Source organism: Spea bombifrons, chromosome 6 (assembly GCF_027358695.1).
Source record: "Spea bombifrons isolate aSpeBom1 chromosome 6, aSpeBom1.2.pri, whole genome shotgun sequence".
Taxonomy (NCBI): domain Eukaryota; kingdom Metazoa; phylum Chordata; class Amphibia; order Anura; family Pelobatidae; genus Spea; species Spea bombifrons.
The window spans coordinates 36039223-36111311 of record NC_071092.1 but is presented as its reverse complement, the minus strand read 5'-3'; the positions used below and the strand labels follow the sequence as shown (position 1 = coordinate 36111311).

Genomic DNA, 72089 nt, shown 5'->3' with positions numbered 1-72089 from the left:
TGGCTCTACGAATAGGTTTAAATGGTGCACATGCCATCCTCTGTAGAAGATCTCTTAGCAGGTCATTGGTTATAACATTGCTTGTAAAGATCATCTATTCAAAATATGAGACCTGGGACATTGGTAGGTCTCTTGCCCACAGTTATGAATGGGATAGTCAGGAGGTGGAAACGTACTGGATGGAAGTTGACAATGTAGGAATCCAATGTGTATGGATTATAATTATAGTCAACACAAATGTGTCTAGATTAACAAGGATTTTATATAGCATTTACACCATGTTTGAATCCTTTCCACGATCCTATATTTTAGGACCCCTATATTGTACAGCCTGGTTTTCATGGCTGGTTGTTGGAGTCTAAATATGGTCTGCTTTGTTAACCCCTTAAGGACAATGGGAGGTCCCTAAACCCATTGTCCTTAAGGGGTTTGTCATTAAGGGGTTAATGGATTACCTGGCTGGGACAGATGATGCCAGCTCTCTCCACTGCTAACAGAACCTGTTCTCTAGAGTTTATGTATTAAGATGTACATTCTGGAACCTTTGTGACAAGCCTGGGGAATTTACCGGTGTGGAAATATATTCCAGGTTACAAGTAGCCTTGTCACAGAGAACCTAAATGGCTTGTTTTTCACTTGTAATAATGGCACTAAAGCTAACATAATCCTGTCAGAGCTTTAGGATTTATGAAAATTGTGTATCGTTGTGCAATTACAATCCTGTAAATTTAGCCATATAATTGAGCAGTTATCATCTGGATTTAGAACAGATAATGGAACACATTTGCTTGGTCAGGATTCACAATCTCAGACAGAACCCCCCCCCCCATGAACATCATAAAAATAGTCTACACCGTGTTAACAAGATTACAAATATATATTCATAAAGAATAAAAAAAGTTTAAGCCCCTTTTGACTCAGATCACAGCTTCCCCCGTGAAGCAATAAGATATTGGTACAGTATGAATCTTGCCTCTTTATAAGTCAATGGTAAGACTTCACATTAAATATGCTGTGCAATTTTGGGCATCGGTTCTTAAAAAGGACATTATGTCACTAGAAGAAGCACAAAAAAGGGCAACAAAATTAGATCTTAGTTATGACGAGAGACTAAAAAAAATTATTTATATACACTAGAAAAATGACATCTTAGAGGAGATATAATAATATTGTATAAATATGTGCGGGGCTAATATAAAGAGCTCCCCAGTGATCTGTTTATTAACAGAAATGTGCAAAGAGCAAGAGGTCATCCTCTGAGACTGGAAGAGTGAAGATTCCATAGACAACAAAGGGAGGGATTGTTTACAGTGAGGGCAATAATGGTATGGAATTCACTGCCAAGAAAGGTGGCTCTATCAAATACAATAGATGCATTAAAAACAGTTATATATATATAAATAGAAAAGCAGAACGTACAGGGCTATAAATAATAGAAAAAACATTAATATTTTAGAGCTTCTTGATCCAAGGAGAAATCACATATCCTTTTGGAATCAAGAAGGAATTTATTTCCTCCTAAGTGGCAAAATTCCAAAATAGCCAAAATTAGGGTTTTTTTGCCTTCATTTGGATCAAAAGCAGGAACGGTAGGTAGAAGGGTTGAACTTGATGGACTTAGGTCTTTTTTCAAACTAAATTACTATGTCAGGATGTTCTATAAGGTTAAATACAGATTGACAAACACAAAGCACAAGCTACAAAGGGCAGACTGAACCAGGGAGACGTTACCCCCCAGGCCGGTCAGACCTACTTTAGGTAATAGCGTGACTGCTCATACAGCCTCCAGACAAGGTGAGTGTTAGTATCTTATCACTTGTTAGTAAACTAATACAATGAAGAATACATGGATTGTTTCAACTCCTTCAGAATAGTTGAATGATTAAAAACTTATTTGCATAGACCTTATCAATCATGATGCATATCCATAATTTGACTGCTGTCTGACTCACAGAAAGGTTTCATAATAAAAGTGTGACTCTGCAAGCTGTCGCCTTTGGAGACGTTTTAGTAAAATAAAGAGAGCAGACAGGGGTGTCATCGGATGTGCTGGAATGTTCTTTTCACCTTTACAAACATTCTGTGTGAGCTGGAATTAGGTCAAGGTCTGATAAGATGACCACTAAGCCAATGACTCATTTGCAAAAGCAGAGTAAAATTTTACAAAACTGACTCAGCGGGGTTATGTATAAAGAGCAATGTTGGTGAAAGAGTTTCAAAGTGGACTTATCACCTTAGCAAAGAAATTGAACGGTCTGATTGGCGGAAACATACCTTTGGCTGATATGGTAATTTCACTACCAACCTTTACGTATAATCCTCTTTAAAAAGAAAGGGGTAGCCTGGATGGCATAACTTAGGTCTATACCTTTATTAATAGGAGGTACTGACACCCAAGGTTCCATGAAACAAATTGGGGGCCATATGAGAAAACTCAGACCCACCTTAAATTGGCAAAAGACAGAGTTCTTGCGTTTAGGAACAAGTTTATCAAAGCCCTTATGACTGTACTTTTTCTTAATTTAATTTCTCAATTAAAGAAGCGTAATTGATTAACTTGCTTACGTCTAGAACTCTTAAACATAATTTAATCTCGATTTGATGACTTGATGAAAGGAAAGCTATAGAAGTTTCCTAATCTCCTGTTATGGTGATTGAGCAAGTGCATGGTGAGAGTGAAAATATTTAATGACTACGTTAAAACTGGCATTTTAAAAATGGACAATAACATAAGCACATGTTAAGGTATAAAGGAGGGCCCTGTTCTTGGAAGCTTACAATCAATTTGCAGTTGCAATCTGTAATGTTATTTTACATTTTTGCCTACACAGACTCGATGTGAGAGACTGAAACATAACTTCAAGTTATTGCTGTAAAAGGTGGTTCTACAAGCTATTGGATCATAAGGTGTACTTTGTTTTTCAGACATAGCTTCACCATTTTGGCTTTATTTTTGTTGAATAAATCGTGACACTGTGTAATATGTTATGCGTTGTTGTTCATTTGAGAATAGAATTCAAAGAGGGTGTACTTTCTTTTTCACACTCCTGTGCATATATATATATATATATATATATATATATATATATACACACTTTAAAAAAGTTCCTGACTGTATGTAGCTAGGTTTTATCCATAATACTAAAGTTTCATTGTGTGTGTTTGCCCAAGTGAGGGGCTTATTTCAAAACGTGCTAAAACAAACACAAGTATCAATCCTGCCCTTACAATATGGGTTATTGTTATAAAGCTCTACTATGGCTACTACAGCTACTATATATCCAGACAATGAAAATCCCTACTCAGATTAGAACTGTAGAAACTAACTTGAGAACAATTACTTCTTATTTAATTGGGCAAAAGAGAGAGAAAAAGACATTCTATAAAATCCCATAACTTGGATTATCCTTCAATATGGTGCAATTTACATTTACTAAAAAGATTGAATGCATACATTTGCTATTACGCACATTCTAAATTAGAATTAACATTACTACCCGCTTATGTAAAATCAGAAATTAATGTGTTATTTTTGGGAGGACATGGGTGTGACAATACAATTGCTAATCCGCTTGGACTAATTTAATATTTAATTGAGTTTTAATTTCCTCCTTCATTTTGACAATTGTATTGATTTTGGCAGGAACAACTGGTATCATCTTGACAAATTGTATATTAGAACATCTTCTTAATTGACCCTTTTGAGCTATCAATGTTGTTGTTGCGGCATTGCACATTGTATTCATTCACAGTCTTGTTCTACTACTACTATATTATATTTATTTTACAGAGAAGTAGAGTTTGGTGTGGAAGAACTTGACCGGCCACACAGAGCCCTGACCTTAACCCCATCGAACACCTTTAAGAATCAACTGGAACGCAGATTGCGAGCCGGGCCTTCTTGTCCAACATCAGTGCCTGACCTAGCAAATGCCCTACTGGATGAATAGGCAAAAATCCCCACAGAAATACCCCAAAATCTTGAGGAAAGCCTTCACAGAAGAGTGGAAGCTATTATAACTGCAAATGGGAAACCAACTTCATATCAATGTCTATGTATTTAGACTGTGATGTCTCTGCTGGTGTAATGGTCAGGTGTCCTAATATCTTTGTCCCTATAGTGTATTTAGTACAAAGTAGTTGTGGAAAAAAGGTGACAGAATTAGCATTGCCAAATCAGTTTCCTGTCCTTACACTTTAGAAAACCCTTACAAATTAAATGAGCAATTTAATAATAAGGGACAATAATTTAATGGGAATAAATAATTGTACATTTCTAGCGAACAAGAAGTTAACACGTTGCCATAGTATAGACATTTTCTGGGCTTTGGTGCCTGGCGGCCCTGTTGTGAGCATGGGCCAGAGTGGTGGGAGCAGGTTTTTACTGGACCCCAAGATTTCTGATGGTGGCCCTATGTGGAATGTATAAACCTAGGCCTGAACTGTCCATAATGTTAGGTGGGCCAGTGGTCAATGTTACTCCATTGTTAATGGCTCCTTTAACTGTGAACACATACTAAAATTGCATCATGAAAGAGCGCAGTGATTTGAAAGGCATATTCCATACGCATGACCAATTATGGCAAGATCTGGTCTCCATGATCTAATCTGATCCCCTAAATCGAGACTGTTAATATGTAGCCTGTTAATCCACATTACCTTAAAGATGGATTTAGTGAATAGGATTTCTAATGCTATTTGTGTTAAGCCACATCCAGCCGGGCATCATCTTCAAATCTGTTTATTTCTGTTTGCAGCACAGATTAGCTAACAGCAGTGAACTGAGCTACTTATATAAATATGAACTGGAAAAGCACCCTATCTCAACCATTATTAACCACTTGATAAGATAAAGAAAGGTCAAAGAAGGAATCACTGATGATCCTGAGTCAGGAATGTTACTGTTAAAAAGAAATTAAAACTCAACAACAATTTGAACATTTTCATAGTGCCTACCTTCAGGAAATCCCAGGATATCCTGAAGATAAGCTTGGCCGCTTGCCAGAACAGTTTGCTTGGCCATAGTATATTAAAAAACAAACGCTCCTGCGCAGATCAGTGTTTACCCAACATGATCAATAACTTTATATAAAAAACCACAATCTGTATGTAAATAGTTGTGATCACTCTCATACATGTACATTGATAACTACTAAAGCACAAGCATGATCATGTAGATTTGTTAATGGTTTGTTCTTACACGTAGGATTTTGGTATGTGAAAAAACCCAGCGGGTGATCAGATTCCCTATAGGGCTATGCCCATATGTTTTCACGGGGTACCACACATGAGGCTTCTGCTCCCTATGCAGTAGAAAAGTAACAGCTACACTTGCCTGGTTAGAACAATTGGGCTGAATTGGGAAGAATGCATGATGCACCTATAGATGTGGTGTTCCATACGAGCTGTTACTATAGCAAAAGGATTGCTTACATGCAGTTGATAATGTGAATTCTGCCAGTAGTTGGTTGGGCAGGATGATTTTCTACAGTAAGATATAGGATTTTGTAGAGACAAGATAAGGTAAGAGTATACACTTTTGAGGGACGGTTTAATACTTGCAAAATGGTAAAGAGTACCTAAACCTTTCTTATTGGGTTTCAAGAAGTCTCCATTTATCCAAAGACTTGTTTGCTGATGAGAGGTTTGGGAGAAACACTATAGCCTTATTAGATCTTTTAAATAGACAGCCACAACACTGAAAATGGCAGAAGTGGACTGAATGGGTCACAACATGACCCATAAATCAAGATCTAACCCATGACCTGCAGCTCTACAAAATGTCCATGATAAATCCCATTGCTGGCAGGATGTAGCAGGCAGCACATCTTGGGAACAAAAAGGTGACACCGTATAGGTCTTATGAGCTGAACTTGATGCGCTCATGCTGGATCCAGGTCTTTAGTTTAGTGGTGTATGGGGAAATGTATATGTTAAGTTTACTGCAGGCATATGTGTTGAATTATACCATTGACTTTATGCTAGCATTAAGAATGTAATTAATCATTCTTACAGTGTATGTATAAAGCAAAATTTCAGAAATATCTTTCTTAGGGCAAATATTATATAGCAAGCACAAGCTTTATTATTCTTACTGTGTGGGTTCCTTTGTATATTTAACATTCATCTTTTTAAAGTACATTTAAAATAAACCCATTGTGTCTGCCCCTTATGTAGATTTGGTAAAAATTTACATTGGTTCAGAGTTTCCTTTTCAGAAATGTAACTTGCATGGAGCAACTACAAAATGTGGGGTGAGCTTGAGCCACGATTGGGCCTACAACGATAAGGGACCACGGCGTGGCACACTATATCAGATGTCACGGGCTCTTTTTTGTGCTGCTAGCCCCCATTTACAGATCTGATCCTTTCATGAAAATATGGATCATTAGTGTTGCCTCTAAAAATGTTAGAAATGTTTAATGAGGCGATTGTGCTTAATGATTGTGCTCTTTTATGGTCAAGGTCTAGAAGAGCTGCAGAAAGTCTTACAAAAGGGCAGGGTGTCAACTTAATACAGACGGGACCACATCAGCTATTTTTTAAGGACAGATAAAAAAAATTTATGTTGCTAATCAACACGGGCACATTTCTACCCGGCAGGTAGTGGGAAATATAACTGAATTATTAATTCCCTTATGTAAATCTGCAAAACACACAAACATGACCAGTGGTCACCATTATAGTAAACCTTACACCTTCCGCCCAAAGAATAAGGCACATTGTACAATTAATTTATGACATCTCACGTAGCTTGACCTTGTTATTATAGAAGTTCATTGGATGATCTGTAAATGACAGGAATGTTTGTGGAATAAATTACACTTTTGCAGCACTGCCATCACTATAGGGTGGCTTGCTGGCCTTAGTCTGACCAAGAGCAACCCACTACCCAAGCCACACCAGGGTAATCTCTGTGTAAAGCCCTGCTTCCCGGAGTCTCCCACTAAGCTTTTTATTTCTTTGGGCAGGGAATAAGGTTTGGTCATGCCTACTCCTCACTCACTAAAGGCTCTTTGGGGCTTGTCCACCCCATGTACAGCAGCCTAGGGTTGCCAAGTGGCCAGTTGTTGACCGGTTTGACCATTATTTTTTCAGTCAAGCTGGTTGAATTTTCTGACAACTCTATCCAAGGGGTTTTTGCAGGGAGAAGGCAGACACAATGTATCTCCTCACAGGAGCAGACAGCCTGCCAGCAGACTGGAAACAATGTAGTGGATATATTGTAGCTAACTCTACTGGGTAGCTAACTAAGTGGTAACTGCTCTGCCTTCCCAGAATCTGCGCGTAGTTAAAGGTACACTACAGCCATCAGATGTATTTTCATGCATATCATAGCTGCATGGTCCCTTGAAATTTTTGTGGCGTGGCCTTTGCAAATGCACCTTCTATCTGCACGCTCCCCCATATGCCTTTGCTCCTGCCCCCAGCTATTTCCTGTACAGGAGATGTGTTCGGCTGAACATCTTCATGCAAGTGATATACTTGCCTCCAGTCATCTCCAATAGATGCTGCTGTGTACATGCATGGCAAGTGATCCATTTCTTTCAATATGAGCACTACCCTGCCACTGATTGGCTCAAGATCACTATTACATCACATCTCAGTGTTCGGAATGGAGCACAGATCTTCCCTTCTATTCAGGCACCATGTGGATGACCCTAATGTGCCATTTCTTGGGAGTAGGCCTTGATGCCCCATTGACGACATCCCTTATAATTACAGATAAGAACTTTTGCTATGCATTGTGCAGAGGCAACGTGGATATTTTTGCAGGAGACATGTGTTGTCTCTAGTAGGGGCGAGATTAAATGTTTTATCTCACCAAAACCCATTGTTTGATTAATCTACCCCTTTGTCAGCTGTTTCTCCAGAGAGAGATTTATCTCTTAAAGAGGGACTTCAGCATGTGTAGGAATTTAAAAATGGCAGCTACTGTGGTGTCATCAAACTGCTGCAAATGAAACAGTCCCTTTAAACATTTTGTGTTAAGACTGTACTTCAAGCTTGCAAGGATTTTAGTGCATTGTGGTTTACTGTGGCCTTTATGCTGTTTTCATAATATTCAAGTAACATGATCATCTAAGAAGGGAGAACAAAATAACTCCAAGGGAATATAATGTTTTCCACTTCTTGGGCAGAATGTGTATTGTTTTTGGATAAACTTGATGGACTCTCGGTGGACTCAACATGCCCATCAGTAATGATCAAAATAATTATATGAATACTTTTAAGCTCATCAAAGTTCAAAAAGGTTTATGATAATAAAAAAATGAATCAAATCAAGCACTTTTGAAATATGTACTCGTTTAAAGCATTCTGTACTGCTATACAATAGGTACGTGCCTCTGCGTAGCCTAACGTCCAAAGATGCATGTATACAAAATCCAATTTATCTTATGCTAGTGAAACCAACAAATATAGATTTTTACAAACCTTTAATTAAGAACAGAGCGTGTATTAGTAAGCATCTGTAATACATTATTAAGAATTAATGACTTCATTCCACATTGGTTGGCCTCCATTCTGCACTGGGGGCATGGGAACATCTGCTTACTGAATGCAATAGGAATGGAAGCACATATTAAAGCTTGAAAAGTTTAAAGGAACGTAAGCTTTGCAGATAATAAAAGCACGTAACTATTTCCTTTACATTTTAAATGTTGCATGTTGTGGAAACACATTGGATGAAGTGAGATTGTTGATGTTAGTTAAAAGTCTCTTTCTATGCTCGATTGTTCTATGCAGTTAAAGGTCATAACGCATATGATAGCCGTGTGGTCCCTTTCAATTTCTGTGCTCTCCATTTTGCAAATGCATTGGGAGATTCTGCAAAATCCCCCCCCATATGCGTTTGCCCCCCTCCATTGACTTCAAAGGCAACCCTTTCATGTCACAGATTGGCTGCTTCAAGTAGCCAATCAGGAGCAAGGAATGTCAAACTTGGTAGAGGAGGGCAGCTGCTGGGGAAGGACTGCAACTTCTTGGCCAGACACGTACTGTATTTTTATTTAGTTTTAGTCAAACGTATGGCAAGTGGACAGCGCTTTACCAAGACATTTTATGTGTTCGTGCTCAAGCGTATATAGAGCAAGGGTCATGGATTTTTATATACAATTTAATTTATACACCCATTCCTGCTTTTTATATACAGACTGAAAATACTATAACACAACCTTACCCAGCAAACCTCCTGGAAAAGAGGGAGATTAAGGGAAGGGAAAGTATGTTTGTGGCAGGTAGAGTGTAAGTAACTCAATTTTGTTTCTTGAAGAATAAAGTAGAATTTACAGCAAGTTAACCTTGCAGCAGTGATTATGTCTCCTTTCTGTTATACCAATAGTGTTATCTCTAATCAGCCCCACCATGGTAGGGTGATTAATTTATTGCGAACTTTATAAATGGGGATGAAATTTTTGTGTTAACAAAAGTTTTCTGTTTTCTTCCATGATACAATAAAGCATTAATGTGAGTGATTGCAAATTATTATATAGAATACTTTTAAAAGCAGGAGTAAGACACAATAAAGACCCTAAATAATTGGGTTTATTCATCAAACTTTTTAATACAGATTAGATGGAAAACCTATCGTCACCGTAAAGGTGCTGTTCCTCATAGATATTTTTTTCCCATCGTTCCTAGATTTTTATATTATCATATATTAATATAGAATGCATCTTCAATAAGCTTATTCCTTTTTTCAAAATAACATACCATTTTGCTGTATTTTATTGTTGAAAACATTTCAGTGGCGCCTCTGAATTTTGTCTGTCTTTACAGCTCAGCCTGCCTATCTCTGACATCACAGAAGGGACGTTAACTTTAAATTCTTCTAGTCACTCTCATCACACCTGTCACGCAGAACACCTCACTCATTCACACTCACTGTGTCAATCTGTGAAGCCTTGCTGTTTTACATGCATGAGCATGAAATAGCAGATGGGTGTGGCTATACATGGTCAGACTGCTGTGATGTAATACAGGGGGAGGGCTTTGGAGGAATGACAGGACTCTGTTTCTAGGCAACTGTAGTATTTGAATAAACTATTAAAACGCATTTTTAAGAGGCAGGGAGTACTAAAGAGAAAACAGAATTACAGCTTACCTTTACTTCTCTCTACACGATGCAGAACTTATCTGGGGATATTTTAAGAAGTCCTCTCTATGGAACAGCTTCTTTAACTATGCATTGTAAAGGGCCCATTTCTAAAAAAAAAAGAGTGGATTTGTGCTGCTTTAAGCTGTGTTAATGTATGAGATGTGTCTTCATGTCATTTCAGTCACGACTCACTGTTTGGTAAATAAGCCACACGGGGCTTGTAAAAAAATTCTCATAGTCATATTGTGCAGTGTCTCTGTTTAAATAAGCACCGACTGATCAAATTCCCAATGTCAACATATTGCCGTATTAAACAAAAATGATAGAGACACAACAATCATAGACAGACACAATAACAGATTCCCTATTGGCATTGTTGAAACATAACTGTTGCCTTGACCCTTGTATTCACACAATGATAAGTTACATTTTGTTTGCTTTAGAAGATTACTACTCATTGTAGTGTCTATTGTTCAATTTAAAAGAACACAGTAATACCCATACGTTTCTTTCACATACACTTTTTTTGCAGTGTTGGCCACCATGAAATTGTGTGCATTATGTGTGTATTTAGCACTTTCTGCATTGTTGGAAAAGCCAATTGCCATTGCTCAAAGATGAAGGCTTTTTTTTTTTTTTTTTGAAGGATACGGGTGCGATCTGACCATCCTCTGTTGGTTCTTAATTGTCCCTTTCCAAAGGAAGACCATTAAAACCCTGTGGTTCCAAGTGATCTACGATGATCCTCAGGGAAGATTCAAGCCTAAGACTCTGCCCCTCTTTTGGCCTTCTGGCCTGAGAAAGTAGAGAAGCCTGGGACCCAGCCCATTGTGGCTTGTCATCTGTTAAAGTATCACAAATCGGGAACAGGACACAGTCTCAGTTTTTAATAATATTGGTGCTCTGCAAGGGACTATATTTATAAATTGTATTGCTTCCAATCCATGAAAATCTGCATTCATTGAATCTATTTATATAGCTATTACATTCATATATTTAAAAAAGAAGCAAACTCGGGTCTCAGCAACTTTTTCATGAGACCATCCGACCTATGCATTTAAACGAGGAGGTCACAAATTGCCATCTAAAACAATAACGGTGGGGTATGGCTCCCAAGGTCAGTCTCAATGCAGTGTTTCTTAACCATGTGTGCTTGGCTGGCTTTGGCTTTTGGATGACTTCTTCTTTAAATGGTATACATAACTTTGCCAAGTCCTACATACGGGAGAGGCCATGGTAACTTTCTGTTCTTAGAATTTGCATTCTCCCTCATTAAGTTATTCTCTATGTATGCTTTTCTTAGGGTTTAAAGAGGGTGATGTGACCTTAGGAGATGAAACTACTTTAAGGTACTGACAGTCCCAAATATTTCTCTTTATAGGATCATGAGGGATGCAATCTGAGCAATCACACTGTTTGCTAACTCTTACAATCATTATATATACAAGGGATGTGACACTGCCTATAAAAAGAACATATTCGATGCCGCATACACCGTCACTCAGCAGTCCGACAAAGTTTACATTGAACTAATAGCACTACGTATGCTTACATTCTTGTCATTGTTAAAAGGAGTGGAATTCTTCATATGCAATCTTTTTTATTTTTGCTGTGTGTGTGTGTGTATATAATATATATATATACACAAACACACAGGTTATTTGTTGTTATAGAACATCTGGCTGCATAGAGTAACTGAAGCACTTTTGGGTTTCCCAAGAGAGCCTGTTGGGGCCATAAAAATGGTGCCACCCAGACAAAGCTGTTTGTTGCTGGTAGCATTCCCCAAACTGAGGAAGACAGCTGCTTTAAACCAAAATATGTGATCCTAACCCAGCACTCCAGCTGTTTTGGGGATAAAAATGCATGCCACTCAAGGCAAGTATAGGGTATCATGGGTGCGACTAAACCTGTTTATCATCAGATCTGGAAAGACATTCTGGGAATTGCACTCCTACATTCATCTGAATATATATAAATAGGACAAAAGTAAAAAGGACAAAATATTTTCAGAATGCATTTTTAATTTTCTGTAAAATTAATGTTGCTGGATTGGTTTAAACGTATGCATTTGGAGGGGGGAACGTAATTCCTTGCATGCTGTTGATATTACTCTTGTCATTCTAGGACAGCAAATCTACTATGACAGCCTATTGATCCCATATCTATTGTAACATTGTTTTCAAGATATTAATAAGACTAAGACATTTATTTAACCAAATGTATTTTAACCATGCTATCCTTTAAGGGTTAATACTAGACATATCAAGATTTATATCTACATAACACACACACATAAGATACAGAATGTAGTTTTCAATGCCGCCCATTTTTATTCATTTTTTAGGTCAGTTACTTGGGAAAAAAGCAAAAAATATGTATGGTTGAAATTTTTAAGTAAACACTTTTAAAGTATATCACCTTTGATAGAAAGGTAAAACCAAATTATATTAAAATGTGTTAAAGAATTTTAACCAGTATTTTTTATAGGAATAGGTATAGAGGGCTTGTCAAGCCTCTGCGTTCTTCCTCACCCATCTGTTCCTGTAAAATGCTTTGAAAGAATCAAGAAAGGACAGCTGATTCCTCAGATTTACATATATGACAAGCATCTATGGAGCCATGAAATGATCTTGTGGAATTAATAATGGCTAGTAAATATAGCCGCAAATGTTTCCAATACTTATATAATTCTCCAACAATGGGTAGTTACAGAACACCAAGGCCAGACATCAGAAGCCTGGTCTGATGAATCAAAGGATGCAATCTCAGACTTCTTGATTTATTATAGATGCCAGCGACATGTTGTGCTCAGCATGTTGCGCAACAATTGTATTCTACTTGTTAATTTTGCAGAGGAGCTTGTAATCCCATGTGCAGCTACTGACCAGCTCATACATTCTCCAAATCAAACATTCAGACACAAGGAACTTCACAGGGATCAGTGAAGCATCCCCACAGTCACTCTGGGGAATACTAACTCATTCTCCAGGGCTTGCTCTAACCCTTTTACCTTCCTGAGCTTTTTGTGGTTGAACATCTGCTTGTCCTCATTTGTATCGAATACAATGGAGGAGGACTGTTCATCTGAAACTAGTTGTGACCTACAAAGGTCTTTTGGACAAACAGAACAGGCTATGCTGATTGGAGTTTCTAAACTGAAACTGCTGTTGCCCCCTCCATGCAAATAAAAGTCCCAAGTGCTAATATTGTATCTGTTACTAAATGGTCTGTAATTTTACTTTAAATGCAATTATTTAAAGGTGGAGGTATTATACATCCCCAACAAGGTACACACATCATAATGGATATGATCAGCCTTAATACACAGTAAGTTTATTACACCTGAAACCCAAAGGGAAACACGAGTGCACGCTCATGTGTCAATATACAGAAGGTGGGCCAGGTTATTATTGAGGAGGTTGAAATTTCACTGAAAACATTGGACACCATGGCTTTGTTGGAAGGCCGTTAGCCATGCAAACATATTAGTCAGTCCTATTTGGGTCACAGTTTACCAGCTGGCCATCACATAATGATATAGAGGATTTATCATTAGAATGTTACCCTGGGCTGAAAGAAGATACTCGTATGGTCTGGACAGACACACCGAATTCCTTACAAAGAATGGGCAGCTGAAATGTTTTGAATGTCTGCCCAAACTCCTAAGGAATGGACATACAACTGTCCTTTATCTCTGTGGGTAATTTCTTGGTTGCCTCCTTGTTGCTTCTAAAAGTAAAATAGTAACAAAGCAGTTACGCTGATCTGTCAATAAATAGCCCAGAGTATGAATGAATAAAGAAGATATGGTCCAGGATAAGGGAAATAAACACCATTGTCCTTTATGAGCTGTGTTTATATTATTCTGCACTGTTTATTTGCCTGGACTTTCCTGAGACAAAAGTGGTGCTTTTGGAACAAAAAAAAACAGAGGTTAATGTTCAGAAGTGAAAAAATATTGTAAAAAGATGAAGCCTCACTAAAAAAGACAAATGACTACATTCAGTTAACTTCTGAAGGTATAATCATTAGTAGAGAAGTATAGATAATGCAGGTAAACATTTATTTTTTAGGCTGAAATGACTTAATTATCAGAATTTTAATATTAAAGTCATATGGACTTATTATTTAAATCATATTTTTAAATATAGATACAATGTTAAAAATAAGGACAAACCATGATTGAAGAAATAAGTTTCTTATTTGTGTCAAGATTTAATAGGTATACAAGGTAGTAAATGAACGTGATGCGACATTGTCGTGCAATTCAACACAGACTGAGAGATGACGGTTAAGTAAAATAAATTTACTGCACTGTGTTCTTTGGTATTCTAAGAAAAAAAATTCTGTTATTTTTTATTAGGATTGTTGATTTATAATCACAGTAGTCTAAAGATTATTTAACTTTCAGACTTGCAGCTGTATTTTCATCCCATTGAGTCAGTGGTTGTCTCAACCTTTTAAATAGCCATTTCCAAGGGTTTTCAAAACCTGAAAGCCTTATTTTTAAATGAATGCATGCACCTTGCTAGATCCCTCTAACTCAAAATAACACTTGTTTGAGTTCTTTGAATTCATTTTTCCAGCATTACCATTATATCAGCTCACCGTCCATCTAGTAGCATCTACAGGGAATATCCCTCCCGCCTCAAAGTCCAGCTCTACCCCCCCTCCAGAATTCCATTTAAAGTAGGAGTAGAAGGGCTGTTGGGGGAGCCTCCTGGAAAACGTAAAAAAGGTATATCACCAATTAGCCTACATATCAACATTTCTGTTCCTTTTGTTTTGTTCATTGCTCAAAACTATGGAAGATAATTTGGATTTATGCAGAATTGTAGACCGCAGATATTGTATTGATAGATGATAAATACGGTCATTGAACAGAACATCAGATTGAAATGATGCGATGGTACCTTAGCATTATCTTACTTTCTATACTGTTCTGTTTACACAGTTTCTCCTTCCCCAAGATCATCACTCCATCCCCGGCACAGCGGAAGCAGTTTGGTTTCAATGCCCAGACCAAATATTCTCCATTTTTTTTAAAGGTTATTTATTATCCTTAGCAAAGTCATACTATTCTTCCCAAATATATAGAATTTGGGTATTTCTCCTTAAGCGATGGCCACTGGACAATAAAATAGTCAGAAAAATAATACAGGATTCGTCCAGACAGGGACAGGGATTCCACACGACAGATGCTTTCCACATAGATGACAATTATTTTCTTGATGCCAAAGATCCCAAGAAGAAGAGCCGACAGGCAGACGGGAACACACGTCCCTGGTCCATTACACAGAATCTAGAAGAAGAGAGAACATAGTTTACAAGTGGTCTTATAATATCTACAATAAAGCTCTTTTTTAAGCTACATTGCTTAATACATTACTACTTACATATTTGGGCAATATAACTACACTGCTGGGATTGCACCATGGCAGTTATAGAATTCCAACTCCAATGATGCTCAGCCAGCTGTAGACACAGGCTAAACTAACAAAGGAATACAAGCTGTTTTTACATTTTAGTTAATCATAAAATACAGGCAGCGTGTCTATAACCCAGTGAGTGTTGTAAAGTAAGCAATGACCCAGCTGGCACTCAAATGGTTAATATAGCCTGTTATTAATCAAGAGGTGAGTTTATACCCCATTGTCTCACACATGCCATAGATCACCGATAGTCTGCTGCGTAACATTGTTTCTCTCATTTTATGTTTTCTGCAAAGACTTAATGTTGTTTTCCATTCATAAAGTATATGAATAATTTATATGTAAAAGCAGAAAGCTTGAAATCCAATGATTATCCCCACAGCACAGCCACTGCTAAGCTTTCCAATGTCACGGACCATTAGAAGAGACCTCATACTCCCTAAGGGATTAACCCCTGCACACCCGCATGGATCAGCCTTAATGTGCAATAGAAATAAAGAAGGACATTATTACACAAAAGGGGGGTAGGGATCATTCTTACACAACTAGGGGTCAGTAAACAATTTATAAATTGCCGAATGAATTACCTCCTACATAATTTCTGCAATACTTTGTGTTATGTAACTAATTCATTTATGATGTGTATTGTTTATTTTTCATCCATCAAGCCAGGCAAAAAAACAACCAAAAAACAGGATTTTCACTGTAAACATGTAGGACCAGATTTAAGTGAAGGTGGATGGTGTTGGTTGGGAAATAATAAGTTTAAGCTGCCACTCTTAGCAAATGTATTTAAATAACCTTACAATGGTCAGATTATTAGAACAGGCATAAAGCTGACTTAATGGAAGGAGTCTGAAGACTACCCCCAACGTGCGCCGTTTATCAGCTGCAAACATTACCAAAATACACTAAAAGCGCCCAGTAGGCATCCCCAAACTCTGGGATGCACGCAAGCGTAAAACATTGGTTTATTCCACATGTCACAAGAACGCAGTCTGCCGAGAAGAAGCCTTTTTTGGTGAGAGAACAAGACGTTGTAAGTGATGGATTCTGCGCCGATAGACGCATTGAAAGAAGAGCAGGACATCCAGAAGACCCAGGAATGCAGAAATCACGGGAGGACTGTCAGTTTTATTAAACACTTCTGCAACTCTCCTTGGACTGTGCATTGAACCTATTTTTGGAACTTAAATGTAAAGGCATTTGTTACACGTAATGAAGGACATCTGTGTCTCATGAAAAATTAGATCAATGGTTTTTAGCCATTAAAAAAAAGTGATACTTGTCGATGACTCAGAGCAGACTGGAGAGCTTGTTGACTCGGCCAAATTACTTATTTTTGTCTAGAAATCTATCGAGGAATCTAGCATAACATTCTGTAATAAGAACCCATCGTCTTGGGTAGATCCCAAGCCATCATTACTGGTATTCTTCTCAGGTCCTTCAGAAACGGCCTACTAAAACACCTAGGCAGAAATGCTTAGTCTGCATGAGTGGCTGGAACACAGCGGAAGGAGTAATCTAGCTCTTTTTTTAGATAACCGGTTATTCCCACCCAAAAAAAAAGTAGACAAGTTCTTTTTTCAAGTATATAATTTACAGATAACCGGCCTATGAAAACTGGATTAAAGGAACAGTCACGTAAATCAGGCTGTGAACAAAGGCCAGTACATACGCAGCATTGAACAGACAATCACAACAAGAACAAAATGTTTCCAGGAAATATTTCAAACTCTAAGAAATAAATGTATTTCTGCCAAAAATATGTTATACATAAACAGACCTACTTTTCTATAACATCAACCCCACCACGTACATTATTTAGACTGCTTGACATTTACACCTTTTGCCTCTTTTCCAGAGAGCTAAGGCACAGAAGCACCGAGTATGGTTTGCTACATTTTTAGCATTTTTCGGTAATACGGAACATATGTTTTGGCAGGGCAGGAGCCGTGCTGAACTCTCTATCTGTATAATCACACTGTATGCTATATAAGGAAATGTACATCAAATGATGATCTCATTTTACATTAGAAAATATGCGAGCGAGACTACCAATGAAGCGTTCTCTTGTTAAACTGCGGCTTAATCACCTTAGTCTAGACAATATAATTTGCTTTCTAGGACAGTTTAGCATGTAACAAAAAACTCAATGCCATATATTTTAGAATTTTGAGATGCGGGAAAAACAACTGCAAAATACTGATGACTACAAACTAATCTAATTTTTTTTTTTTTTAAACTGCAACTTCATTTTACTACGCAAATATTTGGGCAAATGCCTAAAACATTAAATTGTTTATTCTATTTTAATTAATGCAGACTGATAATAATAAAAAAAAAACATGACAGGGTTGACTGCAGGTAAGAATGACACATCTACTAGTGTGTGTGTGTGTGTGTGTGTGTGTGTGTGTGTGTGTGTGTGTGTGTGTATACACACATTATACATATACATATATATATATATATATACATATATATACATAATTTTATATATACAAACACACACAGTGCAAGCAAAATCTTTAGTAGATATGGCTTTTATATAACGTTATACTTACCTGAATAGTTTTGGTTGCTGAGGAATTCCAATACGGCTTCGTAATCCTCAAAATATACAAAAAATCATGAATAGGATCGTGGGTGCCATTTCCTGCTTTTAGCCAACTTTTAGTGATAATACTTTATAACATTGTTATTTAAGCTAAATGAATTGGATCTGGTATTGTGGTCTGGTTTTGCGGCAGTTAAATGTAAAATCATAATTAAAAATGTCTGTAAAGACAATATGTATGTACCCACACACACACAAACACACACAAACACACGGGCCTAGCGGCATTCCTGGCTGAAGTCACATAAGATGATGAGGGTAGCAATTTCCTGTGTATTTAACATGTAACGGGAAGAATGCAGGAATGCAGCAGAGTCTCGCTTTACATGAGCTCTTAAAACACAGAAAAAAAAAAGAAAAAAAAAGATCCCCAATTTTCCATGCATGAGAGAACACGGTGTTAATATTACCGAGTGCAGCCATTTAAGGGCAAGTTCTTAAAGTAAACAAAGAGAACAGAACATATAGAACTGAACCATAAATAAGCGTCCGTTAGTAAAGCTTAAGCTCCAGAGATGGAAAAACTCAAAAAAATGACTGATGTGTGTTCTTGCGCACGCATTACTGGTTTTGGAGTCACATGACTAACCTTCCCTGAAAGACTATGAACGAGGCAGTTTTTTTACATGGTTGAAGGATTATTTCAGGGCTTGGGCAGTATCTTGAATCAATCACCTTGATTAGTCACTCTATTTTCTTCCTTTTTAAAGGCGTCGGAACGGATGTGGAGTAGGTCTTATTTTCAGGATAGTTCTTAAGCCACACTTGGGAACCTAGTGGCCGTCATTGATTTGTTACTGTGTGTGGAAAGTGAAATTGGCCGAGATCAATGCACCTCCTCATCCACCCGTACACAGCCCCGTTACTTTCCGGCCCTCACATGGACAGGGAAGAGGAGAAGCTTTCGGGGAAAGCATTCCTAGCAAGTTCTCAGGTATGCATTTCTCTACCACATGCCTCTTTAAACTGCCTCACTGTATTGCCCCCTACATCTGCAGCAAGGTTACTCCATGTACCTCCCGATGTCTTGGTGAAGATATACCTTCTTACATTACTTCCAAGGTTCATTCCACACATGTGCCGGCGGACCCGGCTCTGGTACTTCTGTGTACCCTGGTGATATAGTCACCTCAACACACATCTCTGTAAAGCTAAAAGCATGGACTTTGAATTAAAAACACTTCTGTACAGTTCTCTGCCTAGCTCTGTGAACGCTCCAGAAAGAAAGAAAAAGCCGAATCACATGATTCCTGTTTGTGCACCAACAGAAGCAAAGCATGCATGGAAATACTTGCACGGTCCAATGCAAACCAGCCGACGTTACACACAAAACCTGTCCAAGTTCCCAGTTCCAAGCAAAACTACCCCAAAACGCACCAAACCTGAAAAACGCAACTTCTTCTCATGTGACAGCAAGCTTGGTAGAACGTATAACCCCAACCCCTGTCCCGAGCTTTCGGTTTTTGCTTACTAGAATATTTAAGTTGTAGCCAAGGGAGCGAAAGGAAGGCTGCAGACACTGAAATGTATAATATATTTTCGACATTTGCAATTATCCTTCAAATAACATCAAGGGTATAATAGACAAGCTTAATTTAGAACCAATGTTGCAAGCACATTTTACATATGGGGTATTCTGTACCTATGGATATATGGATAATATGCACTCACTCCACAAAAGCCATTGACGCAACATTGGTACGTTAACACTGGGTTGATGACTCCATTACAACTAATAAGCGCAATCAGAGATCTGTAAGGATTTTACACACTGTGACCGTCACCAAGTGTGTGGGCAACGTCGCCTGCTTTCACTCCACGCGTTAATTGTGTGGTCTATTTCGAGCATCCACAGGGGTTATTTATTCACCCATAGGGGATCTTTTTATCCACAAAACACTTTGAAACTTGGGGAGGGGGCACAAAAAAAAAAAAAAGTTCTATGCTTTTCTAATACAACGACTACATTTATAGCCTCTATATAAAAACCTATTGTCTACCCCAGAACACCACTATGCTGGGAATGGCACAGTAGATAATTATTACCCACAACACCGGAGATCAAGATTTTCCAAATGTCAGCATGCAGAACAAGCTGCCATTATCAACTCAGCTGCAAAAACAACTGGATTTTTCCAGTGTGCTCTTTATGCCAACAAAGGTTTCATACAGTACATGACAGTCCAAGTTCTATTTGCTGCAGCGCGGAGTAACAAGAGAAGCAGACATGTTCCATCTGCTTGCTGTGAGAACTTGATCTTTTCCAGCAGCAATAGTTTAGCGGTTGGTTGCTTTGAAAACAGGTCTGTAATCATATTCAGTTTTAGATGTATTTGCAACTTGCCGTTTTATCCTACGGTGAGGTTACCAGGTTAATCTGGGAGCTCCCACCATTTTTATTAAGAGCATCAAACTAAAAATAAGGTTTCGTTATACTATGAAGGGCTATGCTGAGTTGGTTCAGCATCCATAGAATGCATTACAAGGCGCTATATGCCTTCAAGACAGGGATATGGCGTTGGCTATGAGTATGGTGGAGAGGGGTGGCTGGGGACACTGGCTTGGGTCAGGCCTGGGGAAGCACCCAAGGTAAATACAACATTTTAGTTTAGAGTGAAATTGTTCTTTAAACACAAACCCATTTTCTCAAACTTGAGCATAAAAATGGGTTTTAACTACTGTATATTTTTTAAAATTTGAAAAACAAATCGATTGTTTTGCTTGTATAAATCAAAGAAATGTATATAAAAGGAAAAAAAAAACTAAAGAGATCATAAATCAGTTAAAAAGAAAATAAATAGAAGAATGATATTCTAAAAGATACCTAATAGGTCTCTGTTTAAATCTCTGACAGATGACCCCAACTAGAGGTCATGATCATGTCGAAGGCTCCAGAAATCGTAATAAAAATAAAAAGCAGGCGAGTAAGAAACAAAGAGACACGTAAATGCATAGGGGGTCTTCTGCTGAAATGGACCATGCATTTACATAGGGACAAAGAAACCCCTCCAAAACACCGAGCTATGATTAAACTGGGTATGGTGTCCGGAGTTTCTCAGTTATCTAGGAAACCTTTATGTAAAAGGTCAAGCTTTCTCGGAATTATTTACCGTGTTTGCTTATAGCACATCCACCAGAAGTCTGTTCCAGGTGGGTAAAAGTTTTTTTTTTTTTTTTTTTTTTTAAAGGGACAGTCTTATATTTTTTGGGGATCGCCGTTTGTATGCCACTGATCCATTCCTTTCAATGACTGGAGCAGCATTTCACTTAGAACGCAGTTTCCCGGTCTTCCTCAATGAGACAGCATTGCCTGGTCTTCTGTATGCGAACTTGGGAATGTATGATCACATTCTCTCTGTACCTTCTCCCCAGGTCACTGATCTACAATCAGCGCAATATACATTTAAGCTCTTCGCTCTCAAGGAGTGTGTAAGCCGTATACGTGCCAGAGGATCTGAAGTAGAATTCACTCATCAATTCTCACCCATGTAGAATTTAGTTAATTATGCTAGAATCCTGCTTTCTACGGTTAATAGAAAGGAAGCTATTCTATTCATATAAGCCTTTGTTTACTAAGGTCTACTTTCCGACATAAAAGAACAGGAACCTCTCCATTCCTCTACTCAAAATACCAGTGCTATTTTAATCATTAACAAAAGGGGGTAAAAAAAGGAGTTAAACCTGAACAGACAAAACGATCGCGCACAGAAGATGGTGAAATTAATTCCTCCAACAGGAAAAATAGCAACTGATTTCAATATCAAATGCAGAATGATTATGTTACAGATAAAACTGTTAAAGCGCCCTATCAAAAAAAGCAGATCAAACACATAACACAAATACGAGGCGATCGATACATATGTTGGGTTAATTTATAAAATGTAATAGTGTATCAACCTTAAGTATTTTAATTAAAAATACACATTAAAAAGTGTATAAAATATTCCACTACCGAGTTAATTAAAACCTAAGCACCTACAGTTACAATTTCCAGCATAAACTTGACCCAAAAAAGTAAGATTTCCCCTAACCCCACTCACTTTGTCACCCAAGAGGTCATGATTCAGAAAGAAAATTGGAACTACATCACTTTATCTTTATTGCACTCATAGTAAACCATTAAATTAGTATTTATCTCATTTCATTATTGTATAGTGTAAAAGTACAATGCTACACACTAGTAAATGGTTTGCACACATCTGGATGAGGTTATTTATTATTAAATCAAAAACCAGCCCCCACATTTCTGTATTAGAGATACAGAGATTTAATCCGGGTGGATATCTTGAAGTAATCTCAGTGATGTATCGATGTATCATGCAGGGCCAGTTCAGCTGTTCTTGCAGAAGAAGCTTACTTGGTCCTTTATTATATATAATAAAGTTTACCAAGCACCATGTAGGGCCGCTTACTTGTAAACCCATAGTTTAGGGAATGGCTCATAAACACAACAAATAAACTGCTCACAGCTAAAGGAGCCCACCATGGTACTTACCACATCTGGCTGCACACGGGTAGTAAGAGGAAAAGAGTAAAGTATGGAGCGCAGCGTCGTGAAAAAAGAGGAGCACCAGGACTGCCTGACTTCACGGCTCCTCGGAATACGATAGATGGAATACTGCAAACAATAGTCACAAAGTTAGCAAATGAGAGAATCTCACAACACAAACCTCTGAAGTCACCTCCTTATCTCATTAGTAGGCTGTATGGAAGCTGCGCTTGTTCTCTACGTGTTCTCTTTGTTTCCGTTAGTATTGTCTGTCTCGTCCCCGGCAACAGTGGGAACGGTGATTATGGTTTTATAAGAGTTTGATGTGATGCGGAGCAAGCAGTGGGGTTATTGAGGCAATGTGCATGGTGGATCATTATGAGATAATGCCATAAATAATATTCATCCAGTCCCCCTCCCCCCATAACCTGGCTTGTGAGATAACACAAAGATTGTGCTGTCATAGCATTATTTTGTAGTGTGAGTGGAACAAATATTTCTCTGGAATCACCCCTCTCTGTCCAATCCAAAGCAGAGGTCCACCGGTATTGTGGACTATGTGTGGATTCTATACAGAAAATCGCTTTTTAGGGATAGGGCGCCCCAATAACCTTTATACCTATGTTCATGGTAGGGACATAAAATAATATATGACTAAACAAATGTAATTATTATCAATTGCAGAAGCTCTAGACATGTTGATTTGTTTGTGCTGTTCATACACAGCTAGACTGCACACGAAAATGCTGGTTATGCATGATAAGAGTTGCAGTCCATCGTAAACCCTAGTCACATATAACAACGGTACCGTGTTATGTGATGCAAGACTCAAAAAGGCTGCAATGCAATGCCAGTGGATAATGGAGTGCAAACAGGTCACACTAGATTATGCATTACTTTAATCCCTTGAGTTAGAAAATATAAGTATTGAAGACCACTTCCAACAAGCACTGGTCTTGAATATAAATTGTATTATAGTTCATTCATGTATTTGTGATGTCTGCCATCTAGTGGTAAGCATTGGAATAACTGGTCACTGTCATCTAATTTACAGCTTAGCTTGAAATTGGACAAGGTGTTTAAAGAATTAGCCAAACCGGTTATTGATGTCACTAAGACGGGGAAGCTTTTTAACTACACTGAAAATGCAAGAACCAACGCAATAACTGCATAGGCGACTCATGGAATTACACTGATCAGCCATAACATTACGACCACTGACAGATAAAGTGAATCACACTTTTTATCATGGCAACTGACAGTGGGTGGGACATGGAAGTGAAGTGAACATTTCGTCCTCAAAGTTGGCAAACGTAAGGATGTGAGTGACTTTGACAAGGGCCAAGATGTGATGGCTAGACAACTGCATCAGAGAATCTCCAAAACTCTTGTGGGGTGATCCCGGTCTGCAGTGGTCAGTACCTATCAGAAGCGGTCCAAGGAAGGAAAAAGCGGTGAAGCGGTGACAGGGTCATGGCCAAGGCTCATTGATGCACAATGCAAGGCTGGCCCATGGCTACCTTGCAACTTACAGGACTCAAAGGATCTGCTGCTGACATCTTAGTGCTCAGAGGTCTAGTGGAGTCCGTGCCTCGATGGGTCAGGGCTGTTTTGATGGCAAAAGGGGTGCCTACACAATATTAGGCAGGTGGTCATAATATGGCTGATCTGTTTATTTTTTTTATAACAATTTAGAAACTAGGTTTTTGGCTAAACTTCATTGGCCGTCACAGGGTTATAATACTGCCAAATGCAAGTTAGGCACAGATTCAGTGTGAGCACATCAAACAAATCACAGCTCCTAAAAAATTCAGAGACATTTAACCTTGTGAGCAGAAGTCCCTTGGGGAATACATTACTTTGTGTAAGTCTCGAACACTAGGCTCATTATTAACCTATGTTGTCATAAGTGAAACATGTATGAGAGTGAATCTAAATGTGTGATGTAAACTATGACCAAGAATGATACATCAGATGATGTATACACTGTCAGATATAACACAGATAGCGAGATCACTGAGCTCTCATATTAAAAACCCAAAAATCAAAACCCTCTCTCTTCTTGTAGAGATTACATTTATTGTGCACTTAATGCATATTGCAAAGACCTGCCCAAAAAATCCACACTTATCTGCATCGCATATGTTTATTTATGACCGACTGGGGGACAGCGACACAGACCGTGTATTTCAAATTAAGCAAATAACTGTATTTTCAAACAAGACTCTTACCAAATGCTTGCAGACTCCAGTTGGTCTGCTGCTTTCAAAGCACTTAATCTTGTCTTCGCTCATCTTATCTGTTTCAGCAATAACGTAATGTGTTGGGGTGTAGCATTTAGACAGACTGCCCAGCAACCTCAAGATTTCAGTTGTGTGACCTCCTGCAAAACAAATACAATTTCTCATCACACTGCTAACATAAGGAAAGATCACCTGGGATATACATTTATGATCATTCAGTTCCGTTGAAGACGATGTATCACTGAAGAGGAAAGAAGCAACATATGTTTAACAGATGACATTTCAGGCAGAGAGCAGCATTGATATAAGTCTGTACCTGTAACATGTCAATAACCAACAGGTTTTAACAGGTGATATAAAGGGGACAAATTATCCATTCTATAGGGTCTCATTTTCAAGTCGATGCTCCAAATTCATTTAATTAGCTACTAACGAGGCTACCTACTACTGCAAAACACTGAAGGTGATGTAGCGTGATCTCATGGATTCTTCCATTAATCGATCTCTTCTCTGGCTGTGGTTATTATGTGCATATCAGAAATACAACAGGTCATATCAGCCCAACCGGGTTCAGCAATGATCCCCCCCCCCACCGTGGCATCATATCCCAAATCATGCGAAACAGGCTAATGAAGCCAGATAAGAGTCAGACAGGAAATAAAACAATTTTGTGGTCCCAAGGGTAGACTTCAATTATTTTAGTAAACAAATAAGTTAAAGGTGCCATCCCACTTACCTTGATGAATTTAAGAGTTTGTTACTAAATGCAGAAATAAAAACATCATTCTTATTACCACTGAATTTCTGATCCCTTCACAAAAATCATTCTAGAATCATATAATTATTTGATTAAAACTTGAAAGAACATATGTGTTGCCTAAAAAAAACAGCATATATGACGGTCTGATTAAAGGACTGACATTATAGATACATATTACATAGGAGGAGGATGTAATGTGCACATACGATGTGTCCAGCATCCATTTATCCTACTGACAGATACATCCAGTATAAGGCAAATAAGAGGATGCGACCCCTCACCTGAGCCCGCGACAACAAGAAGACTGACGGCGCCTTTTTTCCCAGGCAGGCACCTGTTATATCGACGCAGGACCAACCAGATCCTGATTGCCATGACCACGGCGGTCAACAGGAAGCCGACGGCCACAGCGACAATCCCGTCCATGTCACCAACTTCTTCCAACGGCAGTAACGAGTTCAACCACTTCCTGGTTTGGCAACGTCAGAAACGCAGCGACTTGCCATGGAGACGCTCACCCTTCCTCATTGGCTGGACGCACTCAAAACCGCTACCTGCCACGCCCCCTACACGTTTCGCGCCTTTTCCTATAGGCTTGTGAATGTGTGAGACACGAGAAGCTGCAAAGCATTTTGCTCCGATGTAAATAGAAAGTACGATAGGCTGAAAGGCCCGTGCGTGCTGCGGTATTCCGTATCTCGTTACATGTTGCTATTCATTAACGTATATAAAGGCTTTATAGACTTGCCGAGCGCAATGACGGGTGTCTTGTAAGCTGTCCATACTTTGAGTCTAAACACTTTTAGTGGCGAGTGACGTATGGTTGAGTCTTGTTTATTCAGAATCATTTAATGGAAAGAATGAAAAGGAGTTTGTCATCTCTTCTTAAAAGCCGACCGTACACGTCTAAAGGCGGTAAAAAACCAAAACAAATAGGGCTTCAGCTTCAACAACATGTCACCCGAGTAGGGTTTCCAGCTTCTAGGTCTTTCCTGGACTCAATTGGTAAGTCTCGGGCCCTAGATCTGCAGGTTTTTTTTAATTCCTTGTCTTCGTTATACAGTATGAGGGCCCAATCCCAGTTAGCAGCTGCTAAAGGAAGAGTTTAGCTGGCCCTGTGTAATACGAAACCATGAAAAGGTCCTCTCACATTGAAATGTATATTGTGCTCTTGTTTTCACCGTAGAAACGTCCTAATCGTGGCCCTTATTAATGCGCAATGAAGTGAGGGCGCTGAAACCCTAAGCTTCCTGATAACCATCGTTTTGAACAAACCGCTTCATGTCGCAGTGAGTCCGCGTTCCATAAAGAGAGGTTGATGCGGTAAAAATGGCTGATTGCGTTACATAGCCTTGTCTTAGCAGAGGGAATAACAATGTTTGTGTGGATGAAGAGAGAGAGGTAATGTTCCCTGCGTGAGAGGAAGGTTGAGTTGCAGTATTGAGGTATTCATCAAGAAGATGATAGATACAGAAAAGGGAGCACACCCTAAAAACCATACACATTCAGATTCCTGGGTTGTGGCAAAAATAATTACCAATATGTACACAAAACTGTAAGGAATCAGTGCTCACCCAACAAATATTCAGAAACATATCCGTCATAAATATCAGGGGTTCCATCACACAATATGGCCAGATATTGCTTAGCCCGCCACTATGCCAACGTGCCCCAAGTTTGGCGGGTCTTGTCTAATTTTACACGGCTATATCGCCTACCAAGGAGCTGAATCCGTGGGCTGCACGATGTTCCTGTCTGCATATTCTGTGTATGAAGACACTGTTGAGCGTTACAACTATAATGTTTTTTTTTTAATGTAATGTTTATTTTCTCTTTTTTCAGATGCCAGAGGGCCCAAATATCAGGCTCAGCTAATGGATTTGTCTCATACATTTCACATGGTGGTGAATAGCACACATTAAGTGCTGCCCTGGAGGATGTGTTGTGTATAACTGAGTTTATACAGCCTTCATACTGCAGGGCAGCATCCTACACACTGGGCAGCAGCGCGTACAAAATATATATATATGTAAATGTACAATGGCTGATATGAAAGCCTCATCGCTATGAGATGCCACCTTGTGGCCTCAAATGTGTCCATTTTAGTATAGTTCAAATGTTGTGAGGTGTGTAGCAGTGTCACGCTAGGTTTTCAAAACTGATACATGAATTCTACAGCCTGCAGTGCAGCAAATGCTTCCCAATTATCTAGTCACAGCAATCACTGCGTTGCATTCAAGTGTGATTTTTAAATGTCCGATGTGGCAACTGTATTGATGACCTGTTGAGGATACATAATATATTTTTAGGAGGGAAACTCAAATCTGGTTGCAACAACCAGATTGAGTTTCCCTCTTACCTGGGAGATCTTTTCTAAGGTGTTAGAGTGTTACTAAAAATCACAGTAATATGTATATGAGCACCAGAAAATGTATTTAGTATTTTCTTGTTTGCTACATCTGGTCATATTCCACTTACAGCTGTTTTGTCATTAATATCCCTACTTGGCTGAATACCAAAAAATGTTTATTACGATGATAGGCTAATACAACAGCCTTGGGTGGCCTTATACCGTATCACCCCGATTATCGGCTGCATCTGTATAGTTTGGTGTCATTTTAAAGATTTTTTTAAAAAAAAAACATCAGCAGAAGGGTAAAACAGTATTTTATGTTAATGAACAAGAACATACACAGCATTGTCCAAAATGTCGTGGTATGTTCCCTTAAGCTTAATTAAACTGAAAACACCTATTCAGTGTAATATTTTCCTTCTACCACCAGGTGTCACATCTCATAAAGCCACATAGATCCACAGTCAAAAAGGTTAAACAAGACACTATTGGCAAAAAGGCATTTTCTGTCAACCCTTTGCAAAATGTACAGGTGAATTTCTTCACCATCAAGTAACACCTTGGCACCTGTATGAAAACCTTGCTTTTTTTGCATCTTAGTTTTTTGAGCTCTACCCAGCCAAGGAGGAATGGACTATGAGTGTAAAAAACCGTAACATCTAATGATAAATGAAAACATTGCAGTGACTAAGTGTAAAAGCTTTCGAGGCAAGCACTGGCTAGCCTAGACCAGTTCACCCAGGCACTGGTCAAACAGGACTGCATATCTATGCTGTTGTAAGGTACACTCAACTATGCGTACTATGTGTACATTTCCTTTCTGTACAGAACATAACTCATTTCATTGAGTACAGCTGTTTTACTTGTAGATGCTTTCTAAATGTCCACCTTTTTACGATAATTTGTCTTTCCTCGCAATACATATTTTTTAGGGAGTCCAAAAAGTCTGGTTGCTATCAGTATATTATGGAGGTTAACGTTAGTAAATGTTACAGCATGATGTTGATAAATTAAGTAAATAAAACTCAATATTTCTTTGCCTATGAACACATCACATTTATATATTTCACCATACCCCCTACAAGAGTATCCTTGCCAATAATGGGTTGCTGCTAATGACTGATACACTTTTACCATGTTGTATCCAGATTTCCTTATAGCACACCCAACAGGGTACATTAGGGAAATGTGTCATGCAGAAATGTTTAAAACACTTTTTGATGCAATGCAAACTACTTTTGTAGTAGATGTTCGGTAGATTGGGCAAAAGATGGGGTCTGTTCACTAAAAGAAGAGTGTTTTTAGTTGGCTTCACTATACAGTATGTCATGAAGAACCTACCCCAGTGTGCTTTTTTGCAGGAAGAGTTTGGATAGCTTTGCATAAAATTTAGGTAAACCAGCACCGTTTCTCCAGCCTCCTTGCACATTATGGAGGCGCAGTTCAGTCCTTTACTATGGATAAACTTCTTGTTGTTGGCCCTTCATATTGAATAGCAAAGTGAGAGAGTTATAGCCACAACTCTTCCTTTGGTGATCAACCCCCAAGGACTCCTGAAGGTCACCATGAGAAAAAAGCTAAAGCCCCACAGACTGGATCACTTCTTACTTGTTTTGTGAGTAATGAAATATAGCATGATTGAAAAATAGTAAATGTGACTGTACGTCTATGTTTTCTGCATGCTTACATTGCTTTCTCAGTGGCTTTACCTTTTCCAGGCAATGATGAAAGATTTAGTAATCTCTGCACCGCCCTCATTTTTTGAAAAGAATTACTCTTAATGTTCTTTTAGCTTTTTGGAGATTCCTGTACCCAATGTTTACATACCTTCTTTTATTCTAATATTCTTTTATATTCATTTGTAATATATTTCTGATTGTGTTAACAAAGGACCTAGAAAGCAAGCTGGGTTTGACCCTTTTGGGTCCACCGATTAATTATAGTAAATTTTCTGGATTGGGGGGGGTGATTCAGCTAAATTAATGATTTTTGAAACCCAAAGACTAAAAATCTCATCTCATCAAAGGGACTATCTTGTATTAACTGACTTAATCCCTTTTCTAAGATCTTTTAGAGCATATTTGACTATATTTCAGTAGTTTTTCTAGCGCATTCACTTTCATAGGGATGTTGTCTTCCTCTCATTTACAGATAATGACACTAATTTCCTTTAAAGGGACAGTTTAATGTTCCTGACACCCACTCTAAAGAAAAATACATATGGGGTATTCTACAGATTCAACTATAAAAGCAAACTCATGGAAGATCGATAAATAGTAACCTCCTTAACAAATCGTGATTCCGTTTCAGAGAAAGTTTGGTGCGGTATGTAAACACATCATTAAGATTTTTTTTATTGTTTTAGGCAGAGTTTAAAGGGAAAGCAATCCCACTAATTCAGCTCCGCGGTAAGAAATGGGTTATGTGTACTAGTGTGTGTGTTTCCACAGGGCACTGTTGAAGATTTGTGGTTAGAGATGAAAGGAATGAGATTGCACTTGGTAGCTGAATGTCCCCTTCAGGCAGCTGAAACTGGCATTAAAGTTGCACAACAGGGGGGGCAAAGCTCTAGAGCTGAAGCTTCACTTAAATGTTTATTTTTTTCTTGCTACTGAATGCTTTATATGTTGAGTTAATTGTGTATATTGACACTGTAATCTGTAATGGTGTGCTCTGTCACCTAGATTGGTAATGATTGATATTGGATTAACCCCTCGTATTACAGTATTTCTAAAGTGCTTTGCTTTCTTTGCAAAGGCATATTCTAAGTCATGAAACAGAAGTCACACCATAACCTCTAGGACACACAGGACATTTATTAAAGGGGATAGCTTATTCCCTGTTATTAGACACTGCTCTTAAGTCATAATGACTCTTAACTCATTTACCTTTACTTTAGCTTAGAGGAACCATTGATTTATCAGAACTGGCTTGAAATGAAATAAAATGTTCTCAGAGGCAGAACCAGACAAATAATTTTCTTCCCCTTCTCTATTTTTTTGCAATGCAGTGTTCTTTTATGAGAAATGTGAAATGTCTCCTATATCTTAATATATAAATATATGGTAATCATACTAGTTTTATTGTATATTACAAAATAATGTTAAACTGACTTATTGTTACTCTAAATCATATTAAATGCTCTGAAATGTAGCGTTAGTAGATTATATATAGAGCTGGCTGTTGACGTCTCCTTGGGTTGTGTCGCAGGCACTTCTTGTGATATTTCTAGAATTTACTATAATCTATTTTGAGAATGCATTTGTGTTATTTTTGTGTGTTGATTGTCAACATTGTTTTCCCTGGCAGTTGTCTTAATGAAGACCTGAATAGTTTCCCTGGTGTTGAGAAGGAGTCTGTAATGCAGTCAGATTATAGAAATTGAAATTGTGAAAGGCAGAGCTGAGTCTGTTGGGTATTTGCTGTGTGCTAAAAAGGCATAACAATGTTGACTCTGGTGCTATACAGTTATTCTTCTGCTTAAAATTAAAGCTCAGCGGGGCAGACGTGATCAGTACGGAGCTGCGAAACCTTTTCCTGGTCCTTTCAGAGTTTAATAAAAGCTTTCAACAGCCTGGTCATACGCAGCACTATTCTCTGGCAACAAATAATGCGCCTGCAGCAGCAGAAACGAGTTCATGTAATTGAGGTTGGTTTGTTAAGGAGCTGTCGGATACATTTAGAGACATTTCATGATTTGATTACGTAGATGGTTACTCTGCTTAATAACGGATTTATATGCAGCGAGACAGACTTTTGAGTGCTGTATACTGATGCTTTATAAGAGTGCTTGCAATGAGGTGGTATGTGACATGGCTGTCCTAAGCTTGAGATGCGGTGCATGTGGCGTTCTTACATTATATACCGTATAATACAGATGCTATATTGAGTGCGCACTCCTATGTTTGATAGGATTATACCGTGCCTTAGATGGGGAGTAGTGCAATGTGGTTGTGATGATGCTTGCAACTAGGTATGTGGGGCGGCGCCTGATAAAGGTGATTGAGTGTTATGCTTGTGAGCAGGTATCCTGTGTACTGGGAGATGCTTTTGATGCTCGCAGTTACCGCAATGGAAAACATTTCCCAGGGCTCCTGAAGCCATGGCAATTTCATTCTTCAGTGAAGCCGTTCTCTCTGATGAGCAGCCATTCGGTAAATTGAGCAGTATCTAACTTTTAAACACTTCTCATTTATTTGCTTACATCAGCCAGCCCTCGGCTGCCATGTCTGCGCATGCGCTGGGACTGGGAAAGCGCCTTCACAAGCTCACAATGTACTCTTCTCCATTGGATGGCTGTAGGATGGAGCCTTGAGGGGCGTCTGTCGGTGCCATTTACACACCAAGTAGCCTTTTAGGCTAACATTCCTGTACACGAAGAGGGAAGGGCCTTCGATGATCTGTAAAGGATTTATTTAAAGTCCAAAAGTCACCATGGCTGTTGCTTTAAGGGCTCGCCCATACCATTTAATAAATGTTTTAAATCCTTTTAAAGGAAGGTGACAATGTTTTCTTATGTGAAAGTGACATTTCCAGGTTGAGACTTGTACCTCCAGTTACTACTACGCTACCTACAGAAGTCTCTACTGAACCCCACTTAGTCCGAAATGTAACATCATGGAAAGACATGCCTTTCATAAAAATATGAAAAAGAAGTCTGTTTTTACAAAATATTTGCGAATGTTATTAGAATGCAAATGAATATCCGAGATACCTTTTCCCGATTTAACAAAAAAAAACATATTCCGGATAACATTAAACAGTTCTAATCGTTATCTTCCCACAGTGCCCTGCATTGGTAATGTGCGATGGATATATATATATATATATACCTATTATTGAATGTATGGACTGTAAGAAGCGCTGCGTAAATTGTTGGCGCTATATAAATAAAAGATAATAATTAAAACATAGAAAACCTAGCTGCCCACGCTTGGTTAACCCATGCAGAAAAGCTGTCCTGTGTTTTTTGTTTCAATAAATTAACTTTTTATTTTCTCAAAATAGCGAACAATGCCAGTTCTTTCGTAATGTGACCTACGCAGTCCCCAAAGCTTGCACTCTAATCCTTAATGTGCTTCTTTTATTTCTGTGGCTGGCAGCCCTATAGTCCACGATTCCAGCAGTGTGACCTATACATTGATTTGCGTGCATTATTCCAGTCCAAGCCCCCTCCTCGGTACCTGCAGGCTGGGCACTGCCTGTGCGTGAAGCACACAGCTCACCGGCACGGCGAGGGTTAGCCGGCGGCTGTAACCTGAGCCAGCAGTGGTAGCCGCAGTAGTTAGAATGCCTTATCGCCCGGCGCAGGCTGCTAGTGCATACAGCATCCCCCGCTCACACCGCCTCCTCCCCCTCTCAGAGGCCTGGGGAGGGGGCGCACAGCACCGAGATCACACGCTCGCATTGCCGGGGCTCGCGCTCTGCCCTCCCAGCCCGCATCTTCCCGCGGCAGGAGTCACAACTGACTGCATCACTCGGCATGAGCTCGCGCAGCCGGGAGACAGCCGGAGCCCGACGCTGAGCACACCGGCCTGGGGTAGGACCCCTTGCTGCAGGTAGGTAGGGTGCTGCTGCTGCAGTGTAGGCCCCTAATCCTCCTGCCGATCCTTGTGAATGAAGAATCACTGTCATTGTCAAATAGCTTCCATTTTGGGCTTTTCTCTGTGTATGTATATATATATATATAAATATAGAAGTGGTGACTCTGTGTATATATGTGTGAGTATATATATTATATGTGTGTGTGTGTGTGTGTGTGTGTGTGTGTGTGTGTGTGTGTGTGTGTGTGTGTGTGTGTGTGTGTGCATATATATAGATAGATGTTTATGTGGGTGCATGTAAGCAGGGCATCCTGCAGATTCGTTCAGAATGATGGGATAACGAGAATGTTATCATTTGCCATGGAAGGCTTCTTTCTTCTCACATTGTCCCTTGAAGTTTGTGACTTCAGCAGAATGCAGCACTAAAGCCGCAGCTGTACTGCCATTCACTAAATGGCAGCATAAAGGTATAGAAAATGCTGCCCAGGGCTATATATATATATATATATATATATATAATGCTATTTGCTGTGTTTTTCTACTGTATTTCTTCCGCTAGATCATTTTTGTTGCTACAGTCTCTATCATGTCTCTCAGGGTTCACTCCAGCCCCAGTCTCTCTCCCTCCAATTATCATATGATTCCTCCATCCTTTCATTATCCTCCAGAACCGTCTATCACTGTTTCTTCCAGCCTCCCTGTCCCGCCATATCTCTGACGATCCCCCAGTCTTTCTTCCTCCAAGTATCTCATTGTTTCTCCAATTTTCTCATTATCCCACAGTCTCTCACTGTCCCCCCTGTCTCTCGTCTTCTAATTCTCTCCTTATCCCCCCCATCTCTCACTGTTCCCCCTGTCTTTGTCTTCTAATTCTCTCATTATCCCACTGTCTCTCGCTGTTCGTCTCTCTCTTTTAGTTCTCTCCTTATCCCCCCCAGTCTCTCGCTGCCCCCCGTCTCTCGTCCTCTAGTTCTCTCCTTATCCCCCCCAGTCTCTCACTTTACCCCCTGTCTCTTGTCGTCTTATTCTTTTATTATCCCCCCAGTCTATCGCTATTACCCTAATCTTTCCTTTCCGAGTTCATTTTTCCCCAACCTCTTTCCCCCATTCTCTGTTCCATCTGTATTTTTTTCATGTTTGTTTTCTGAGCCTCTCTAAGTTCCTGGAGTTTTTCCCCTATCTGTGTTTCTTACATTACCTTTGTTCCGCAGCGTCTTATGTCTCAGCTTTCTTCTCTTCTTCCCCAGTGTCATTATCTCCCTCCAGTCTCTCTCTTCGTGTACTCCATGTCATGTTCACCTGTTCTGCCAGATTCTCCATTTTTCCATGATGGTCTTGCCTTCCCCAAGTCTCACACATTCTCCTTTTGTTTTCGTATGTCTCCTTGTCCCAGCTTCCATAGGGTTGTTTTGCAAGACTAAACTTTTCTAAGATCTTCACTCTTTTGTGTTTCGGGGGGACGGGACTCCTCATCCTATGTGGCTCAGCACATGGAAGATCTCCAAAATGTCTTAAACAACCCGGTAGGAGATCCCAGTTCCTTAAGTTGATGACTATATGTGTGATGTTTTATTTACAGAAGGGATCATGCTCTAGTATAAGCTACACACACATATCAGCTAGTGCTAGACCCAGGTTAGTGCACCTCTGCAGGGTATTTCACACAGAAATGCTCTGCAAGTCACTGGGAGGTTATGTTCTGTTTTTGGTAAAATGAGCAGTAGTTTAAAACAAAACACAAAAAAAATACTTTTGTCATTTCAGTACATGTCAATGCATCCAGTCTGTGACATGTACTACCCAAAGAATGTTTCTTTCTAACAAGTATTTAAATACATCAAGAACTGGGACACTTTAATGGAATTTCCAACACGGATAGCTGCCATAATGAAGCATTAGGACAATATTCACGTTCACATGATGGTGTCAATGTTCAGTGCACGTATGTTAGCCGGCATGTCCACCACCGCTATGCTTTTCAAAGAGCGCGATCTTTGCGCATACTGCAATACGTACAGATCAATAAGGTCATGTGGAGAGTGGTCAGTTTCAGCAAATTTTTAACTCCTAAGGAATTTAAGTAATTGCATATATAGTTCAGGGGAATATCTTTGAACGGGGCTTCTGGATCTGTGAATAACTGAAATGGGCTGAAGAATAACTGGGACAATTCAAAGTATACCAGAATCGATTAGATCTGCTGCTGTACTGCACAAAGGAGTGACTCGCGATATTCTTGGCTGTGTAAAGATTACAGATTCATGAGTAATATATTTATCTCGCTGAAGAGAATGTAAGACAAGGGTCAGTGCTGAATGTAGCCTTCAAACTCCCATCATTTTGAGCAAACTGCAGGCTTACTTAAATTAGAAAGGTGTGTGGTTAAACAATCGCTTAAAACTGGCTTTTTAGGTATAAAGGATGAACTAAAGTCGAATTTTAATGCTTATATAAAAAAAAAATACATTTTTTTTTTTTGGTGACTGAGCTGAATTTTCAGACATGTTTTCCAGCATGCAGATGCAGTCTACTAAATGTCTCCGGCCTGACCTGGTTAAATACAAGCACTTGATGGGTATGGTTTAGAGGACAAGCTGGAAAGCTGCAGAGCAGGCTCATGTTTCACATTTTTTAGGGTGGTGCTTTACAACACTCGCTGCGTTTGGTAACTTTGCCCATTATGATGGTCATCTGGTTTAGCTTTAGATTTAAATGTCCTTTATCATCCTTGTAGATTACGCGTTTCAAATGTGCAGAAGCATAGTGATGCGTAAAGTGCCACTGTGTTTAGAAAAGAAAAAAAACAAAACTAACTTGGGCTTCTTTTGAAGAAGCCAGAGTTATTTTTATAATCTGCTCAGGATTTAGAGAAAGCATCTTGTACTCTTGAGGTTACGAGCTGATCTCTCTAAATGAGTGACGCCTTCTCCTTGCAGACAATGACCTGGTTGCTGGAAGTCATCTCACTGCACAACGTCACACGATTTAGACCTACATCGCTCAGAGGGAATCTTTACTATATTCAGCCTACCCCCTTGGAGTCAAAACCAGCATCTCTTCATACTTGAGCTGTGAGAGAAGATCCCTTTAGCCACATGTGATCTCATGTCGTTGGGGGGTTATTAATCAGTCCGCAGACAGACTTTACATCCCACCACTGGCAACCAAGGAATCCTAGGTAGGTCTTATGGTCACTACCTTTTAATTTCAAGGCTGAGTCATATATTAAAAGATAAAATTGACTTAGTTTATACTGCTTGCATATTAAACACAAATATATATATATATACACATACATACAATGTTTGGCCTAAATTGCACCTTCATGTGATGTAAAAGTATGTATTATAATACTACTGTTATACTATTCATAACAACTTCTCACCCATTAATGCAATAACTTATGCCCCATATGGTGATAAGAGAGGAGGTCTCTTTATCATTGAACCACCCAAGTCATCGGTGGTGAATGCTGTTGTTAAGACAGTCTGCTTATGGATCTGTCAGAAAAGACTTCGATTGTCATCATCCGTCAGCACAGCGATGTTTTACCAGGGTCAAAGCAGATAAATGTTCCTTACGGAGTAAAAAAGAAATCCACCCTATCAGAAAATGTAGCTAATTTAAATTAAATTAAAAGTAACGAGTATGCAAGTAAAGGTGCAGCTCGAAAAATGCATGTCTTTACCCTGCGCACATTTAGCTGTCTTTAATTACGGACCCTGTGTTTGTATATTCCAATGAGACATTTTACTTGAGAAAAGTGTAAGCAAACATGTTGTATGTTTTTCAAGACATTATAAAAAAAAAATAGAAAACAAAATCTCAGATGTATAACAAATCCCTCGTTCAGACAAGTTAAAGGGAATTAGCTAGTTTCAAGAATAACGCAGCATTTTTAGCAAATGTTTAAAAAATACATTGTTCATCTTACAGCAAAGCAGAATCCTTTGGTACACAATAAATGTGTAAAATTCTACTTATAATTTTTTTGCAGGTTATCATGCCTAACTTTAGCGCGTTGACTGTTGCCATTTCTGCGACAAGCTTCGTTGTGTCTCAGCTTCTATTCCACGTTGGAAGTGCCTGGTTCTCAACGCTGTTAACATGTGGCTTCAGTAAACTTAATGCGAAGCAGAAGATTGAATGGAATTCCAGGTATGGTAAAGAAAATATCATTTTCTTAAACAAATGTATATAGAAAGTAACAGGAAAGAAAGCCGTTTTGGATATTTCTCATGGCAATAAAGTAGCTCTCCCACTTACCTAGTGATACGGCCTTTAATTGCTGCCTAAGCAGTTGTAAAATATCATTTTTTACAACGTCAAAGCTGGGTTATAATGAGTGGTAAAAGTGGAAAAATCAGTAGGACCTTTTTTGGTTTGGTTGGGTGACTACGCCATGTCTAAATCTACATCCTAGACATGATTGGTATATATGTGTGATTTTATATATATATATATATATATATATATATATATATATATATATATATATATATTTATAAAATATTATTTTTATTTACTCTATATAGTAAGCTTGTGAGCAGGGCCCTCTTCACCTAATGTATTGATCTGTCTTGGTCTGTCAATTCTAGTTTTTTCAGGCCCTTTGAATGGATGGACTGTTGCGTTGCATAAATTGTTGGCACTATATAAATAAGAGATGATCTAGTTTTTAAAAAGTCTTTAAGGCACTGTGCAAAGGCATATTGCTTTTGTAAAGACACAGTGCTTGACTGTATGTGTCCCTTCCCACGGGTGACATGTGAAGATACCTGTTCGTCTTGACGTACAGGATTCATTCACTAAACCCGTGAGTAAGGAATTCAGACTCAACCAGGGAGAAGGGGACGCTTATTGATTTACTGATTCCTGAGAAAAAGGTGTAGACCAATTCACAAATTAACTTTATAGTAGAGAAAAAGCACACCCGTGATACACAAACATTTGCATCTTTACTGAAAGGAATATGCATCGCGATAGAGATATAGACTTTGGTGCAGATAGTTTGCCTGTTTTTTCCTGCTGCTGGTCCTTGGTCTTGTCTCAGATTTAAGATGTTTAAATTCCCTTATGGGATTGCATTGCTTATCGTGAGTCTCTTGGTCACCCAGAGTTCTCCTCTGCTTTAGAAGTCACAATGTTCCAGCCATGAGTCCTGTTTCTTCACAGCCCGCTTGTTAATGGGATATTTACCAGAAATGTGAATGACCCACCCGACATCTCCAAAATGAACCGGAGGTCCCAGAGTTAGTATTGATAACCCATTGATACAGGAGTTCAGTGCCCTGAAATGTGACGACTTCCAGGACAAAGCATGAACTATGCATCTTGTGTTTCTTCCACTAATGGAGAAAGCAAAACCTTGGGGGGAAAACCGGTTTCATGACCAGTTTCTTTTGTCGTTTGGCAAATAGAAAATCCTACTGTGCAAGATCAGCCGCCGCGATATATACGTACCTCCTGTAAACTCCTGGAATCTCAGCTGATTGCCGTCCCTCCCGATTAGATTTTGATCTCTGCGTTAAAACAATTTGTTGTCTGTGTGAAGTCTGCACTAAGCACGTCTGTCCGAATATGACTGCATGAGGGAATAAACTAAACACTTTACCATCTGTTGATTTGGTTTCAGATTATCTATTAGCTTCCTGCACTTTATAATAAGACACTTCTTGGCCCGGCTTTCACTGCAGTGCAGAAATGCTGTTCGGGCTTCAATTTCACTGACGGTGAAATGTAGGTGAAATCTGATCGATCTATTAGGAATTTAAAGTGGCGTTCTGTAGTCTTGGCAACCAGGCAAATTTAGATTGTATTTTGTGGTATTCTGGCTAAAATGGATGTTCAATGGCTTTTTAAAAAGCAATTAAGCAAGAGAATATTAAACAAACCTTTATTAATAGAAATTTCAAATTAAAATGTTTTAGAATCTTAGTTCTGCTTTAACACAGCTTTAAGTCCTACGGGAACTTTAGATGATTAAATACAAGTTGATATACCATAGTGCACTGCAGCTTTTAAGAATATTCTTCTATCTCTTGCCAATCAAACAATTCAGCATCTATTAATGCAAGATAATGCACGTGCCCGGGTGATGTTCAGCCAATATACGGAAGTCCAAGAAATGAAACATACTCATGGGACTCCCGAGTAAGAATAAAGCCAATCTTCATTACATCGATGTGATAAAGATTGGATTTTTCCTTATTTGAGAGTCCCATGAGCATGCTCAATTTCTTGGACTTTTATAAATACCTTTTGGGATGCGGGTATATGTGTGTGTATATATGTATGTATGTATGCATGTGTGTATGTATATATATATATATATATATTTTTTTTTTTTTTACACTATATGGACAAAAGTATAGGGACACCTGACCATATTACAACATTGCATTCTGAATACATAGACATTAATATGTAGTTGGTGCCCCCTTTGCAGCTATAACAGCTCCCACTCTTTTGGGAAGTCTTTCCACAAGATTTTGGGGTGTTTCTGTGGGAATGTTTGCCCATTTATCCAGTAGAACATTTGTGAGATCAGAGACTGATGTTGTATGTAATAAATATACTGTGAAGAGGGAGGAACAGGCACAAAACCACTCTACGTAGATTTGATAGGAAACCTATGATTGTTTTAATGATGGGCACGTGTGCTAGTAAATAAAGTAACTGTAGAAGGGACTAGCAAACAGTCATATATGACATGTATTGCATCTTGAGGCATGCAAATTGCTAAATATACTAGCCTGTAAAAAAAGTTAAGCCCTGTAATAATTATGGATCGTATGAATTATGGATAATGAGTAGATGCATGTTTTTCACTGTTTAATATCCTTCAAGTTTTTGGGACATACCTCTTGCTTATTTTGTTGTATGTTTAGTTGCCCGTTATAGGATTTTATAAGGTTTTTGTTTTGGTGACACTCTCCCGAAGCCTTGTCCATCTGGTTTGTAAATCCTGGTCTGTGTATGTGATGGGGAACCCAACCATGGTGGGTGGTATGTGGAAAGTTTTTGGGGCTCAGGGTGGCTCATACAATAGACTCTGCTAACGACACCCAGCTTGTAGATTTAGATACAGTTCCAAAACGGTAGCGTTCACAGAAATATACCAAAATTGTAGGCTGAATAGAATAATCACGGCTGTCTTTTGGTAGTTATCAGGTTTGTGTCCGATGTACAGTATGTATATAACCTGCATCACAATTCTTTGTTTTTAGGACAGTGTCCACATTCCATGCATTGGTGGTTGGATGTTTCTGCTTGTATATTTTAGTATATGATGATGCTGTGAATGCTGACCCTGTATGGTAAGTACTACTATATCCCAATTGTTTTTATAGGTCTCTGTTAAGGATAAATTGGCTGTATCGTGAATACTTTGTTACAACAATGAAACAAATTGACGGGAGATAAAGAAGCATTCCAACTGGTTTAAACCGCTTTAAAGTCTCAACCCTTAGCTAGTCCTTGGACTTCATCTTACGATTCCCGATAACCATGTGTCGATCCCATGCAGATTTAAATTCCCTTATTAGGTTATCTGTCAATTCTGCTGGGAGGCTCTTCCACTTATCTACCTTCCTTACATTACATAACCAGTGTAGTTTTTTTTTTTAATTTATTTTCAATTCAGAACTTAGTCCACCATAACCTGCAGACAAGTAGTAAATGATCGTAACGCTTATTTAACAGCAAGGCTTATTTGTGACAACTGTCATCCCCAAATTAAAGGTTATCCATTTTTGCCATGTATCATCCAACCTTACAACCTACCTGGAAATATTATCAGATATAGCAGCCTTTTTATCAGACTAATTTGAATACCTTACAAGTGTTATTTTACAATTTTATTATATCAATTTATTTAATATGTTGTTACATAAACAAATATTTAATAAAAGTAGAAATCTAACCATATAGTTTTACTGTAATATCCTAGAAGGAAACTTCTCTCCTGCTCTATTTACATGCGGTTCCTACTGTTAATGTAATCTGGAACACTATAAATCAGACAACAATGTATTCATCACCTCGGCCACAGGTTTCATTAGGAAGTTGTTATTTTTCATGGTGGAAACTATTCATAAAGAACAGGGCTGGAAGTGTTTATTATGCCCCCTTCTTACAAACAATAAAAACAGACTCTGTGATCCCTGTCCTTTGAAACTTGCCCTTTATACAGATTGGTCGACTGTGCTTTGCATAAGTGATAAATTCTAATCTACAAGACTACTAAAGGCAGGAAAGGAAAGCGTTAACATATCCGTTTACGGGTTTTACAGGGGTGATCCCTCCATGGTCAAGTTGAATGTTGCAATAACCTCAGGATACCTCATCTCAGGTAATAATTCTGTGTTCTGAACATATTGTTTATAAGAGTTCTTAAAATAATTGGTGTATTTTTAGTGGGTTTATTGTTTTATCTCATAGAGTTGAGTTGTAGTATTGTGGTACCCACTTTACGTACGCACGGTAAGTAAATGAACACCACTGAAGTTTTGTTTACTTATTTTCCTAGAAAATTGTAGCCCCGACTATATAAGTATTGCAAAAGTAATAGAATCTTGCAGAATCTTATAATACTGTTAGTCAAATAAAAGAGGTATTATAAGATTCTTCAAGATTCTGTTACTTTGCATCTATATTACTGGATTAATACAGTTATTCGTAACTGGAGTCTGGCCCCAATCCTTAAAGCCAGTATTAAAACCTCATGCTGACGAGTCCCATAAAGGATGAAACTGCCGTCCATGAGTGGCGATCTGGCTACTGCACCTCTTTCCTGGGCTTTGTTTAACGGCTGTAGTACAGCAGACATTTGCCCTCAAGGGATCCGTGTATAAAGAGGATATAGAGGCAATAAAGGTGACCATTATTAACCTTGTTTGCATACGCCTACCCAGAATCCCCTGCACTGGCGGTAGAACCATGAGATTTCTGTGAGAAAAGCATGTCTTCTGGCTTGTCTGGTGGATGTAGCAGAGGAGTTTTCCATCACACTTTTTTCTGATTAGTAACAAACATATTGGGTGTATACCGAAAACATTATCCCCGCTACAATCATGGAATTGTTTTGCTGATGGGCTGTATTGTGTGCTTATGCCTCGTGGTCTTATTGGATCAAGCAAACAAAGAATGAAACCGAAACAGATCCATAAACGCTACTTTAACACTTTCATCAAGATACTTATACTGGGCATATGCAGCTCCATTGGCAGAAATGTTAATAGCCCTTGAAAAGCTTCATGTGTCTACACTAAGTAGAAAAATACATTTAAAATGGTTAAAAGAACACAAAAATAGCAACAGTGAAGTGAAATCATATCCACAAAGAGACTTTCATCATATAGGTGTATTTATTGTGTATTTATAAGATCATGCTTTTTTAGAAAATATATTTTGTAACATTATATTTTATTGTCTTGCAGACTTGTTACTTATTATTTGTTACTGGAATGCGATTGGGGATAAATATTTTGTCACACACCATGTAGCAGCTCTGTATGCTTACTACTATGTACTGGTAAGTGCCGTATTAACTCATGTTTTAGTAGTACAGGCAGACAAGATGTATGAGAATGCCCAGAGATGAACTCCTTCAGGATTAGCGTGTGCAATCTACTGCTAGTAAGAAAGTGTTGGTACCATTAAGTTTAATGTCCCTGACACCCCTGTCATATACTTTCAAATAAAACCACACACATGCACACACACACACACACACAACTCTTTTCAGAGAAGAGGAGAGTGCATATGGGGGGATTTTGCGTAGTTCCCCCACCATGGATTTGCAAAAGCAACACCACAAAAATATAATGGGACCACACAGCTGCCATGTGGATTAAGGTGAATATGATGGCTGGAGTGTCAGTTTAAATCATATTACATTAATACATTTTTAATGTTCCCTGAGAGGTTCAGTTAAATAATGAATTGTGTATTGCACTAGACCTAGAATACAGATAAAGTATATCCACTTATATTCAGTAGCACCAACAGCCCCTCCGGCGTATAACTGGGGGTAGATTGTCCTTTTGAGCAGTCAGACTTCCGGGTGCTCCATGGTCCAGTTGGGAAGATAACAGTGGTGGGGGGTGGTTGGGGCACTGCCCTGTGTCAGGCATAAGGCAATACCCTGCCAATGTTCTCCACTGACTAGTATATACATATAATTACAAAACCAAAAACTTTCAAAATGGGGTGATTTGTTATGTGTAACTATATTTCCCATGGGACTTGTCACAAGCCTAGATCGATGGAAGGAACAGATTATGACATCATATTATAAACTATTCCTATCACTTTCTGCTGAATAAACTATTAAATGTTGTTCCAAAGGACGTCCGAATGAAATAAAGTAAATATAATTTTTAGTTCTTACTAACACAGGCTAGACACAATTAAATTACATATACGGACACACGCACGCGCACGCTTAGGAGTTCATACCTGGTCATTCTTATAAAATGGCTGGTGTCGTCTGAATGTTTTGCTGCCAGAATTACCTGTGGTGTAGGGTGGCCATATTTCCCAAACTGGTGATTCTTAAGGAAAATGCTTACCTCGAGACTGCATTCAAATAAATGCTGTTTTGCATGAGGCGTTTTGTTAAGCAATCCTGGTTAAAGGGGAATTCTGTTCACCCTTCTGTCATACCAAACAGGTCAGTCTGGTGTCAATCTCATCAGCAATGTTTGCATGGAATGCTGAAATCTTTCTAACTAGCACAGAATGGGTTAACAATGGGTTAAAGTAGGCTCTTTGCATGATGACTACGTGATGAGACTAGTTTGAAGTAAGATGTTGACTGCATGCTCTGCTTCTTGACTGGAATGTACACTGCATGTACAAGAATGATATTTTACTGTAAAAAGACTGAGAATCGGCCATAACTTCAAATACATAACAAGTGTTAAAATATTGTAAAGCTTCTAATGAATCAGTGGAGCATAAAGCCATTGGAATACATTCAAACCGTGGTGGTGTAAGGAACACGCATCAGCGGGAGTTCTTCATGCAAGAGTCACGGCTAGAACACCATATAAGATGTCTTAGTTTTTCGTTCTCATTTTGGGGCTGGAATGGTGCTTTTTTCTCTTCCTAAATTGTCCTGATTTACCTTTAAAGCTCATAGTAGGTTTTGGAGGTAATTTGAATGATTACAGACACTTACATAAACCTTTGCTGGGCAACTCTAAAGGAGTTTGTTACTTTTGATCTTTGATCGTAATTTGAATAAAGTCTTTTTCTTTGATGAATTGCTTACTCCTGGATTTAAGATGTTTTGTCAAAACCGGTGAATGTTTCCATGCGAAACCAAGACTGATAACCTTGGATATTGTTCCACTAGCCAATTTCAACTTGCCGGGGCTGATTATAGCGTTTTCAATTGTATACATTGTTTTGCGACGGCTGTTCAATCCACTACAATGGTTCATTTGAAAACTCATATTTGCTCCTGGGGTTTGCAGCTTTTCGGGTAATAAGAATTACCTGGTTCTTCAATGTTTTGTCTTTGTAGTGGGGTCAGATCATTAACTGAAATAAATGTTTGTTATTCTATCAAAATAATTCTGGATAGATAAGAAGCACCGACATGTGTTCTGCTTTAACACCATGTTCCGTAGAGAGAACGGCAGCATAAAAAAACGACGTGTGAAATATGGCACAAAGAATGATGCCCTTCAAGTTTCTATTGATCTGATGCTTTTGTATTGTCTAGATTCACAATGACCTTCTTTAGTCAAATGCAGGTCATACTGCGTGTGAAACAAATCTAGATGTGGATGGTTGTTATTTAAGGTAATTCTACATACAAATGCATTTTTTGATGGTTGAAACCGCATTTACAGTTTTGATTTACTGAGGCTATGTATATAAAAAACAGGTCAGATTATTTAATTGGTTGCTATGGTTATAAGACAGTTTATCTTTTTTTTTTTCTTTTTTCTATACATTATCTCCATACTTTAGAGCAGTGGCGTAACGGCCTGAGATGGTGCATAGGGGCTGTGGTGGGGAGTAGGGGACAGGGACTGTGTTGGTGGATAGGGGCTGTGGTGGGGTAACTGGGGCTGTAATGGGGGACTTGGTGGGGTAACAGGGGCTGTGTCCTAGTGGGGGACAGAGGCAATAGGGACAGCAGAGCAGATTTTATATATATATATATATATATATATATATATACATAATTAGTACACTAAAAAATATATACTTACCTCATAAAAGATGAGGGAGTGGAAAGGCTGTCCGCGGGCTGCAGCAGGAAGAGGGGAGGAGCAATCAGAGAAAAACTTTATTCAGCTCCCACTAGGAACAGACAGCGACCACAAAGCAATCAAGCAACTTGCTTTACGGTCGGGGAGTAATACTAAAGTACATGCCGGAGGCTGCCTGATGGCCCTGATTGTTGCGGCCGCAGTCCCGACAGCCTGCAGCTCGCGGATTGCCGCTAGAATGTGTAATGCAGCCCCAGGAAAGTGACATTTTCCCGGTATGCATCCAGTCCGGCCCTGACCCTCCGCGACCCACTAAAGGCAGGGTCGCGACCCATGAGTTGAGAACCACTGCTTTAGAGTGTGGTAGAATAGCCCTCCAGCAGATGTGGTGGAGGTTAACACAGTCAAGATGTTTTAATAATTCATCATTGTATTAAACCAACCTTGCACTGGGTAGGCATGTGGCAATCCTGGATATAAGACAAAACCGAGGACCACATTATTTTGAGGTTTTTACAGCAGAGTACGTAAGCCGAACTGTTCTTATCTGCCATCCATTTCTATACTTTCCGTATCATGCTCCATGTAGGAGTTGTGTAAAGTCAGGAACCAGTGGGTTGCAGATACTACACCAACCATAGATTAAAGCCTGCCAGATAAAAAGGCCCATTAGAAATCAAGACGTTCCCAGCTATGGCTGGTATGTTACGGTATCGTATCACACGGGGAACATCACCAAGCAGTGCTGGGTACAATGAAGGACTTAGTGGTACTCTCTGACACGGACCAAGTTGCCTTGCTCCCGATACATGCGATGCTGTTGTGTTGAACGTCACACACAGAATGATTTGTCACCGCTGTCTTCATTACCCTGTTTGTTGGCCTGAGGTTGCATTGGATGTTAGAAAATTATATCTGGATAAAACACCAGGTTCATTTTAGTTATTTTCATTGTGTTCTATTTCATCCCGTCACTGTTTCATGTACAGTTATTGTGACCTATGGAAATGGCAATAAGCCACTGCTTTATATATAGATGTTAGCGGAAAACATGTTTGATTCCTCTTCAGTTTAAAGGCGGATGGTCGCTTAGTGTGGGTATAATTGGAAACATGGGTCATCTTAATATTGCTGCATCCAGTCAGAACATCAGGATACTGATATGGAATTATAATGTAGTCTGTAATGGTGGCATGCCAATGGTTTTCTCTGTGTGTTAACTTCACTAATATTGTAGCCTTTCATTACTAAACATTATAACATGTGGTCTCTTCTGCTTTTCATTGTTCAGCTTCCACAAACATCAATTAAGCCATCCGTGTTCTTGTCTGTGTGTAATACTAAAATCTAAACCAAGCTATCACCCTGCTTGGGCATATGGATTTACCAGTATGTACGAGTATGAGTATAAAGGACTGTTCGTACATGTACAATTTCAGTTACCTGTTGCATTTTAGGTTCATATTCATTCCTGGTGCTGTAAGTATTTTCTTCGAGGTGATCGGTGTTAATACAGACCTATAAACTTATACAGAAAGAGGAATTGATCAAGGGCGGTGGGAAAACCCTGAGTTCCTTCCTTCAACTTCTTTCCCTGTTTCTCCCAGATCTTTTTATTATTCCCCCCCCCCCGGGTTATCCCGTCTTTGCAGTTTGATCCCATGACATGTTTTGCCTCTGCATCTAACTGCCTGTATATCTGTCCAGATTCTCTGGCCTCTCCCTGCTTTCTTTTTCTTTGGTATGATCCAGATCTCCTGGTTCCTTTGGTCTTTACCTTGTGATAACTACTATTTGAGAGCCTAAATGAGTTATACTGGGGAATAAGCCTCCGGTTCTATATTTCTCATGAGCATTTCTGCATTGTAAATGCCAGCTACCTATAAACCGCATACTAATGTCTGGGAATATAGGTAATGGGCATGTCTAATATTTTGTTGTCCTTTTTAGCAGTGAACACTTTATTCTGCTTTGAGACAGGAATATTTGTTGAGGAGTCTGTTTTGGTTTCACCCAATTCAGTAGAAGCCCGCTTTGGATTGTTAATTTATTACAAAGCATAGGAAGTGGTTCTCAAATGGTTGAAAAAAAATGGTAAGGCTGAGAAAACCAGATACAATCTGTCAATTACATGGGTAAGATGTGAAAAAAATAGTTATTCTCACTTTCAAAATCTATCATACAAGTACAAAATTTATTGCAATTATTTCCTTTCCGTTGCATTTAATTGTTCCACTTAAGTGTTCCTCACACACCCCGTCCACAGCACACTCGGGCTATCCCCTTGCACACAACACTGTGCAACAGCACCCTCTGCCCCCATTCCTGCATACAATATAACGCAGCAGCCTCTCTCCTCCCCGCACTATCGTGCAAAGTCTTGGTGTGATTTATATAACTATAATCATATAGCAAGGTCTAATCATTCAATCAAGTCCTGCCCAGCATGATTTCCACAGAGGAATCTTGTGTGTGTGTGTATATATATATGTATGTATGTATTTGTATGTATGTATATGTATATGTGTGTATATATATATATATAATGCGCACACACACCATAATTCATGGCCTTAAGATTTTGTGCAAAGTCTACAATTCATGATGTTTTGTCTTAATACTCATTATGTATTTTATATGGTAAAAATCCTTACTTTTTATTACAGGGTGAAGGAATGTTACCCTATTTTGGTAATTTCCGTCTTCTTGCTGAATTTTCCACTCCATTTGTTAATCAAAGGTAAATATTTGAAATACAAGCCCAAAGGCAGATATATGCGCAGTATATATCAAAAATGTAGTATAAACTTTTACTCTGTGCAATTTTTGCAGGTGGTTCTTTGAAGTGCTGGGATACCCCAAACACACTCTGCCTAACATGGTCAATGGAGTCCTGATGACAATCGTTTTCTTCATAGTGAGAATAGCTGTTATACCTACCTACTACGGTCGTGTCTTTTCAACATTTGGCACAGAGGCATTCGCCAGGCTGGGACTCGGGGCACAGTGCGCCTGGATTATCTCAAGTGTTTCGCTGGACATTATGAATGTCATGTGGATGATCAAAATTACAAAGGGGTGCTACAAAGTCCTTTATCACAGTGACGGGATACTCGCCAAAACACAAAAAAATGGAAAAGCGGAGTAGAAGGAACTTCGATCTATGTCTTCCAACCAGCGGCTGTTAAGGACCCTCCCTGCATGACTTTCTTTTACATGCAGAAAATCCAATTTAACTATTTAAATAGCATAGTGGTAGGGGGTGTGTAAAAATCCTGTGGCACGAATAGGATGACAACTACTATAAGATCAACTATTACCGTTTTTTAGTATCTGCGCCCGCTCATCAAACCATATACCCTTCTATGAACACGCTGTATTAGATAGAAGAAACATTTTTCTTCTCTGTGAATGAAACTTCTGTGTCATTGATTAGTCTGCTTAGCGGTAAGCTGGTCACAGTACCTTGTTGAACATAGCTTTGATATTTCAGTCAACTTACACTAAAAAAAAAAGATTTAAATCCAACTTGGAGGAAGGCTGTTTTTGTCAGAAACTTTAAGAAGCAAATTTGCTTCCTAATGCACTTGGCAATGCTTGAATGCTTTATTTTGAGAATTGTGAAGCACCTGGGGTCTTCTGATTCCACGGGTCAACTCAAATGTCCCATTGGGATAGCTACAATTTGTCCCATGCAAAGAAACTGTTGAAATTTCCATCTCTGCTCTCGTATTTGTTGTGAAACACTAATAATGCCGGAGTACTCTTGCGTATCAGCAACGGTACTACGTTTTAAAGGATTCTACATTAGAACACTCTGACACCTAAGGAAAATCTGGTCTAAAAGATGACTTTCACCAGTTACAAACAGAATATTTTTATTCTTTATTGCCTCTACAAACATCCTGTATGCGGATTGAAGAATTTTGGTTGTACATACTCTGTATGAATAATTTGACGCAAGTACATCCTTGAGAATATGTGGTGGTGGGGGGAGGGGGAATGAAGAACACATACTTTCAAGGAACAAATGAAATACCTGTGTGATTACAGCAGGTAGCTCAAATATTCTTCACTCAGGATTTTTTGATAGTGCTTATTTTATAAATGTATGTATGCTTCAGGAATCTGTATTGTTTAAAATGTTTTGCTGATGATGAAAAAAGAAACCCTCAAAAAACTGATCCTGGCATGCCTAGTCATTGCATTACACTGATAAACTAAATAATTAATATGGTTTTGAATATTTAATGATTTTTACCTCGAATTCTGTAACACAGGAGGCTGTAAAAGCTTTTTCCATCACCTCAAAGTTTTTTTTTTTGTTTGTTCAAGCATGACTGATGTACTTTGGGAACTTTTTTTTTTATTTTGTTTTAATTTGTTGTGTTTTTTTTTCCATTACAGAATCATAAAGTATTTATCATCATTGAAGGTTTAATTAAATCATTGTTCTACTATGCGATAACAGTAACACTTAATATACGCCTAACATTTTTTTGGTGCCTCAATGCACAATGAAATATTGTTGATTTTGTCATAATAATAAAATGGCAATAACGAAAATTACTATTTTCCTAGTTTAATATTGTATGCGAACGGTTGCTCGACTGCAACAGAATATAAGATTTTGAAGGATTAAGTGTTATTTTTGTGAACATGTGTTTGCTCCTCAACAAGTCTACAGCTGTAAGTGCGTTGTACCCATTTTATGTTTACTATGTGATTTTGAATAAGAAATGCAATAAAATTTTCTTACAATTCTTGTTTGGTGTTTTGATGACAGAGTAAGTATAATAAGATTAAATTAATTGCACAACACTTTTCTTTAAAGCTGTTATTAGACCATAAATGCCAAGGTATTGAGAGAGATTCATACTTTATAGCAGTAAGGCCCAGTACCCCCTTCTGCCCCATATGCTGCAACTATTTCCACCCAATACACATTTATATTCTATTTATGTACTTTAGTACATACCCACCCCAAGTAAAAGACCAGCTTTAGAGGTTAGTAATTATCAACGAACGTATCATCCAACCAACATTACCGTATTTGCTCGATTATAAGACGACCCCAATTATAAGACGACCCCCCAAAATCAAAATATTAATTTAGGAAAAAAACAAAAAGCCTGAATATAAGACGACCCCATAGGAAAAAAAGTTTTACCAGTAAATATTAATTCATGTAAATATATTTTTTAAATTTCCTTTTATTTGCCAACCTGCCCCCCCCCAGTTATGCCACTCTGCCCCCAGAAATGCTTTATACCCCCCCTATTTGCCACTCTGCCCCATGATATGCCTTATACCCCTATATGCCACTCTGGCATAGGGGGTTAAAAGGCATAGGGGGTTAAAAGGCATATCATGGGGCTGAGTGGCATATAGGGGGTTAAAATGCATTTCTGGAGGTATATATGCATATCATGGGGCTGAGTGGCATATAGGGGGTTAAAATGCATTTCTGGAGGTCCAGAAATGCATTTTAACCCCCTATATGCCACTCAGCCCCATGATATGCCTTTTAACCCAGCATGTACTGGCTGCCTTGGCTTGATAGGCGTGTGATTGCTGCTAACAGCAATCACACTCCTGTCAAGCCAAGGCAGCCAGTACATGCTGGAACCTGGGGATGATAGTAGTGGGATTACAGCCTCCCTATGCCATGCTACAACCCCCACCCCCCTTACACATCCATGCTATCACACACAAACACACATTCACAAACATTTAAATACTCATTCATTCTATTAATCACACATACTTCACACATTAATCACACATACTTACCCAAAAACCCTCCCCCACCCCCTTACCTGAACTGCAGATCTCTCACTCGAAGACTTCTGCAGGGGACCGGCTGTACCAGCAACTTCTCTGGCCCCGCCCCCAGAGGAGGGAGGGAGGGGGAGATAGAGTTCTGTGAGGAAGCTACAAGCTTCCTGTCCTCCTGCTTCTAACGGAAGAGACGCTGCTCGCGACCGGTAAGCAGCATGGCCCCAGCCATTTTTTTGGGGTCTGATTAGAAGACGACCCCGATTATAAGACGAGGGGTATTTTTCAGAGCATTTGCTCTGGAAAAAACCTCGTCTTATAATCGAGCAAATACGGTACATAACAAAATGTAATTAACATTTTGTAATATGAGGTAGCAGCAGGATAAATGTTAAGTAAGGAGATGGCAGAATTAATCGGTGAGTGGTGCTGTGCAGCAGTAGAGCCCATCTCTGAACCTGAGAAACACTAAACTGTAAAGGCTGTATTCAGCCTGTATTTGTGGAGGGGCGTCCTTCAGGGCATTTCATTATCGCTGGGCGTCTTGTTGGAGCTTGCAGGGTATCTTGTTGCTCACGTTTGTGCATTTTGCAGCACCTCGTCTAGTCTCTCGCCTCCCTTGGCGTTCCTCTCTGCGTCTCCTGACATTCTCACTCAGCGTTCCGCCTCCTCCTTCAGACTGGGTAAGCATTTTTTTCCATCTGCTATTCTCAGCAGAGGCGGCAGCTGTGCAGAGATGGAGGGGGGTCTCGTTTAAACAAAGCTGCTCAGCAGCTCTCTTCGTTTCAAGCGCAGGGAGGGAAGATTGCTTGTTTAGACAGAGCTGCTCAGCAGCTCTGTTTGTTTCATGCGCAGGGAGGGAAGGGTGCTTGTTTAGACAGAGCTGCTCAGCAGCTCTGCTTGTTTCATGTGCATGGAGGGGGCTCATCTACTCGTTTCGTGTGCAGTTTGGGAGGAAAGGGCTATTGTTTAGATAGAGCTGCTCACCAGCTTTACTCGTTTTAGGGGCAGGGAGGGAGTGGATTTAGTTTTCTACTAATTTCGTGTGCAGGGTGGGGGGCTCCTTTTTAGAATAGAGCTGCTCTACTTGTTTCTCCCATTCAGTTCTACCTTTAGCTACTTTCTGCCAAACTAAGTCTCAAACATTTCCCCAACGAACTATATACGGCGGGCCTAAAATGTAAGGTAGGCCTGGATAGGCCTTCTTTTCCTAGCACACATCCCAAACCCAGAACAAGAGCTGAGAAGAGCCTTTAAATGATCACGGCTAACACAGCCTTAATTAATTAATCCTACTCTACTTCAGCATTGGTTCATTTCTTTGGCCCTATCTCACCTACTAAGGGGGGGGCATTTTCGGGGTCTAGGCACATTTCAGACCCACTGGACGTTCGCTCTAACACAAATTTAAAGGATGTCTTCAGGTCCCTTGGGGTATTAAGAATATGGGAGAATATAAAAGATGAGAAAGGCACTGTTAAAATGTACAGTGTGTGTGTTCCTGTGTCTATTGATTGTTAATAGAGACTTCTATTACTGTAAAGCGACACTACCAGAGTTCCTCACAAACTTCCTTTAATCACATATTGCCAACACTACCCATTAGCTACATGCTGTTATATCATGTGAGTATAGTCCAAAACATTCCTATATACAATACTTGGAACCTTGTAGCTAACTGCTTTACATAAATACAGATACATAGACTTTGACGGCAGATAAGAACCATTCGGACCTTCTAATCTGCCCATTTTTCCTGCTTTAAATCGTTACTCGGTGCTTGATCTTGTCTTAAGTTCAGGGTAGCTTTATGGTTATGGCATACTTAAGTTCCCTCGCTGTGTTAACATCTACCACTTCTGATGGAAGGCTGTTCCACTTATCTACCACCCTCTCGGTAAAGTAAACCTTCTTTTACGTTATAGTTAAGCCTCTGACACATATGTTTTAGACTATGACCCCTTGCTCTAACATTTCTCTTCTGAAATAAACTTCCCTTCTGTACTTTTTAAAATCCCTTTAAGGTATTTAAATGTGTCTATCGCATCTCCCATATGCAAGTGTTCTATTAAGCAGGGTATGTAGAAACAGCTAAACGTATTACCGTAATACCTTTATAAATACCTGATCAATAACACAAATTATTGATCAGGTTCCACAGAAACATATAGATAAATATACTCCATTGCACTGCGCTGTGGAATATGATGGTGCTATAGAAATGCATAATATTATACAGACATATTTGTACCACTGCAGCTGTACATGGGAATTTCCGAATACTCGAAAAAATGTTAAAACACGTAAAGGACACGAAAGTGCGCTTTTATTTACGTTTAGGACGGGAAAATACAATAATACAATTAGGAAAAAAGACATTTCTGCCCCTGGATTTCATGATTGTGTCACTGGCCATTAAACCCCTGTTAGAAAGTGGGTCAGGCGGCACACGAGCAGTTTAGCCGGTTCGCTCCAGTATATGAAGGTCACTGCACACCATCTATAGAGCGTTAAAACATTTGAATGGACATTACTGTCTATGCATCTGCATCGGACGCTTGAGATCTAAAACGAGGCTTGATACGCAGAGCGCTAAGTAATGAATAAAACCCTGCTCGTGTAAGAAAAGCAGCAAAAAAGCAGCAAAATCTAATTAGGCCTGTGCCAAATGTTTCAACTAAAATGTTTGCAGCTCTGGAAACATGGCTGTGAGTGTATTGATTATTACGTAACCCATCGCGAGTATGCGCCCAAAACGAGTCTTGGACCGCAAAAGTGGTCCACACCGGTTGTGACGTCACATTTATGCGTTTCCTCGTGTTAGTTTTAGAGGTTGCTGACATCGAAGCTTGATACAGGCACGGTTAACGCAGGTAGGTACCGGGTAAAGAGACATCCGGAGCAATTAAAAGTGCGATTGTGCTGTTTTTGGTGTAATTCGCGGGTGCTGTATCAATGGGCTCCGTTAGTTCTACGAGCCTAGCTCTGCTTGTGACCTTTGGGAGAGGAGCCGGTGACATCCACTGTGCTAAAGGCATTGAGTTATACAACTGTTCGTCTCTACATATGGTTTTAATATGAAAATAGAATAATTTGGGTCTGTGCTATGCACTTTGATCAATTGCTGACTATATATATATATATATATATATATATATATATATATATATATATATATATATATATAATTATATAATGTAGTGGCACCTGGTTATATAATCGGTGTAATGTATGTATGTATGTATGTACGTACGTACGTACGTACGTATGTATGTATGTATATTTATATAAAATCAGTTAATATGTGTATCATGTAATTAATAGTTTGGTATCTAGGTTGTATATTTTTTTTTTTAAGAATTACATTTAGAATACACGCTCAAGAAATGCAAAAATGCCTGTTTATATAACACCTTGTTCTGTTTTAAAAGCCTAATCTTTATAACCACACCTTTTATATGTCATTTTTGTGCTTTTTCTCGAAATAGTCACATTAACTCTTAAGCTATATTTATTCTATATATTGATTTTTTTTTTTTTTTTTTTGTTTTAAACAAAAATTAAGTTTTTTTTTTTGTTTTTTTTTTAATTTCTGGCTGAGACAACTAGAGGGAAGGTGCAGCTGGTGTGGTGAAAGGCGCAGTGTGCACAACGCTGTTTTATTGCATTTATTCTATATTTCAATAGGAAGCTACTATGGGTGCATCAGCGTCGTCTGTGCCGCCGCCACCACTGCCTGCTGCTGCTGCACCAGAACGGACTCAGACTTTGGCGTCTCCACCCCCGGAATGTCCCATGCATCAAAAACAGACGGAAGGTACTAATTAAAAGGGAAATCAAATAGATTGTTTTTAATTACCTGTGGCAGGGTAGATTAGAACTTAACCCCTTAATGACAAAGCTGGTACATGTACCGCCCATTGTGCTTAAGGGGTTAAACACCATCTTTACTGCTGATGTGCGTTTCTAATTTGGTAGCTGATTCCGTTGTGTTTCGGAGCTTGTCCGCATTACTGGGCTTATCCGGTAAATAGCGAGTTGCTGGGGACAATCGTTAAGATTGGGAGTTTAGCTGCTAATGAGTAATTATTTACAGAACACAATTTCCTGAATAAACACTGGTTGTGTCATGTAAATGTCTATTTTATTTTTATTGGAATTGTCTTCAAACTCTTGGTTTCATTACTTTAATAGAATTTTGTTTTATTAGTGGATTACATAACTCCTTCATATTCAGCATTGCTATGTGTTATGACAACGATAGCAACCCAGTATGCATACGATGGTCCATTTTTTTTTTTTATTGCTAAATGGGCTTTTCTCATAAATACTTATGTATTAAATATATACTTTAGCTCCTTAAAAGCCAGTTGCCAAAAATGGTGTAAATAGCAGATGTGGATTGTCCCTTTTTCCGAGCCCTATCACTGCCATGTGCGTGGGAACAGAATATTTGTTAACTTGCCCTTCAACGCCGCATTTTCTTACAAAAAATGTTTAATTCCGCAGGGTGCCCAATGAAAAAGGAAGCCCCGCCGAATCCCGAGAGTCAGAGCTGCTCTGGACCAGCACATCAAGAAAGGGCATATGAATATGTAGCGTGTCCGATGAAATCGCATGCAAAGGATGAAATTGATCCCAGCAACATGGTAAGTTTCTGCCTGGGGTGAAAGTATTTAATTTGCAAGAATGTACATTTTAGTAAAGTGTTTAAAAGATTTGCTTGTGTGTCTTATAAGTTAAGCTTATAAATGAAGGACTGAAGAGCTTTGCCCAAGAGGGCATTAGAGATAATAGCCACTTGGTAACACATGATGGTATGGTAACACATGATGACTAACGTTAAATCCACATTTTTCTTGCTTTAGATGCCGCCTCCAAATCAGACCCCAGCACCAGATCAGCCTTTCCCGCTTTCTCTATCACGCGAAGAGTCAACCATTCCCCGATCTGGTACAGACAAAAAATGGGTATACCCATCTGAACAAATGTTCTGGAATGCAATGCTGCGGAAGGGGTAAGTAAATGTTTTTATGTGTGTAATGCATCTCTAACCAGCCACAAAGAAACGGCTCCTTGGGTTTTGATCCATTTTTTTTAATTCTGTAAATAATTCCATATTTACAAATTACTGCTGTGTGTTTAGTGTGCAGAAGCCACTTGGCCTGAATATACTATACCTAAGATGCCAAATCCCTCCTTAGTGAATAAGCCCATTTGTATTCTGCCAAGTGCAAAGCAAAATATTAATAGCTCCCACAATAGAGTGAGTGTGGGCAGGTCGCTCCCTTCCCATAAAACTATTAATTGATGGCTATAAACTGACATTAAACTCACAACTGCCACAGTGGACAAATCTGGCTGAGAATATTACATTTTGTATTTTAACTTCTGGAGAGATAGCACTAAAAAAAAAAAAAAAAAAAAAAAAAAATTAAAAGATTGCATTTATTATGTATTTATGTGTGGTTTGTTGCATTTTAGTTGGAAATGGAAGGATGAGGATATTCAAAACAAAGACATGGAAAATATTATTAAAATTCACAATCGGAATAATGAACAGGCTTGGTTTGAAATCCTGAAGTGGGAAGCGCTTCATGCCAAGTAAGTTTCAGCCAGCATACCCCTTGTCTACGTCCGGTAATCTGACATTCATTTAATACCAGAATCATCTGATTCTCTTGCCAAACTGTATTTTCTTTGTTGCTCAGTAGGTTGTGGAGCTCCGCTCTGAGTAATGGATCATGGAATCCGTAGTTCATAAATACCTGCAGAGTCGCACTTTGCCTATTCTTACTGTAGCTTTTACCTCTCCGCTGGATCAATTCTATGCTAATGAGATTCCGCTTGTACATGTTAGAGGAGATTTAAAATGTTACGCCTGTGCTTTTCGGACATTTTGCTCGCTTTTTATCATTACACCATATAAATACACATATTTTTATTTTACGCTATTAAATCATGTGTGTGATCAGGTTATCTTGTTTTAGATCATAAAATGTAATTGAACTGATTTGATCTTTTAAAGCCGGGTTATGTAAAAGCATCATTCTCTGTGCGATAAGGCAGCTCAAGGGGATATGTTCTGTGTGTATTTTGCCTTTTATACTAATTATCCTAATTTCAGATACAATTTTTAATAATTCATGTCTCTCTAAATATCTAGGGAATGTCCTTGTGGCCCAACATTAACTCGCTTTGGAGGAAAAGCAAAGGAATACTCACCCAGAGCCCGAATCCGTTCTTGGATGGGGTATGTTAACATGCGTTTTACCTAAAACTGTCTTTATTGGTTGTCTGACCTCGGGGGGGAAAAAAAAATTCTAAGAAGCCTTTTTGTCTTTGTTAGTTATGAGCTCCCGTTTGATCGGCACGACTGGATCGTAGATCGTTGCGGGAAAGAAGTGAGATACGTCATCGATTACTATGACGGAGGCCAAGTAGATCAAAACTACCAGTTCACTATTTTAGATGTCCGTCCAGCATTTGACTCTATCGACGCCGTTTGGGATAGGATGAAAGTAGCGTGGTGGAGATGGACATCCTAATCGGTGAAAGGATTCCGCGTCGCCTTTTCCTGCTATTGAGTGAAGTGCAGAGATTCGTCATCAGTTTCTCATAAGCTACAAGCATTGGGGGTTTCTGACTTGCGGCTGTTTGATTCCCAGTTGGCGTTAATATGACTGTCACCAAAAAAAGAGCATAAAAAGTAACTGCCTATAAATCATAATCTTTACTTTTCAGGATATTGCAATTAAACATGTAAATCGTGTAAGAAACGCAATTTCAGGCACATTGGGCACTCGCCTGGACAACCTTATATTTATTGATTCCTGCACCGATTTTATAAAGCTGTAAAATCCAATTAAATTAGTGGGGGTTTTTTGGTGACAGATCTACTTAAAACTTCCTTTTACTACTTCTATTGTAAAAGCTTGCGCATGTTACATCTAATCTAAACAGATTAACATTCCTCCTAGGAGGGAGACGTACTTCGAACTTCAGTGCATCCCATGTGCGTTGAATCATCTTCCGTTCAGCTGTTACCGATATTTAATAAAGGCTTTGTATATATGTGCAAAATCTCAAAACGTGCAAGCTAATTTTATTTATGTTGTTTGCTAACCTGGGACTAGGTAAATGTTTCAGGATTCCTTAATTAACACTTTAACTTTAATTGTTTAAGGCAAGTGGATATTGGCAGAGGAGAAATGTATATCTAAAGGAATACAATTTAATTCCAGTAACCCGTTTTGAACAAATGTATTCTATAGACTGACTTACATTGCCTTGTACAATGAATACTGTTTCTTTTGAATGTTGATTTGGCCAATTTATTAAAAGAACTTCCAATTTATGTATTGCACCTTTTTAGAAACAAAATTTGTTGCGTAGAAGTACTATGATTTTGTTCTTCTTTGGCTTCTCATTTAAAAGCACAGTTTAGTGTCCCTGACCTAGAAGCTGCAGCTATGCTGCAGTAGCTGCCCTTCTCCCCAATACATTTCTTGCCACTGATTGGCTGCATGAAATCAATGGGAGGGCTTCCCACACGTGGACACAGGAGCCCGAAGAGCCCCCTGCTGCAGCCTTCTCCTAGTCATCTTGTGCAGGGCATTTAGCTAAGGGTGTGAAAAGGGGCAAATGCGAATGGACTCCCCGTACATTAGCAAAATGGATAAAAATTTAGATCACACAGCTATAAAACGCATATAATGGATAGTGTCCCTTTAAGCTTGCCAGCTGCTCCTGAGTTACTGTTTATAATACGGTCTTAGAGGCGTCTGTATAGAGTAATGCTATTCTTTCTATAGTTTATTTCTTGTAGAGGATCCCGTCCGGGACGCTGGAAAGTCCCTTTAAATGGTCCTTGCTTAACTCATATCTTCTAACCATCCGTACGTCAAAGAGAAACTATTATCCTGGATCTGTCGGAGAATAATGGCGTTCATGGGTCTACATTTTCAAAACCCTGAGCTGGGTGTTGATTCGATTCTATTTCTGGGAAGTTCAGCTCAAGAGATCAGAGTTTATGTATTAAGAGCATTTTTGGTGCAGTTGCTATAGCAGGATGACGAGACTGGACCTTTAATGAATAGATTGCCCTGTGACACTATGTGCCAGCCTTGTGCACATAGACCAAAAATGACTACGACAAATATTTTGGCTCTCCTTGTTTTTTTGCTTCTTCTGTCCTCTTTATTTTATCTTTGTCCGCTGCTCCCTACAATCTTCTGCGTTATCCAGCTGTCCCGGAGCGCTCCCAATTGCGGAAGTACTCCAGGACGCAGATTAATTCAGACAGATTCGTGGAGAAGGCGCCGAGCGTTGCGCAGAGGCTGCGCACTTTTGTGGAAGAGCTCCGGGAGGCCAGCTTAACAAAGCAGATCAAGAAAGAAAACGTAATAGACATAAGAACAAGAAGCGGACACAGAATCGGTTGGCGAAGAAGGTAGCGAGAGTGTGAGAGAGAGAGAGAGTGTGTGAATGAAAAAAACAAACAACATAATGAAAATTCAGAACTCTGCTTTGGTTGGGGGTCCCTCCTTGTTTTTGGACATTCATACAATTAACAAAATTGGCACATTATGGTAAAGTGTAAATTTGTAAGAATCTAAACACATGCCCGCTACATGCAGTGCCTGTGTTAAATTGCTTGGAATAATGAAATAATTGTGTACTCAAAATCATTAAATTCCACACCTTAAAAACTATCATTTTGTCACAAAACCTACATTAGATCTGTTTAGATACATTACCCCCTTTAAAAAAAAAAAAAAGGATCCATAAAGTATTCTGTGAAAACTTAAATATGCATTCTTCTAAAACAACCAAGAAATGGCTCCCATTGAAATAATTGGAAGTGGTTCTGTGGTTTTTCTAGTGCTCTAACTAGAATGCGGTTTGTTTCCCAGCACAAATCTGGTGCCGCATCGCCACCTAGCGGCCACTAAAGAGCATACAGTTACAACGGTTTCCGATGGCTGCCACTGCCACCTAGTGGTCGTATTTTGTAGTGCGGTTTGTAAAGGAGGAGGCGGAAAAGGAAGTGGGGTAACCCGGGTAATCGGAAACGTGTGAGATAACCGGGCAGATGCCGCGGGTGCCTTTGCAGACCGGGCATGTCTGAGATAGTTCTGGAGGAGATCTCTGCCCTGTCTGCCATTTACTGTGGGGAAGGGGAATTTGAAGTCCTCTCGCTTTCAGGTGAACGATGTTGTATTATATGCATAAGAGTCATTGTTATTCTACTGCTCTCAGCTCCAACTCACAGCATCGTCAGCCATCAAAAAGAACGGCTGGTCTCAAAAAATATGCCTCCTGCAGTTTGTTGGCAAATAGTTTTCCAGTCCAAAGCGTTATGATTTTAGTGTGCTGGGTTTGTGTCACCATTAAAATTTATTTATCTCCCCAAACCACAGCGTTACAGACTTTTCACGTATTTCTCTTTATATAAATAGAATATGGGATGCAAATCCTTACCTTTAGCTAAAATGTACTCTTAGTTATTTTTTTGCCAATGCATGATACACATACAGTATCATCCAAGTCAAGTTCGGTAGTTTAGTGCTTGAAACCAGGTGCTATAGACTTTGGGGCTTATTCACTAAATGTAGAGTTGGCCAGAGATTTGTGGTTTTCGCTCCCTCACTTCGCTTTTCATTAAGAAGGGCCATCACGGTCAGCTTTCACCAGCAAGAAGAACAGAGCTGCCCCTGTATAATATACTTAATGGGCGTTGACAGAAGAAATGTCACTGGTATAACTATACATTATACAGGGCCAGCCAAGCTTTTCCTGCACCAGAAGCATATTGAGGACAGCCCTTTATAATGTATAGAGAAATTAAGCACCCCTCCTGTTATATCTAAATGGTACTTACCATTGCCAGTGTATGGATCAAATAAATGCACTAGCATTACAAGTGACATAACAAACACCATGACATTAACAGCACTTTAGCACCAAGATGTCTGGGGCGGGGGCAGGGGAGTGAGACTTGGGGTCTCCCATGCCCTACAGGGGATACGGGGCCCTATGTTATACCCCTGTACACGACAATTCTATTAGCTGCCGTGGGAAGTAACATCTGGTTATTTACCATTTACTGGGTTAGATTTCAGTGTCATACCGCATGTCATACTGGGAGCAGATGGCTTCTCCAAACTGATGCTTAGAAAGTGTATTCTTCAGGGCATCGGTGATTCCAGTACAGTCTTTAAAAATACATTTCGCCATTAAGTGTTGCTGTGTTTTTTCCACTTAACTGCAAAACGAAACTAATGTTGCAGGTTTCATCCTATATAAAGCCAGGGCCGTGTTTCCTCCGTATAATACCAGGATGGAGCTGGAAAGGGGGCAGGGGTGCAATTTCCCCATGAGCTGCTGGGATTTATTTTTTGGTCCTTTTAATCTAAATAATTGAAACTGAAATCACCCAAATGGTTTATTTGGAAATGCAACAATCGATGAGCAAACCCAAAAAATTTACCAGCCAGATTTTTTTTTGTTCCCCAATTTCTTTTCATAAATTCCCCTTTAGTCTCCATTTAAAGATGTTTATTGGGGTAATACCACATAAAACACACATTTTTTTCAGTGCCGCACCGCTGAACCGTACCGTGGTTAACCCCTTTATGACAAAGGGTAGTTTACACCATAAAGGCTGAAGCTTGTATGTTTAACCATTATTCCTCTTTTTGTATTTTAGTGTACCTAATATTTACCAACGCATGCACAAAACAATGAATAAAAATGCTGGTGCTTCACCCATTATAGAGTAGTTTGTGTACCTGTAACATCATACACTCGTACACATTAACACTATATGCTGACATACACACTCATGTTAATGCCATATACATAATACACAACGCCATATACACTAAGCTCTTCTTGCAGGTGAAATGTGTTGGGGATGGTGCTTCATAATGACTAGCTGATTATTGTCACATCACTATTTAGTGAATAAGTCCATTTGCCTACAAATGTAAACTTTCAAGTGTGGCTGAAAACTTGGACTTTGTAAACTTTTCTCTAAGTTTCTATATTTACAAAATCATGTACTCTTTACATTAAAGCGCGCCGACATATGCACTTTAATAAGTATGTAAGCTGAATAGTCCCTTTAAATTTCCGTGTGTTCCCCTTTTGCAAATGATTGGGGGGATTCTGCAGAATCTAGAGGGTCTAATGAGACCCCTATGCGAATGTGCAGGAAGTTCAGTGGGAACACTTTCCTGTCACTGATTGGCCATTTCAAGCAGCTGACCAGCGTCTCTAAATGTTGTACCACAGAGGTTAATAGGTTTAACAAATTCATATTAAAGTTCTTACAAAGCATTCTTTGTTGAATTTCCATTTAATGTTTTATATTCTTTTTGTTTCAGAAGCAAAACTTTGCTAACAATCATTAGTGAATTCCTAATATAAATAAATATGCATTGTGAACCTCATGTTGTTTGTTAGCGACAATAGCATAAATTCATTTTCTTGATATATTTGTTTTTTTCGCCCTCCAAATTTACATTTTCGCCATGCATGCAGTTTATGCTAATCCTTCAGAGGATTCCATACTGAATATGCTTAACAAATATGCTGATAACGCTGCATTAACCAAAAAAGGGCATCAAACTTTTATGAGGCCTGTCTTTATTAGAACAATAAATGTCAGCAGAATGATAATTCACTTGGTTTTCTCAAATGCCTTTATTATGCCGGAGAACAGAAGTTATGCATGAGACTCGTACAAAAAGTATCATTGAATCGTAAGTAAGTCATAACATGACCTTTGGATCATTATCAGATAGAACATACTAGAGCAGGGGCGTCCAAGTTTTTTCTGCAGTGGGCCACTTCATCAGAATTGTATACGTGCGCGGGCCGCACTAATTTTTCACTGTGAGAAAATATGGCCTTTAATAAAATATGCAGATTAAAATAAAGTAAATAATACAAAACCTTTACTTTTCCTCTCACTGATTTCTGGGCCTAGAAAGTTTTGTGACTACAAATTCAGGATTCAGGATAATTAAAAATGAAATAGTTCTATTTATTCTAGGGATCCACCAGAATGAAAATTCTGGACCAAAACATTCACGGTTCACTTAGCCAAAACCGAAAATGACCCTCACCTTTAAAAATAATAATAAAATAATAATAAAAACAAAAAAAAATTAGCAATATGACTTGGCATGATATGACTGTGCTTGCTGTTAGCAATCACACTCCTATCATGCCAAGTCAGCCAGTACATGCTGGTACAGGGTGGCTGTAAGTGATGTGCAGACCCCATACTGCTAGCAGCATCAATACACAAGCGGGACAGCTAGCTAGGTTTCAGCATGTACTGGCTGACTTGGCATGATAGGAGTGTGATTGCTAACAGCAATCACAGTCCCATCATGCCTAGGACCCAGCACTTACACATCCAACCAGTAAATGCTGGAACCTAGGCATGATGGGACTGTGATTGCTGTTAGCAATCACACTCCTATCATGCCAAGTCAGCCAGTACATGCTGGTACAGGGTGGCTGTAAGTGATGTGCAGACCCCATACTGCTGGCAGCATCAATACACAAGGGGGGCAGCTAGCTAGGTTTCAGCATGTACTGGCTGACTTGGCATGATAGGAGTGTGATTGCTAACAGCACATTCATATACTCATTCATTCACAGATTCATTCCCTCAATCACGCATACTCATTCAAACACCCTCCCCACCCCCTTACTTGCACTTGAGGTGCGGCACGCGTAAGATCGGTTGCCCTGGCTGCGGATCTTACGCGGGCCGCACCTCCAGGTCTCGCGGGCCGCATGTTGGACGCCCCTGTACTAGAGTATATCATGAAACAATGTTTTCTTTGTTTTGGTATCTGTCACTGAGTTAATGAAAATGTAGGGAAAATATAATGTTTTTAAACATGACATCCACAAAAGGGAGGAGCCACAGGTACAGCCTCTCCCCCATTCCACCATTCAGGAGACAGGGTGTGCTGGAGGCTCCATCCTTTTGCGGAATTGCACTGGGAGGCCAGGTTCCGTTGTGCGCAGAGAAGCGGACGAAGAAAGAAGACTTTTTGGAGCAGCGGACGAAGAAAGAAGAACAGGATCCAAGAGAAAAAACTGTGCTGCACAGCACAGAGATAGGGACACTGAAGCAGTCGGTGGGTGTTAAAGCGAGTTTGCGTGTTTGTATGTATGTGTTTGTATGTATGTGTGTTAGTTAAAGGGGCCTTGAAGAAATACTAGACCCAGGCTCTACTAACCCTAGGCTTGCCCCTTTCTCATAAGGTGTGCTTATGGGAGGATCCTAAGGCTGATGGGTTGGACAGAGGGACCAACATGGATCAGTTTGATGGGAGGGGGATAGGTGCCCAGATGTTAAGCATGTACTGGACCCCAAGATTTCTGATGGAGACCCTGCCCTTGAACGTATTCTTGCAAAGGCTTCTCCAGTACTGTATTTCTTAATGGCCAGTCTACTTCATGGACAGGGAGATACTACTCTCCTATTCCTAATGGGGATCTGTTTGTAATAATTAAGCGTTTTGTTTATCCTTCCCCAAAGACTGCAATATTACTGAATCTTTTTTAATAAAGAAAGAAGATTAGGAATTCTGCACTAGGTAGCAGCAACGTTTTTTTTTTTGTCTTGAGGCTGTTTGGGAATAAAAAGAAGAAAATACTGTCGGAGTCTACCTAAGTGACTGAACGTCATTGACAAAGCAGTAGTAGTGCACTTAACCTGCTGTGTAAAGAACTTATATGTTCAGTGGAACAAAGGGATCAAAGGTCAGTGACTTGAAATTAAAGTGGGGAAGGCAGTATGGCACATACCTTACTATGACAAAATAGCATTACTAGTCAGCAAAGAGCATCACAAATCAGTTGCACTAAGCTATTGTTATAACATGAAAGCATCTGGCTTCTCTTACTGTTTGAAAACAGTTCCCCGCTTCTGTCTATTTGCTAGTGCGAGTTCAAGGTAAAATAAACTGAGACAGGAACAGTAGCATGCAGTCTTTCGATTCAAAACATACATTGTGTGCTTTATACGAGGAACGCGTCTCCCCACAGCCTGAAAGCTTTTACTAAGATCGGCAACCTGAATGTGTAGTAGGGCTGCAACTAACGATTATTTTAATAATCGATTAATCGGCCGATTATTTTTTCGATTAATCGATTAATCGGATAAAAAAAACAATATGCAAATTTTTCGTTTATTTAAAAGAATTTAATGAACTGGATGTTAAAAAACAACTTAAAATTTACATTAACATTCTTATTTTGTTATGATGTAATAAAAAACAATATTTTCAAAGTACAAGAACCCAAACACAATATTTATGAAACAAAATAACCCCAAACATTCTGAAAAGAGGTGGACTATTACTGTTCAAGAAACTTTGCCCCAGCACTTTGCACTTTGCACCCAGCACTTTGCACCCAGCACTTTGCACCCAGCCCTGGCACTTTGCACCCAGCACTTTGCACCCAGCACTTTGCCCCAGCCCTGGCACTTTGCATCCAGCACTTTGCACCCAGCATTCAGCACTTTGCACCAGCACTTTGCACTTTGCACCCAGCCCTGGCACTTTGCACCCAGCACTGGCACTTTGCACCCAGCACTTTGCACTGTGCCCCTGCACCCAGTCTCTAACTCTGCCCTGCACCCAGCCCTGCCCCCACATTCTGCCCTGCCCCCACACTCACACTCTGCCCTGCACCCACTCTGCCCTGCACCCACACTCACACCCTGCCCTGCATCCCCACCCCCACTCTGCCCTGCACCCAGTCTCCCACTCTGCTCTGCACCCACACTCACACCCTGCATCCCCACCCCCACTCTGCCCTGCACCCAGTCTCCTGCCCTGCACCCCCCACCCCCACTCTGCCCTGCACCCCCACCCCCACTCTGCCCTGCACCCCCACCCCCACTCTGCCCTGCACCCACACTCACGAACCGCTCTGTGCGAATGGAGCCACTCGCACAGAGCGAACCGCTCTGTGCGAATGGAGCCACTCGCACAGAGCGAACCGCTCTGTGCGAATGGAGCCACTCGCACAGAGCGAACCGCTCTGTGCGAATGGAGCCACTCGCACAGAGCGAACCGCTCTGTGCGAATGGAGCCACTCGCACAGAGCGAACCGCTCTGTGCGAATGGAGCCACTCGCACAGAGCGAATCGCTCTGTGCGAATGGAGCCACTCGCCCAGAGCGTACCGCTCTGTGCGAATCGCTCTGTGCGAGTGGCTCCATTCGCACAGAGCGATTCGCTCTGTGCGATCTGTGCAGAATACTTACCTCCGGAACGCGTCACATCCGTCACGTAGCTAGAAGGCGGAGACGGCAGAGCATGTAGCAGAAGCGGGGAACGCTCGCGGAGGTAAGTAAAAGGAGCCGAGTGCTCCAACAACGAATTGATCACTCGATTAATCGATAACGGAAATCGTTATCGATGATTTCCGTTATCGATTATTATCGATTTTATCGATTCGTTGTTTCAGCTCTAATGTGTAGTAATTGTGATACAGTAAGGGAATGTATTGTCCATTGTAAAAACAAAAAACTTATCTTTCCCCTGCTTAAAATGATTGTCAATTCTAGTTTTGTCATACGCTTCGAATGTATGGACTGCCAAGAGTGCTGCGTACATTGTTAATGCTGTATAAACAAAAGATAATAATTACAAGGTCTTAAGCATGTATTACTACTTAATCTAAGAATAAGGGATTGCTGCAGTGGTTTGCCGTTAAATATTAACCTTGGTTTTATTACCCAACCCCTTCTTCTGTATTATGACCAGGGCCAGATATCTGGACCTGCTAAGATTCTTGCATTTCAATGATAATGCCCCCCTAGAGGTGACCCACAATCTGATCAAAGCCCATTATTTCTTTTCTAATAAAGTTTCTGAGATTTACACCCCAAGCAGAATGTCTGCATTGATGAGTCCCTTGTTCTTTTCAGCATAAAACCTCTTTTGCATTTACATTTTTTTTATGACAACAGGATTCAGAATGTCACTATTCAAAAATGTGAACAAATAAAAAAAAATATTGAAATAGTAATACAAATACAATAAAACTTAAAAAGAAAATGATATGAGCCTCAGTGACGTCACTATGACTTCTTTAGGGGCCCTGCTAATCACAAGAGATCATGCTGCACTGCCTTCTGAGGAGGGGAGGATAGTCATGAGACAAATACTTTTTGTTGCCACCAACCCAAAAGTAGTTTAAAAATTAAGATAGTATAGCATGTAAGGGAACATTTTGGCCCTACATTAAAGACCTACGCATGGACATACGTTAAAGACGTATGGATGGACATATATTAAAGACATACGGATGGACATATATTAAAGACATACGCATAGACCTACATTAAAGACCTACGCATAGACCTGCATTAAAGACCTACACATTGACATACATTAAAGACATACGCATGGACATACATTAAAGACATACGGATGGACATACATTAAAGACCTACGCATAGACCTACATTAAAGACCTATGCATTGGCATACCTTAAAGACCGAAGCATTGGCATCCATTCAAGACATATGGATGGACATATATTAAAGACATAAGCATAGACCTACATTAAAGACATACTTTTACATACTGTATTTTTTAATAGTACGTGTTTCTAACACACATATAAACTAATACACCAGCTAATATGAAGGAAGTCTTTGTCATGGGTATTATAGTAGCTTGTAAGTCCCAAATGTTTTATTTTATATAGACTTATGCATGCACTCCCTTTGCATATCAACAAACCTATTTTGTCTGGATTGTATGCGTTGCATGAACCTCTTACACCATTCATTGTCCCTTTAATGCTTTATAACCGCTGTTGACATTAAGTGGAAAAAGGGGTAGTATAGTAAGATTAATTACATGAGACGAATAGAATCTGCTATTTACAAATGTAGTTTTCCTTTTGATTTATGGCCGTTGGATCGCAGAATTGAAGCTGGTTGAAAAATAGCTTCCCTCTTTTTTTTGTTGTTGCAGAAAATGGAACAACAGTAATGATTCAGACCGGCGTACAAGATGCAGCTGAATTGGAAACTCATCTACGGCTTGTATTTGACCTGCCAATTACGTATCCATCCTGCCTACCAAGTCTCTCTGTTAGCTCTGAGGAACTTAGCCGGGCTCATTGTAAAGCCTTAAGAGATAAAATACTGGATGAAGCGCAAAAGCATCTCTCGGAACCAATGATACATCATTTACTTCTTTGGACACAACAGAATCTACACAATCTAATTGGGCACCCTAAGCCACCGACCTCGGATGAACTCCACCCTCGTTCTGAGGACACAACGACAGATGGAAGAATATGGACAATGCTTCTACATTTAGATCACATGAGAGCCAAGAACAAATATGTCAAAATTGTAGAGAAGTGGGTGACTGATTTGAAGTTGTGTGGGAGACTGATGTTCCTGGGCAAAATAATTCTGATCCTACTGCAAGGTGACAGAGATAGCATTAGGGTAGGTATGAAGGTTAACATAACCAGGCTAGATGGGCTGAATGGTTTGTCATTAAATTCTGTATTTCTATGTGATAATATTACTAAATATGTCATTCTGCATAGATTCCCCTGACACAGAAAGGGTTAAAGTCTACCTGTCACCTTTATAAAACCTTGCATGACTTAGTAGATCTGTTGAGCCCAAATGTTATTCATAAGAGCTTTATAGCCTCTGTCCTTTGCTTGGGGACTATGTATAAAAGGCAGCGAAAAAGAGGTCTTTCTCCTGTAACAACCAAAGAAATCTTTGTGATGATTGGGCCATCCCATTAGTGATAAGTCAGCTTTTTCAAACCTTGCATTTGAATTCATTTTTATACCTAAGATCATTTGGACATACGTATTGTCTTAGTGGTTAACAACTATGTATTATTTATTATTAAATCTCAACTATTAGGAAACACCTAAAGGTAGAGAACCTCAGCTTTACAAGACCTCTTATGCCTTCCCACTCACTATATTAACCTCTAGCATGTCTGCTGGGGGCCAACCGTTATGACCTCTAGTTAAATATGCTTCCATGTTGTTTTTTGTTGAATCCCTTTATGTAGTTAAATAGTCACATCCTCTACCTCTTTTCTTTATATAAAGCTATACATGTTTTAATCACCCATATTTTATTATCTTACTGACAATATGTTTGAGATTTTCCACAATTGTTCTCTGCTTTCCATCCATAACTCCATAAGTTACGTTACTTTGAAGTGAGTCTGACTTTTTCCCATGACAACATTTTTAAGTCATTCACCTAGCGAGTTAAAGAGCTTTGTGCTGTCATCTTCTATAAACGCTGATTGCTACAGAACCCTGACCGACGTAACTACTTTATTTGGCTGACCCCTGCCTCATTTGTTGGAACACATTCGCGGTAGTTCGAAATTACATATAAAATCAGTGTTCCTTAGATCTCAGCCATGATTTTTCATGTTTACTTGCTAAGGGTGGTTGTTAGTTAATAGACCTGAACTGATGTTAACTGCCATTGACTTGAATGGAATTTAAATGTTATATCAGGTGCATAAAATGGGACTCGGTCCTTATTAGGTTCAAACTAGAAACTGGAACTGATCAAAATATAATTGTAGACGTGTTACAAACACAGAGTAAACCTTTTTAACCCAGTTTAATTGTTTTAGTGATATTTGAAGTAAAGGTTAGGGAATATTTTACCCAGACAGAAATAACTGCATGGCATGTGGGATAAATCCTCCTAAGATTGTTTTCCCAAGGTGGAGAGCAGCCTAACGGGGAGGAAAAAGCACGCAGCAGCTGCAGGAAACAGTGTGTTCTCATTGATTTGAGGGATCTGCACAAAGACGTATTTATAGACCATTGGTGGGTTATACAACTGAAGTGGATGCATAGCGGACCTTTTAAATATTCGCAGGGTTTCTAATGATAGAAGTGAAGATTATTGGAAACAATGGCTTGGTTATTCTCTAATCTTTTTTCTCAATCTGCTTAACAATAAATGGCCATGTCAAATAAACGTAGCATTGCAGGACAATCAGTGCAGTAATGCTTATACATACAATTCAAAATGGCTAATAATTGTCTCTGATCCAAAAAATATATTGGAAAATACCAACAGTGACCTGTCGGCTGGGTCTTTAACCAGTCGGGTTTATTTTGTGGACAGTACAGTCCACCCTGGCAATGGTGTAGAAAAATCCCATTTAAAATATGTCTGCGTGCTATATCTATATAACACAGAGATGGGAACAAATCTTTTAGCTTTATCTTTTACATGATTATTTTTTAGGATTATCTGGTACTTCAGAAGACCTGTAAAGTAGATGTTGATTCGAGTGGTAAGAGGTGTAAAGAGAAAATGATGAGCGTTTTGTGTGAAACCATATTACCCTTGGGACATGTAAGGTATTGAACATTACTATTATTCTTATTTTATTTATTTTTTTAAATCCGAAAATAAACATATCCTTTCCCTCCTGCCTTGCAGGTTTTCTACATTTGAAGTGAAAGAATATGGATCAATAAGTGATTTACAAACAGAATTTGAAACTGCAGGACTGGAGAAAATTTACAGTGAATATGTTCAAACTCTGTTTTAACCAACAGATAATGCGTTTAGAGTGTTGCTTTAATTTGAATACTTTTCTTTTTAATGTCATAAAATGCAACTTCCACCTCAAATAAAGAATGTGTATGATCATGTAGATCTTAAAATATACCACGTTAGTGGAACTCAGGGAGGCACCTGGAGAAGGGCATAAAAATCTCTATATCTGTCTGTAAAAGGAATTATGTTCCCCATAAAAGAAGCTTTGTTACCGACTATCCAGCTGCTGACCAATGCACCCTATTCCCGATTCTGAACTGATTTATTTGATTATAATTGGCGATATTTTAAAATACTGCTGTTCAGAGAGGTTTACTTATGAGGAATATGCTGAGGAAATTGTGCTGCTTAGCCAGGTCAGTATATTCATCCTAATGTTTTTATAACAAAAAATCAATTCCGGGATGTCTGACATAATATACATTTTAATCTTTCTTATTTCTTAACAAGCAACAGTCTGCTTTGTTTTTGCTACTGAACTACTGTCAGTTTGTTTAAGAAAAGCCATATCTACAATTTTTAAAAAAATGGAATACTTCTGTGGGTGGTGACAGTTACAACCCTGGGACTGACTATAGATTTTCTGCTTAATCTGGCATAGTTTAATAACCATCTACTCTGGCAGGTGATGCGAGTACGGCTCGTAGCCCGTTGAAAGGGAACATAAAAGTGTATGTCATCCTTTTATTCCATCAAAGATAGCGTTTCAGCCTCCCAGTCAATTTTCTGCATATGAAAGGAATTAAGAAGCAATCTTGTGTGAAGATGGGAAAAACCTATAATGTTATTTTAGTAAATTGTATTTATGAATGTCTGTGTTTTTATATATGCGTACAGTACATATCCCGTTTATCTTTTCTTTCTCTCTAAGTACTGTACAAAAGTTTTTCAGGCTGGTGTGGA

The 72089-nt window shown here is 39.2% G+C and overlaps 4 protein-coding genes across 5 annotated transcripts; 3 read left to right on the top strand and 1 right to left on the bottom strand.

The window, feature by feature from the left end:
• Positions 1-14919: 14919 nt before the first annotated feature.
• Positions 14920-26101, bottom strand: ALG14 (ALG14 UDP-N-acetylglucosaminyltransferase subunit). The gene is made up of 4 exons (XM_053470396.1): positions 25928-26101; positions 24875-25026; positions 22650-22772; positions 14920-15404 (listed from the first exon to the last, which is right to left on the bottom strand). The coding sequence occupies exons 1-4, from the start codon at positions 26070-26072 to the stop codon at positions 15174-15176; spliced, it is 651 nt and encodes a 216-aa protein (XP_053326371.1). The 5' UTR covers positions 26073-26101; the 3' UTR covers positions 14920-15173.
• Positions 26102-33379: 7278 nt separating this feature from the next.
• On the top strand, positions 33380-50534 carry TLCD4 (TLC domain containing 4). Its single transcript, XM_053470395.1, has 8 exons — positions 33380-33557; positions 36479-36720; positions 37540-37700; positions 40772-40861; positions 41837-41895; positions 42983-43077; positions 48439-48512; positions 48605-50534. The coding sequence occupies exons 3-8, from the start codon at positions 37546-37548 to the stop codon at positions 48918-48920; spliced, it is 789 nt and encodes a 262-aa protein (XP_053326370.1). The 5' UTR covers positions 33380-33557; positions 36479-36720; positions 37540-37545; the 3' UTR covers positions 48921-50534.
• Positions 50535-54341: 3807 nt separating this feature from the next.
• LOC128501011 (holocytochrome c-type synthase) lies at positions 54342-58260 on the top strand. The gene is made up of 7 exons (XM_053470392.1): positions 54342-54423; positions 55238-55367; positions 56060-56199; positions 56419-56567; positions 57035-57154; positions 57717-57803; positions 57900-58260. Exons 2-7 carry the CDS (start codon positions 55247-55249, stop codon positions 58096-58098), a joined length of 816 nt encoding a protein of 271 aa, XP_053326367.1. The 5' UTR covers positions 54342-54423; positions 55238-55246; the 3' UTR covers positions 58099-58260.
• A 2357-nt stretch (positions 58261-60617) lies between these two features.
• On the top strand, positions 60618-71250 carry RWDD3 (RWD domain containing 3). Of its 2 annotated transcripts, none has more exons than XM_053470393.1 (4): positions 60618-60757; positions 68581-69065; positions 70869-70984; positions 71067-71250. In XM_053470393.1, exons 1-4 carry the CDS (start codon positions 60673-60675, stop codon positions 71176-71178), a joined length of 798 nt encoding a protein of 265 aa, XP_053326368.1. In that variant the 5' UTR covers positions 60618-60672; the 3' UTR covers positions 71179-71250. The 2 variants fall into 2 exon arrangements, with proteins under 2 accessions (XP_053326368.1, XP_053326369.1); XM_053470394.1 differs by having other exon boundaries at positions 70869-70979; positions 71067-71178.
• Positions 71251-72089: the final 839 nt, after the last annotated feature.

Excerpts from the sequence above, each read along its gene's own strand:
- ALG14 (XM_053470396.1), bottom strand. The coding sequence starts at position 26,072 with ATGGACGGGATTGTCGCTGTGGCCGTCGGCTTCCTGTTGACCGCCGTG. Across the intron at positions 22,773-24,874 it reads CTGGAGTCTGCAAGCATTTG|TATTCCATCTATCGTATTCC; the intron begins GTAAGAGTCTTG and ends TATTGTTTGCAG. Across the intron at positions 15,405-22,649 it reads CCCGTGTGCAGCCAGATGTG|ATTCTGTGTAATGGACCAGG; the intron begins GTAAGTACCATG and ends CTCTTCTTCTAG.
- TLCD4 (XM_053470395.1), top strand. The coding sequence starts at position 37,546 with ATGCCTAACTTTAGCGCGTTGACTGTTGCCATTTCTGCGACAAGCTTC. Across the intron at positions 37,701-40,771 it reads AAGATTGAATGGAATTCCAG|GACAGTGTCCACATTCCATG; the intron begins GTATGGTAAAGA and ends CTTTGTTTTTAG. Across the intron at positions 40,862-41,836 it reads GTGAATGCTGACCCTGTATG|GGGTGATCCCTCCATGGTCA; the intron begins GTAAGTACTACT and ends CGGGTTTTACAG.
- LOC128501011 (XM_053470392.1), top strand. The coding sequence starts at position 55,247 with ATGGGTGCATCAGCGTCGTCTGTGCCGCCGCCACCACTGCCTGCTGCT. Across the intron at positions 55,368-56,059 it reads GCATCAAAAACAGACGGAAG|GGTGCCCAATGAAAAAGGAA; the intron begins GTACTAATTAAA and ends TTAATTCCGCAG. Across the intron at positions 57,804-57,899 it reads CGAATCCGTTCTTGGATGGG|TTATGAGCTCCCGTTTGATC; the intron begins GTATGTTAACAT and ends TGTCTTTGTTAG.
- RWDD3 (XM_053470393.1), top strand. The coding sequence starts at position 60,673 with ATGTCTGAGATAGTTCTGGAGGAGATCTCTGCCCTGTCTGCCATTTAC. Across the intron at positions 60,758-68,580 it reads TGAAGTCCTCTCGCTTTCAG|AAAATGGAACAACAGTAATG; the intron begins GTGAACGATGTT and ends TTGTTGTTGCAG. Across the intron at positions 69,066-70,868 it reads GTGACAGAGATAGCATTAGG|GATTATCTGGTACTTCAGAA; the intron begins GTAGGTATGAAG and ends ATTATTTTTTAG.